This window comes from Aquarana catesbeiana, linkage group LG01 (genome assembly GCF_042186555.1).
Source record: "Aquarana catesbeiana isolate 2022-GZ linkage group LG01, ASM4218655v1, whole genome shotgun sequence".
In the NCBI taxonomy this organism is placed as follows: Eukaryota; Metazoa; Chordata; class Amphibia; order Anura; family Ranidae; genus Aquarana; species Aquarana catesbeiana.
In genome coordinates this window covers 885595825-885667913 of record NC_133324.1, presented here as the reverse complement: position 1 = coordinate 885667913, position 72089 = coordinate 885595825, and positions in this window count along the sequence as shown.

Here is a 72089-nt window from a genome sequence, read left to right as displayed (position 1 = left end):
AGAAAAAACTGTGTGCTGACACAGTGAACAAAAAGTGCTTAGTGCAAGAAAATATTATTCATTAGTAAAGTGCATGGATCAAAAATTCATATGTAAATAAATATTTGAAGTCCATTTTGCAATCCCAGGAACAATCCAAGAAAGTGATACAAATAATCTTGGATTTTTCCTGGGATTGCAAAATGGACTGCAAATATTTTGAACACATATGAATTTTTGATGCATGCAGTTTACTAATGAATAATATTTTCTTGCACAAAGCACTTTTTGTTCACTATGGCAGCACACTATTTTTTCTTTTGCACCTTTTTTTAACAGCATTTGCACTTAAATTGTTTTCATAGAAACAAATAATTTTTGTATGATAGATGAATTATTTTATGCAATGGATTGAATGTATTTCACATGTGTACAGTAAAGGATTAGGTTAATAGCAGTGGGTTCACTATCATCAGATTGTGTGATTATAGATTTGCTCTGTTTGCTTCTTTAGACTTGCGGGGCTCTTGCTATAGACTTGCGGGGCTCTTGCTGTAGACTCACCACTGCAAATTTGCTCTTGCTAGAGATTTGCCACACAAATTTGCTACAAATTGGAAAAGTGTCAAATAGAACTTGTGCTTCAAGTGCTCTGCAAGTGTACAACTTGCCAGGAAAGACATGCAGCAAGTTCACAAGACTTACAATTCAATACTTCCACAAATGTGTGGCAAGTTATCCCTGCTATCTGGGTATATACTGGAATTTGTATTTAATTTATATACTACAGTGTGATCATGGCGATGATCACACTGCCCCGGCTTCAAAGTCACGACTTCCGCACGACTTTGAAGCCGGACCACGGCAGAATGGGGTTCGACTTCTGATGCAACAAGTGCTCCAAAGTCGGAGCGATTGTCGCATAGTGGGACTGTGGTATGGGCTTCACCGGACCTTCAACGGACTTTTCCATTCACAAATCTGACGGACTTTAGATTTGGAACATGCTTCAAATCTTTACGTCGTAACTCCGCTGGACCCAGATATCCGCTCGTCTGTATGCTAGTCCGACGGACAAAAACCGACGCTAGGGCAGCTATCAACTTCCTTATTTATTTAATTTTCCTTATTTTAGTCCGGTGTACATCATCACGTACGAATCCGTCGGACTTTGGTGTGATCGTGTGTAGGCAAGTCCGGTCGTTAGAAAGTCCATTGAAAGTCAGCCAAAAGTCTGTTGAAAGTCTGTTGAAAGTCTGTCGGATGGGCCATCGAACTTTTGTAGCCACGAAGTCCGACCGTGTGTACGCGGCATAAGTCTTGTTATCTTGCTGCACATTTTCACTGGCAAATTGTACACTTGCAGAGCACTGGAAGCACAAGTTCTAGTTGACACTTTTCCAATTTGTAGCAAATTTGCATGGCAAGTCTTTAGCAAGTGCAAAGTTTCAGTGGTGAGTCTACAGCAAGAGCTCTACTAGTCTACAGCATGAAAATTCAGCCACAGTAACCCCTGTGGTGGGATGACTATTGTACAACATGACTGAACCAGAACTTGCAGCAGCCTTGCAGAATGTTTGCAATAAAGTTCATCTAGAATCATGCAATGTGAACTTGCTGCAATTGTGTAACAAATTTATGAAGCCTGGCAAGTGTAGCATTAGCTTAGCAAGTCATTTTCAAACGTGCAGCACAATTGCTTGCTATCTGGGTAGAGAGCCCTCTGTTTGTCCACACAGGGTTCTGGGCTGCGATTGATTGGGCACAGCCGATCAGCAGGTCTCAACCATGAATCATTGGCTGAAACCTTCTGACAAAATTCTGTTGTGTTCAATCACAGTGGGAGTCGGTGGGCACACGCATGCGCCCTGAACCTTGCAGAAGGGAGCAACCTGCAGGTATGTCACAGTGCTTGTAAGAGCCACCCATTGCAGTAAAATGTGGGTGGTCTGTAAGTCCTTAAATTACAACTAAAGGCAAAACTTGTTTTTCACTTTGGTTAGAGTATGGGAGGGTTATACCTCCTGCCCCATGTTTTTTGCCATTTGCGTCCCATTTCCTATAGATAAAACATGAAGTTAAAGAAAATCCCACCAAAGTTAGGGAATCTGTGGCTGTCACCAGAATTAGTGTCCCCTTTGGAACATTTCCTTTCTACCCCTGTTCTGGTGATTTTCTCTCACTTTGGCCACTTTCACATTGGGGCAGGGGGGGCTTCATTGACAGTAAGGCGCTGCTAGTTTTAGCGGCGCTTTACCGTTGTTTTAGCGGGGCACTTTTAACCCCATGCTAGCAGCCAAAAAAGGGTTAAAAGCGCCCACAAAGAGCTGCTGTTGAAGCGCTTTGCTGGCGCTTTGGCAGTGCTGGCCATTGATTTCAATGGCAGGGGTGGTTTAGAAGTGGTGTGTACACTCCCGCACCGCCCCAAAGATGCTGCTTGCAGGACTTTTTTTTCTGTCCTGCAAGTGCACTGCCCCAATGTGAGAGCACTCAAGCTTTCACACTGGGGCTGCAGAAGAGGCACAAAAACGCCTGTAAAATGCCTCAGTGCGAAAGTGGCCTTTCAGTGATAATGATAAACATAACAAATGGAGAGGATGAATCTCACTAACGCAGACAGCAATAAAAACTTGACAGGTCTTCTAATCCCTCTCCTCTCTAAGACTAAAAAAAGTGTTTTGCCTTTAGTTATACTTTGAGACCTGAATACTGAGTAAGGTCCTTCATCTTTGGTGAGTTTATCTGGGAATCACAGGTGTGGGGCACATCACTGGCTTTGAAGTGTTCATGAATGGAGGTGTTGGAAAAACATCTAATACAAAGAAAATACAATGTTTCTCGAGACTTTATTTGGCAAGATTTGTTTGATTGATGTACAACTATATTTTGTATATTTTTTATCTATTAATGTATTTACAATATTTTTAGTAGTTAACACTGTGATCACGTTTGAAGTTTTTTAATTATCTGACATACAACGTGCTAAGGAGAAATCCCAACTGTCTTACTTTTCTTATTATTTTTTGTAAAAAAAACTTCAAGCCTTTCCCTTCTGTGGTTGCAGCACTTGCACAGTTGGACACCAGCAGCCTGAGGTTGCCTTCCAGCATAAACGTAGGGAAATCAATAAGGCTAGGCTCACACTTTTTAATGTCAGGAACGTTTGAAAAATTGCACTCTTAACTGACATGCACAGAAACGCACTGACCTTTAGCAGATTTACACCATTGGCATTATTTGTTGATACCACTGCCACACATTGGCTAACGTTCGTGATTTTGCGTTTGCCAAACCGCAAAGTGTCACAGCACCATAGTTACATAGTTGGTGAGGATGAAAAAGACACAAGTCCATCAAGTCCAATCTGTGTGTGTACTTTTTCTTTTAAAATGTTTTATTGAGTTTTACAAGGTGCAAGAAAATTTGTACATTTGTAACATATGTAGTAATATAATACATATAATTAAGCATCACCAAGAAAAAGTGAGTTGACAAGCTAAATCAATGAATATACTGTAGTATTGTGATACAATATAATACCAGTTGGGAAACTCATGAGCTGTGATTCCAAAAGGCATTCACTATGAGCATGGAAAAATAATCATTGTAAGTATATTCAAAACAAATATATGAAGAGGGCAGAGATGCCAGTGGGTGAATAGGTGAAGTTAGTAAGGCACATAAAGGAAGGTTGTTAGATCTCATCAGGACCAGATTCTGGCACAATTGCCTGGCATATCCCAGTGAGAGGATCAGTAACATGATCTATCCCTAATGTTCCCTACTGAAATCGAAGAGTACGGTAGACAAAAAGGAAGTGGAGAGTTAAGTGTAGGGTGGGAGAAGGGAGGAAGGAGTCTCCAGTGTGGTGTAAAAGTCGAGATATCCTACATGTGACAAGTGTAACAAGGAGGAGAATGTTATATGCATTCAAGGAAAGAGCAGCGAGTTGTTGAAGCCTGGGGGTAGGTAATATTCGACCCAAGGTTTCCATAATGATTCAATTTGGGTATGTGATCAAGTAGAATAGCTTCTTTTTTTGCATGAATCATGGCTTGTGTTACTCTGTGTTTAACAGATAGTAAGCAGAGTGAAGTAGATTTCCATGCTTTCGCTATGATTTGTTTCGCTGCCGTGGTTACAAAGAGCAGAAGTTTAAATTGATGGTGAGTGATGTGGTTTGCTGTTCAGGAGTGCTACAACTGGGTCAGGAGGTAAGGGAACAGAAAACATAGTGGAAGGATTTGAAAAACCTCTAACTACATAGAACAGGCAATGGAGCATTCCCACCAGATGTGGACATGTGTGCCCGGGGTAGTACAAACACGGAAGCAGTGAAAGGGATTTTGAGGGCAAGATTTGGATTTCCTGGCAGATACTAAATAACATCTGGTAAGAACTTTATAATTGATGTCAAGAGCCGCTATGTTTGGTGTGGCTGATTTGGTTGCTGCGGCTGTTTGAATGTACTGTTCACCGTTTTCTTTTTGGATGTCAATGCCTAAAAGATTTTTTCAATACATTTTTAACTGGAATACTGCACCATGAAGCCTCTCTTTTCTGCCATATGATCTATCCCACTGTTGGAGATTTTCTGGATAAGGATATCGTTGCAGCTATAGGACAACTATACCGCTAGCGAGTTTGTTGTATTATAAGGATCCCCGCATTGGATGAACCTGTGGAGAAATGTCCCTGATCTGAGTGATCCTGTGATGAGCTTGTTTGATCCCAATAATCTGAGATCCATCGAATCTGGTAAGTGGTGTTGTCTGTTTTACTTTCTGGAAAGAAGCATCTAATGATTTCTTCAGTGTCCCGAAATATCGTTCACCATTGGAGCACCTTGTTTTTCAGACTTTTTTGTGTTGTTTAAAGTGTATTGTTATCACATATTAGCATGACTTTTTACCTTTATATTTAGGGAGCTTATACATTGTTTGGTTGCACACTTTTTTCTTTTTATACATGTTGAGCAGGGGTTAGCTATAAGATATTTGTAGTAGAGAGGGGGTCACAGTCAACTGACTCTAATGCTACCCATAGTGGAGTTTCCTTAGTAGCATGGTATTTGGGCAGTTGTGCCAATTGAGCTGCATGGTAATATTTTGTGAAGTCTGGTACCCCAAGTCCTCCACGGATTCGGGGGGTATATAAGGTTGTTTTTGGTAAACGTGATCTGAGTTTGTCCTAAATGAATGGTATGGTTTTGCGTTGTAAAATGCATAAAAAATGTGAAGGGATCGTTATTGGGAGTAGTCTAAATAGGTAAAGAATTTTAGGAAGGATAGACATTTTGATCACTGTTATTCTACCCATCCATGCCAATGGAAAGGATGACCAGGTTGTAAGGAGTTTAATAATTTGTGTCAATAAAGGAGGATAATTCATTGCATAGAGATCCTTTGGGTTTGCTGTAAAGTTGATACCTAGGTATGAGATATGTGTCGTGGACCAGGCGAACCAGGGACCAGGGATTTGAAGAGCAGATGGGATTGAAATGTTTAAGGCTTTGGATTTTTGTGGATTAATGGTTAGGCCCGATATTTGTCCAAATTTGGAAATGATATCCATCAGAGTCGGTGATGATAATAAAGGTGATGTGAGAAATATCAAAATCATCCGCAAACATACATATTTTCTGGTGATAAGCCCCCAAGCTGTAGACTTTTAATATTTTGGTTAGACCAGATAAGTTGGGCCAGGGGTTCAATTGCTAGCGCAAAGAGGATAGGGGATAGGGGGCAACCCTGTTGGGTTCCTCTCAATGGTAGAGGCATCAGAGCAGTAACCCGAATAGGATAAATAAGCTTTAGGATGGTGATAAAGGGAGGCAGTTCATCCTAGGAAATGAGTACCAAACCCCCAATGTCGAAATATAGAGTTTAGATAGGACAAGGATAATGAATCAAACGCCTTTCGTACATCCAGAGAGAGGAAACAGGCAGGGATGCGACGAGTTTGTACTGCATGAGCTAAGAGTATAGCTCGGCGGATATTGTCAACCGCTTGTCTAGAGGCATAAACCCAATTTAATCTTTGCCTATTAGGGTACCAATAATGGGATTGAGATGGGTAGTGAGGATTTTAGCTAATATTTTATTATGTATGTTGAGAATTGATATCGGTCTGTAGTTGAACCAGGATGTAGTATCTGTATTCGGTTTTGGGATCATACAGATAGAGGCTGTGAGTGACTCTGTACAGAATGAATGACCCTTGAGGAGGGAATTAAAGGCAGCAACCATGAGAGGGGACAACAGTGTTGCAAAGTGTTTATAATAGGTGGCGGATAAGCTATCTGTATCAGGACGTTTGCAAGGCTTCAATTACCTTAATGTCAGTGATAGGACCGTCTAGGGATTCCCAGTGGGATGAGAGGGCAGGGAGATGAATTGTGGACAGACGTGTTTCTAGGCTGGATTGGTCAAACCTATTAGTTTTCTTATATAGTTCGGAGAGTTTTCTGCGGAATTCATGTAGGATTTTTAGTGGGTTGCTGATGTAATTATCTTTGGTTCGTTTTAAGTAGATAGGTTTCGGATTGTAGGCAGCCCTACGTAAAGCCAGGGCTAAACAGGTGAACATCTGGTTTGTTCGCTTTCATATAGAAAACATGTTTAGACTTACGGAGAATCTTTTCCGCCGATTCCATCAAGAAAAGATCAAGTTCCAAACGTGTTTTATCATACAATATTTTATTAGACGGAGAGGGCGTGGTTTGAAAATTCTCTGAGGCCATATAGAATGCATCCTCTAATCGTTTTTAGAGCTGTCACCTTAACTTATGATGTGAGATGCTTGACTGATACAGACACCTCTAATATACAGTTTGAGGGCTTCCAAGTGAGTCAGGGGGTCTGTATCAGTGGCTTTGTTATTAACCAGATAGTTTTTAATAGCCTTTTCAATATCCTGACGATAGGTAGGATTAGCCAACAAACTATCATTGATGTACCAGGTTCAGAAATAGGGCCTTGGGATCAATAAAGAAAGGGTTTTCAAGACCATATTATGGTCAGACCAAGAGCAAAGTCTGACCATAATGTGGAGGTAAGCTGCCATCTAGATAAACATAAACGTTTACTGTACAAACTAAGGTCCATGCCATGGCATGGACCATAGGTTGAGTACATGTATTGAAAACTGGCTACAAGGGCGAGTTCAGAGGGTGGCCTTAAATTGGGAGTACTCGGAATGGTCAGGGGTAGGGATGAGCTTCGAGTTCGAGTTCTCCGAACAGCGAACAAATTCGAAAGCCGCGGAACACCCTTTAAAAGTCTATGGGAGAAATCAAAAGTGCTAATTTTAAAGGCTTATATGCAAGGTATTGTCATAAAAAGTGTTTGGGGACCTGGGTCCTGCCCCAGGGGACATGGATCAATGCAAAAAAAAGTTGTAAAAATGGCCGTTTTTTCGGGAGCAGTGATTTTAATAATGCTTAAAGTGAAACAATAAAAGTGTAATATTCCTTTAAATTTCGTACCTGGGGGTTGTCTATAGTATGCCTGTAAAGGGGCGCATGTTTCCCGTGTTTAGAACAGTCTGACAGCAAAATGACATTTCAAAGGAAAAAAAGTCATTTAACCTGTTCAATATAGGGCATTTTCACCCCCTTCCTTCCCAGGCCAATTTTTAGTTTTCAGCGCTGTCGTACTTTAAACGACAATTGCGCGGTCATGCGACATTGTACCCAAAAAAAATTGATGTCCTTTTTTCCCCACAAATAGAGCTTTCTTTTGGTGGTATTTGATCACCTCTGCGGTTTTTATTTTTTGCGCTATAAACAAAAGAAGAGCGACAATTAAAAAAAAAACACAATATTTTTTACTTTTTGCTATAATAAATATCCCAATTTAAAAAAAAAAAAAAACTAATTTTTTCCTCAGTTTCGGCCGATACGTATTCTTCTACATATTTCTGATAAGCGTATATTGATTGGTTTGCGCAAAAGTTATAGCATCTACAAAATACGGGATAGATTTATGGCATTTTTTAAAAAAAATATTTATTTATTTTTTTTACTAGTAATAGCGGCGATCGCGATTTTTTTTCGTGACTGTGACATTATGGCGGACACATCGGACACTTTTGACACATTTTTGGGACCATTCACATTTATACAGCGATCAATGCTATAAAATTGCATTGATTACTGTGTAAATGTGACAGGCAGTGAAGGGGTTAACCACTAGGGGGACACAAGGGGTTAAATATGTTTCCTAGGGAATGATTCTAACTGTAGGGGGCGGGGACGTACAAGGGGAGGAGACCGATCAGTGTTCCGCTGTACGGGGAACACAGATCGGTCTCCTCTCAACTGACAGGACGTGGATCTGTGTGTTTACACACACAGATCCACGGTCCGGCCCGGTTAACGGGCAATCGCGGGTGCCCGGAGGACATCGCGGCTGCCAGGCACACGCACCGGGTCCCGAGCAACGCAGAGGCGCGCGCGCCCCCTAGGCGGCCGGGAAGCCCAGGCCGTCATATGACGTCCACCCAGGATGGGAGATCCCATCTGTGGATGTCATTTGACAATAGCTGGGTAGGGAAGTGGTTAAAACTATTTGCGGCTATTAATGAATTGCCGGTCCGACAACATAAAAGTTCATTGATAAAAACGGCATGGGAATTCCCCACAGGGGAACCCCGAACCAAAATTTAAAAAAAAATGACATGGGGGTCCCCCTAAATTCCATACCAGGCCCTTCAGGTCTAGTATGGATATTAAGGGGAACCCCGCGCCAAAATTTTTTAAAAAATGGCGTGGAGTCCCCCCAAAAATCTATACCAGACCCTTATCCGAGCACGCAACCTGGCAGGCCGCAGGAAAAGAGGGGGGGATGAGAGAGCGCCCCCCCCTCCTGAACCGTACCAGGCCACATGCCCTCAACATTGGGAGGGTGCTTTGGGGTAGCCCCCCAAAACACCTTGTCCCCATGTTGATGAGGACAAGGGCCTCATCCCCACAACCCTTACCCGGTGGTTGTGGGGGTTTGCGGGCGGGGGGCTTATCGGAATCTGGAAGCCCCCTTTAACAAGGGGACCCCCTGATCCCGGCCCTCCCCCCTGTGTGCAATGTTTCACAAAAAAAGTGTCAAAAATGTTAAAAATGACAAGAGACAGTTTTTGGCAATTCCTTTATTTTATTGCTTCTTCTTTCTTCTATCTTCTATCTTCCTTCGGTTTCTTCTTCCATCTTCTTCTTCTTCTGGTTCTTCTGGTTCTTCCTCCGGTGTTCTTGTCCGGCATCTTCCTCCGCAGCGTCTTCTTCCCTTCGTCTTCTCGGGCCGCTCCACATCTACCATGATGGAAGGCTCCCGCTGTGTGACGCTTCTCCTCTTCTGACGGTTCTTAAATAACGGAGGGCGGGGCCACCCGGTGACCCCGCCCACTCTGATGCACGTGGACTTCACGGGGACTTCCCTGTGGCATTCCCCATGACGTCAGAGGGGGCGGGGTCACCCGTTACGTAAGAGGGGGCGTAACGGGTGACCCCGTCCCCCTCTGACATCACGGGGAATGCCACAGGGAAGTCCCCGTCAAGTCCACATCAAAAATATGAATGCAATCTACTCACTGGGCAGAGGGGGGGTCGAGAACCTCTGGGGGAATCAAGGATGGAAAAGGTCCTGGGGGTCCTAGTAGATGATAGGCTCAGCAATGGCATGCAATGCCAAGCTGCTGCTAACAAAAAAAAAACATAACATTGGCATGCATTAAAAAGGGGATTAACTCCAGAGATAAAGCGATAATTCTCCCGCTCTACAAGACTCTGGTCCGGCCTCACCTGAAGTATGCTGTCCAGTTCTGGGCACAAGTTCTCAGGAAGGATGTACTGGAAATGGAGCAAGTACAAAGAAGGGCAACAAAGCTAATAAAAGGACTGGAGGATATTAGTTATGAGGAAAGGTTGCGAGCACTGAACTTATTCTCTCTGGAGAAGAAGTATATGGAAACGCTACTTGTTAGGACAAAGGTACATCAATTACTTTATATTACTAATTAGACATTTGGACAGTTGTGGAGGTAACATGGACTCTCGTGGTACGGTATAAACTTAGAACAGTCAATTTACAAAAATATATGAATTTATTATACACAAATACACACATCATAAAAAGCCTTCAATAGAAGATAAATTACATTAGATGCTGCTAATCATGGAGCATCCACTTGTCTGACACAATTTGGAAGAAATTAGATATATATGATAACGATCCCATGCTGTTACACACGGAGATTTGTTCTTCCAGTTGCACATTCTACATGTTTCGGGTTACCCCCTTCTTCAGGAGTATATTAGGTCAGAAAAGATCTACAAGAAAGCATATAAATCAAAAATACAGTATTAGAATCAAAAATACATAACTAATAACCAACCTTCGTGGTATACTGTTATATTAAATATACAAAGCAAGGTCCATAAAGACATTGTTGAGCAAGTTTTGGTTGGAGGAACTTGACTGGCCTGCACAGAGTCCTGACCTCAACTCGATAGAACACCTTTGGGATGAATTTGAGCGCAGACTGTGGACCAAGCCTTTGCGTGCAACATCAGAGCCTGACTTTACAAATGCGCTTCTGGAAGAATGGTCAAACATTCCCACTCTTAACCTTGTGAACAGCCTTCCTAGAAGAGTTGAAGCTGTTATAGCTGCAAAGGGTGGGCCAACTCAATATTGAACCTTACAGACTAAGACTGGGATGCCATTAAAGTTCATGTGCGTGTAAAGGCAGATGTCACAATACTTTTGGTTATATAGTGTATGTTGTACTTGTTTATCTGCAGCTGTTTCTTTTCTACAACCCTTCAAATCCCATCACACAGCATTTCTGAGCTTCAGAAGGCAGTGGTGGGGATCTGATGTCAGCATAGATCAGAGAGCTGAGTGCAATCTGAGACCTGAATGGAGAGAATGGACACACCCCCCTCTACACAGTCTAATAGGGAAACATGCACAGGTAAGTCTGTCAATCACCTGCTGTGTGCTAAAGTGGGCTGGGCTGTCTCCCTGGATTGTCTGGTGTCAGCATAGACGGTCAGAAGTAACTCATGCAGATAGCAGAGGATCGAGAGGATAGACAGAAAAAGCATTGGGTGCTTTGGATTGAGCCAAGTACACACTATAGAAAGATGTTCTTTGTTTGTTTTCCCTTTCAGAGGTTTACAGCCACTTTAACTCCAAATATGTACTCACTGAAAATAAACTGCAGTTTCCTTTTAAAGTATTGCTAGTAAAGTACTGCAGTTGTTTCCATTTCCCATTAAAAGCAATGTGTCTGGACTCATGCTCCTACTTAAAAGCGCTCATTAAAGTATATTAGGACTAATCAATCTATAGCAGTCCAGGAGCATTCCCCAGGATGGAACCGATGCACTTTTGCTTTGTGACCAAACTAAGTCAGTGATATAATCAGCAATTTTCAACATCCCTAAAGACCACATGCAGGCTTTGAACGTCAGAAAAATAAACAGTTTCCATGTAGCAGAATGTTTCTGGATTAAGTGAGAAGATTTTGTTATTAAGTAACAAAAAGCTCCTGTTTGGCACACAGTATCTTTAGAAAAATCTGCTTTAGTCGACTCATAAAATCAGGTCAAGCGCAACTGAATAGTGCGATTCTGCTAATTCAGGAATTATTTCTTTCAATGACCATCGGGGTGTATTAGTAGCTAAACAAATAATAGCCATTTATCAGGATTGCACTATTAAGTGATCCTATGATTTATTTAAACAATATGGTATTTTTCTTTCTACTCTTAATTAATCTTGATATAGCAAAAAAAAAAAAAAAGTACATCACCAGACTTATGTAATACATGTAGGTCATCAGACAGCTTATCCTTTCTATTTTTGTACAAACAAGCTTTGCCACTGAATGGACAGAAAATGCGAGGCATTCATTCATTATGAGGACAGTCACTGCTTTAATGGAGTTTATGTCCTGCTTCTCATCATGGCATCAACCCCTTTTATTCACTAAAAGAACATTAACACCCGGCAAGTGACAAGAAGCAGGTACCAATCTGGTCTGCGTCTTTTGCAGGTAGTCAGTTTGGCTATGGCATAGCTATTAGAGCTTAAAGTGGAGTTCCAGTCATACATACATTTTTTTTTTACATTATTCAGCTGCATTAAGTACAAATAACAACCTTTGGAAAGAAAAATTTTTTTTTTACTCACTTTTTCAGGTCTGTTGCTAGGGGGTCCCTCGTAATCTGCCTCTTCCTCTCCAAGGCGCCCGACGTCATTTCCCTCAGCGCCCGTGCTCGCTAGTGCTCCTGGGAGATGTCTGTCATCATTTCCCAGGAGTCACTGGGCAGCGCCGAGGGCTTCCTTGCCATCACAACGGGGGCGGGCACTTCCGAAGATGACGCCCATTGTGATGGCAATGTCAGAAGTGTACGGCGCTGCGCCCTACATATGGTGCATGCGCAAGAACAGGCGGTGCATGCTGGTCGCTCAGCTGCACCAGAGCCCGGAAGATAGTGTGTGTGGGCGTCACATGCCCACAAGCACTATGGAAACTGCCAGGAAAGAGGAATAAAAGATATGTTCCTCTATGAAATCGTCAATCGAGCGCCGATTAAGCACACAAACATGAGTGCTCTAAATAAACTTTAGAAACAAAAGATATGCATCCTAAAAAAAAAAAAAAAAAAATTAACAGTGGGAACTTCGGCTTTAAGGGTAACACCACTTTCACTAAAGAAAAATAGGAAATAAAAAATAATAATATAGCATATAGGACTGCTACACAAGTCAAATTGTAATTGAATGTTATTAAAAATGATCTTTCCTTTTCAGTCCGCAGCGCTGTCGTTTTCTGAAAACTTCAATGCGGTAAGGCAACCTAGAGTGTACAGAACCTTCACTGTTTTTCCCAGAAGTCTATACTAAGATACAAATCTGATTTCAGGCATCCTCTGCCTACATTTCCATTTTGGTGAGATACTCCCAAAGGGTTAATTGCTTCTATTGGGATGCAGACCCTGCAACTTTCCTCGTTAGAACATTGAAAGTGCATCAGCTGATTAACCACTTGCCCTCCAGAAGATTTACCCCCCCTTCATGACCAAGCCATTTTTTGCGATACAGCACTGTTACTTTAACTGACAATTGCGCGGTCGCGCAACGCTGTACCCAAATAAAATTTATGTCCTTTTATTCCCACAGAATAGAACTTTCTTTTCTTGGTATTTGGTCACCTCAGTTTTTATTTTTTGCACTATAAACAAAAAAAGACCAACAATTTAAAAAAAAAAAAAAAAAAATATATATATATATATATATATATATATATATATATATATATATATATATATATTCCTTACTTTCTGCTATTAAACATACCCCCCCAAAAAATGGAGAAAAATGGAATTTCTTCATCAGTTTAGGGCAATATGTATTCTGCTACATATTTTTGGTAAAAAAATCCCAATAAGCGTATATCGATTGGTTTGCACAAAAGTTATAGTGTCTATAAACTATGGGATAGATTTATGGAATTTTTTTTTACCAGTAATTTTTTATTAGTGACATAGCCGGACTGCTACATTGCTGCGGACAAATCGGACACTAAGTGACACTTTTTGGGGACCAGTGACACCAATAGTGCTAAGAATATGCACAGTCACTGTACTAATGACACTGGCTGGGAAGGAGTTAACATCAGGGGCGATCAAAGGGTTAAATGTGTACCTAAGGAGTGTTTGCTAACTGTATAGGGGGTGCTTTTACTATGGGAAGGCAAAGATCCGTGTTACTGCTTTGAAGGAACACAGGATCACAACCTTCCTGTCTTTGTTTACATAGGCAGACCAGCAGTCTACCTGTGTCCCGAACGATCGGCGGGTCTCGGAGGACATCACGTCCGCAGGACCCGCTGATTGACTCCCACTGAGTCCAATCACAGCAGGAGTAGGTTGCCGGCAGCGTGCGTGCACACCCCAGACACAGAAGTTCAGGATTACGTATGTGATCCTGTCCAAGGTAGCCACTTTGCCACTGTATATTTACAGTACACGGTCGGCAAACAGTTAATAATGAAAAAGTTTTTTCCATTCAGATTCACTTTGCATTTTGACAGCCAAACAAACAACAATTTCTTCGGAGCAGAAACATATAGGAACCTGCAACAATGTTTGTTAAAACCCTTGCAATGTACATTGATCACCCAAAGGAGGTTGTTTTTTTTCTCAGTAAAAGTGGAGGGTTAACTTCAATGAAAACCAATTGTTGATCAGAGGATCTAGTAATATAGCCATCCAAAGCCATATGCAAACGTAACCTCTTACCCCACCCCAACTCATCCCAAACTCGCTCATCCATGTCTTTATGGACCTTGCTTTGTGCACTGGTCCAAATCATTTGGTGGAGGGGGGATTATGGTGTGGGGTTGTTTTTCAGGGGTTGGGCTTGTCCCCTTAGTTCCAGTGAAGTGAACTCCTAAGGCATCAGCATACCAAGACATTTTGGACCTAACCCTATTGAGCATCTGTGGGGCATCCTCAAACGGAAGGTGGAAGAGCGCAAGGTCTCTAACATCCACCAGCTCCATGATGTCATCATGGAGGAGTGGAAGAGGACTCCAGTGGCAACCTGTGAAGCTCTGGTGAACTCCATGCCCAAGAGGGTTAAGGCAGTGCTGGAGAATAATGGTGGCCACAAACAATATTGACACTTTGGGCCCAATGTGGACATTTTAATTTAGGGGTGTACTCACTTTTGTTGCCAGAGGTTTAGACATTAATGGCTGTGTGTTGAGTTATTTTGAGGGGACAGCAATATTATGCAACTTGCTAACACACACCTTTGCTAGTCTATATTTACTAACTATACATACAAGCATTTTTTAAACCCTATTAGCCATGGATGAGATTCTGCATAGTTTCAGAGTGCCAAGGTTTCACTTCACTGATCCATATGATCTATACAGATATTGACTATTCTATTTTCTGTGCAATAGGCCAGGTCATCTGGCTGTCACAGATACAAACCTGTGAATTTCCTCAGTCGATGCTTTCTAAGTCAATTCTGCAAAAAGATCACTGCACAGTGCACTTACAGAACATTGTTGTAACAAAAGTCAAGCAGCTAATAATAAAATATAGATTTGTGTTCATTTTTTTTACACAATGACATAGACAGCAGATTTTTAAAATGAAATCCGGGGACATATTATTATTTATTTTTTTTTTATTGGCAAATAGTAAACTATTTTATAAGCATATTTTCCTCAAATGATATATGTAGTGTATGTGGTATGTGTTTATGGAATGATTGTATGACATATACGTTATTTCTCACATTTTGTCCATGAGATAAGAAAAAAAATACTTGGGATATGACTACCAAATGTTAAGAAGATAAGATAGAGAAAAACCTTGGAGGGAGGGATGAGGCAGCAAAATTCAAATCCAATCCCGGCAGGGGCGGCTCCAGACAATTTTTTTGGGGGTGCTTGAGGTAAAAGTGAGGATGCTAATGCGGCGCGTTACCACACACCTGTGGGCATGGCCAGAAAGTGGGTGAGGCCAGCAAGTGGGCGTGGCCAGCAAGTGGAGGTTTCTTCAATGGAGATCAGTATGTCCTGGCCTCTGTATACCAATAAAAAGTCAAAAAATGCAGCACAACCCTACACTTCATCTATAAAATTGTACAAATGGACTGCAATGGTAAAACATACTTTATAAATGAATATCCAGTGCAAATCAACCAATGTATTGCAATATAGTAGTGATGGTGTCACCCCTCTGCAAAAATATTTTGAGAAATTGCAGAGCTTTAATGTGCAAATAATGGTGAAATCCCCTACATACAACAATAACAGAAATGCAAATAGCAACCAGTGTATTAGAACATAGTAGTGATGATGTCACCCTCTATGCACAAGGTAAGAAATATTGCAGAGCTGCAATGGCAAATAGTGGTGAAACCCCCTATATATAATCATAATAATTGATGTACATATTTTATATTTTATTATTATTATCCCTTTCATGTCTAAGCCTATTTCCGACATTTGGTGTTTACAAGTTAAAATCCGTATTTTTTGCTAGAAAATTACTTAGAGCCCCCAAACATTATATATATTTTCTAGCAGGGAATCTAGAGAATAAAATGGCAATTGTTGCAATATTTTATGTCACACGATATTTCTGCAGCGGTGTTTTAAACACAACTTTTTGGGAAAAGGGACACTTTCATGAATTAAAAAAAAGAGTAACAGAGGAGGTCTAGTGCTAGAATTATTGCTCTCACTCTGATGATCGTGGCGATACCTCACATGTGTGATTTGAACACCGTTTACATATGCGGGCGCGACTTCCGTATGTGTTTTCTTTGCTGCGTGAGCTCGCGGGGACAGGGGTGCTTTAAAAAAAAATTTTTTTTCTTATTTATTTTATTAATTTAAGAAATGTATTTATTTATATTATCAAATTGTGTATAAAAAAATCTATCACTTTTATTGCTGTCACAAGAAATGTAAACATCCCTTGTGACAGTAATAGGTGGTGACAGGTACTCTTTATGGAGGGATCGGGGTCTAAAAGACCTCCGATCCCTCCTTTGCACTGCAAAGTATTCAGATCGCCGTTTTTGGCGATTCTGAATACTGTAAATTTTTTTAAGACCAGCGGCATTGGCAGCCGAGTTTACAATCAAGACACTGGCACGAAGCCGTTTCTGGCTTCGTGCCAGTCTGTCCCTAGCCACCGGAAGTGGCAGATTGTGGATCGGGTCTCCCGGTGGGACAGGAAGCCCGGTTAGAGCGGCAGGAGGCGGTGGGAGGGGGGGATGTCCCCTCCCACTCCTCCAGGATGACAATCGAACGGCTTTTAGCCGCATTGGTTGTTATCCCTGGAAAACTGATCGCCTGCTCTAAAAAACGGTACCACAGTCCACTAATTGCTTGTGCAAGGACTCTGCTCACAATAATAGGAGGAAGATTAGTGTCCTCAAATTGCTATTAGAGCTACTGGAGTATCCAACACTTACCCTAATCGTATCCAAGTACAAGTTCTGCAATAAAGCATCAGAAAAGCATACCCCTAGACTGTTCATTGAGCCAAAGGAGTGATTGTGACTGTGTGCCTGGCTGCGGGTACAATTACAGGAAAAGACCCTAGGGACCTTAAACTGCGGGAGTGAGCACTACAGGTTTTTGGCATCCTGCACTCACTGGAAATGGATTGAATAACACTGAGCCTCATTCCGCCTAAAAGAGGACCAGCACTGCATCACTTATGCCGCGTACACGCTAGCGGAATGTCCGACAGAGAAAGTCCGACGGAAGCTTTTCATCGTATATTCCGATCGTGTGCATCATCGGACTTTTTTTTAGAAAATTCTGATGGACCTATGTTCTAAATATTTCCAATGGAACCTATTCCTATCGGGAAAACCGATTGTCTGTATGCTGTTCCGACAGACCAAAAACGACGCTCTGAAGCAAGTACGAGATGGAAGCTATTGGCTACTGGCTATTGAACGTCCTTTTTCTAGTCCCGTCGTAAGTGTTGTAAGTCACCTCGTTCTGGATGGTCGGACTTTGGTCGGACTTTGGTTTGACCGTGTGTAGGCAAGACCGCTTGAATGGAATTCCATTGGAGAAACCTTCGGAGTTTATTCTGACGGCAAAACCGTCCGCGTGTACAGGGCATAAGAAAACATCACACTCCCAAATCCCCTCTTTATCTGTTAAAATAAAAAAATAAAAAAACTAAGGGCAAAACTTTTTTTTTCATTTTGAATAGCATAATGAAGGGTTATAACCCTGTCAGTTTTTTTGCCATCTGCCCCCCATTGGGGAAACTTCCCTTCACTAAATGTGAGAGCATCCCTGGTTGTCGTCAGAGCTAGTGTTCTCATTGGAAGATTTCCTGCTATTCCTGTTTGGTTACAACCCAAAATTTGGGATTTTCTCTTATGCCACGTACACACGGTCGGACTTTCCGGCATACTTGGTCCGGCGGACCAGAGTCCGCCGAACAATCCGACCGTGTGTAGGCTCCGGCGGACTTTTCCGGCGGACTTTTTCCCAAAAGCCCGCCGGACCTAGATTTGAAACAAGTTTTAAATCTTTCCGTCAGACTCAGTTTCTGGCGGACAGTCCGCTCGTCTGGGTGCTGGTCCGACGGAAAGTCCGCTCGTGTGTATGCTGGTCCAACGGACCAGATGCGACGCGAGGGCAGGGTATTGCATTTCGCGCTCGCTGCAATAGGAAAAACAAATTTTCCTATTGCGGAGAGCGCGGGGCATACCAGGCCCTTAGGTCTGGTATGGATTATAAAGGGAAGCCCCTACGCCAAAAAAACGGCATGGGGTCCCCCCTAAAATCCATACCAGACCCCGATCTGAGCACGCAGCCTGGCCGGTCAGGAAAGGGGGTGGGGAGGAGCGAGCGCCCCCCTCCTGAACCGTACCAGGCCGCATGCCCTCAACATTGGGGGTGGGTGCTTTGGGGGAGGGGGCGCCCTGCGGGGCCCCCCCCAAAGCACCTTGTCCCCATGTTGATGAGGACAAGGGCCTCTTCCCGACAACCCTGGCCATTGGTTGTTGGGGTCTGCGGGTGGGGGGCTTATCGGAATCCGGGAGCCCCCTATAATAAGAGGGCCCCCAGATCCCGGCCCCCCACCCTATGTGAATGAGTATGGGGTACATGGTACCCCTACCCATTCACCTAGGGAAAAAGTGTCAATAATAAAACACACTACACAGGTTTTAAAATAATTTATTAAACAGTTCCAGGGGGGTCTTCCTCCGGCTTCGGGGGTCTTCTTCCGGCTTCGGGGGTCCCTCCGGTTCCTCTTCTCTCGGTGTTCCAGTTCTTCGGCCGGCTCCTCCGCTGTCTTCAGGCCGCTCTCTTGCCAGCGGAGGTCCGGACTTCTGGGCTTCTGGGCTTCTTGGCTTCTTGTCTTCTTCCCTCTTCTCTTCTCCAGATGTTGACATGACGCTCTCTCCGGCTGGACTGCTCTCTGAGGGCTCTGTTGTGACTTATATAGGTGGAGACCCCGCCCCCTTATGATGTCACAGTCCCTGGGCATGCTGGGACTGTGATGTTTTAGGGGGCGTGGTCACCGGGTGATGTTGCGCCTCCTCCCCCAGAGCACCCACCCCCCCATGTTGAGGGCATGCGGCCTGGTACGGTTCAGGAGGGGGGCCTGGTATGACCCGCGGCGGGGCTCGCAAGGTGTCAATCTCGCCGATAAAAGCAGCAAGACTGACTTCCCCTTCTAGTCCCGTCGCACCTGAGTCACGTTCAAAATGAACGGACTTGTCCATGTGTGGGCAAGTCCGTTCATTCTGAAAGTCCGCCGTAACTCCGGCGAAAGTCCATCGGAAAGACGGGCGGACTTAGCCCACCGGAAAGTCCGGTCGTGTGTGGGCAAGTCCGTCCGTTTTAAAGTCCGGCGCACCTGGCGGACAAAGTCCGTCAGAAAGTGTGCCGGACCAAGTATGCCAGAAAGTCCGATCGTGTGTACGCGGCATTACTTTCACTTTCTGTGATAATGGTAAACAACACAAAGAGAGAGAGTAAATCTCCCTAATGGGGGCACAGACAGCAATAAAAACTGACAGGTGTTCTGATTCCTTTTCACTCTATCCCCCCAAAAAAGCTTTTCCTTTAGTTATACTTTACAATGATTGCAAATGTGCATTAAAAAAAAAAACAAACAGATTTAAACTTACTTGCTCTGTGCAACCTCCTCTTCTGGGGACCCCTGCTGGCACTGTTAGCTCCTCCTTTTCTCCATGTGCCCTCATAGTAAGCTGCTTGCCATGGTGGTACACCTTCAGGCTTGATCCCAACCTGGCTGTATCTATTGACACATACACAGTAGGGCCTGGCCCCGTCTCCTGTGCACCTGCCTCCTGTGCTCACATGATTTGACTGGCAGCAGCAGAAGCCAATAGCTCCTGCTGTTCTCAGCCAAGCTTGTGAGAGCAGTGAGAGGTAACAGTAGAACTGAAGCCAGGCACACTGCTGGATCGATACAGGACTCAGGTAAGCATTATGGAGAGGGGCACTGTTGTTGTAAAGCTGTTGTTTTTTATCTTAATGCAGAGAATGGTGAGAAAAAAAAAAAACTTTAGCCTTTACAACCATTTTGAGGTGGCCTACTAGTTCTAAAAAACAAACATAAAGCATGCTAGAGCAATTATATATATACATATATATATATATATATATATATATATATATATATATATATATATATATATAAAAGAAGCCCCTCCCCATGACATCTTCTAGCCCTAGCATTCTCCACTACTTCTGTATCCCCTCCCCCCCAAAAAAAAAAATCACAAATGCTTTATTAAAATAAAACCTGCAGGTTATATGTAATTATTTCTCACTGCTGCTGTATATTCTAAAATTGACTAATTAATAAAAGAAAAGTATATTTGAAATTCTGCCAGCTCTCAAGTACAAATAAATTCCAGATTGTCAGAACCGAAATAGTAGTTGTTTCTGTTACCACCCACACGACCTGAAAATATGGCACAGGCACTAAGATATATAAAATATTATCTTAAAAAGTTTGCGGGAACAACTAATTCTATAAACTTCCAAACAGGCTATGAGTTTAAAGTCATTCTAAAGCTAAAACATTTTTTTTACCTTAATGCATTTTCTGCAATAAGGTGAAAAAAAAATGAAAGCTTGCTAAGCTCTTTCAGTCCTCAATCGGTCCAGGGCTGTTCATGGCTGCATTTGTTCTCTCCCCTCTCCCTCTGCCTACAGGGACTGAGGCAGCAGTGGGAGCCATTGGCACCTGCTGCTGTCAATCAACTGCTTTAAGGACAGAGCAGGAGGTGGTGCCGAGCCGCACAGTGTGTCAATGGATTGAGACTGCACGTTTACCCCCATAGCAAGCAAATTGTTATGGGGCAGACAGAGAAGAGGAGGAGAACACAGCGCTGGCTTGGGACCCCAGAAGAAGAGGAGGATCAAGCCGCTCTGTGTAATACCATTGCACAGAGCAGGTAATTATAACATGTTTATTATTGTAATAGAAAAAATTTACTTTAGAAACCCTTTCATTTCTAGAACTTTTCAAAGTATGTAGAAAGCTAACATTTAGATGGATACAGAGGGTTCAAAATATCAAAGGAGCCAGGTGGAAAATTGTCATCCAACCAGTGACTGCATCCAATCAGATATTAGTACAATAGCTAAAACTGAAGTTTGCACGTCTGTGCTGTATAGTGTGCATGGAGAAATCATTGGCATTAGTATCAGTAATAAAATCTTTTACAGCCTGGAGTTATGTGGTGGAGACAGGACCTCAGTGCTAGTATCTTTAAGACCTGCAGCGCTTACATCCAAGTGGCCCGCTGTAATTCATGAATGTAAATGAGCCGATGTTGAAGAAAGCATGTATGACAGGTTGCTTTTGAGCCAAAGGTAAATGTATTATGCCCATTGTTGGGCTTTAACATGTAAAAAGATATGAGATTTTATTGATTGACTAGATGTGAGAACCATATATTCTACAGTGGCACGCCAGTCAGTTTCGCTTTGTCCGAATATCGAACATTTTTGAAATATTTCTGCTTCCACTTGAAGAGAGGGAAATTGGCTGAATTGTCAGCAAACTATGAAGTCAAGCTTTCAGGAGAAAAAAAAAAGCAGATGAACTTTCGGCATCTCGAATTAACCTAGAAACAGAATTGATGAGACCTTTGCGCACGTGCAAGAAAACCCTGTTTCTTGATGACGTCATTTTCCGCCAAGACAGGGAACGCGCGTTACATGAAGAAAGTCCGTCCTAAATCGGTAAGTGATGAACTTTATTGATGAATTATCTAGAGAGAGAGTAAATCAGAATTCAAAAATATGTCAAAATTCGTTAAAGATGATGAACTATGGTGTTACATGTTCAATGAATGCTTACAGGCTAATAGTAAGATACAAAAATCTAATTTTTCTCTTAAGAGATTCAGCAAACAGGTTAGAAATGTAATGAAGTTATTTAAAGTTTTTAACACAATGATATTAGAAGTTCCTACTAGGAATGTTGTTTGTACAGCAGAGAAGACAGAGACACAGTAAGATAATAGTGTATGTACTAATTGTCGGATTTTGAATGAGCAAATAGATGACTTGCAAAATGCAATTCGAATAAAAGATATTCAGTTGTCTGAATTACAGAATAATGTAAAAAGGATTTGTGTAAATTCTAAAGCAGAGTCAAGCAAGAGTTCAGACTCTAAACAGAAGTCTTTTGTACCAGACATGCGGTCTACAGAAATTGACTTACAGGATCAGGACCATGAAGTATTGCTTAAAACAAAATTAATGGATAAAGCTGCAGAACTTAATCTTAAAATATTTGATCAGCTCATAAAAATAGCCAAAGAGATTCCACCTTATGATGAGAATAAGAATGTTTTGGATAATGCAGAGAATTTTGAATTACATTCAGAAAGATTTTAATCTAAATGAAGAAAATAAAAATATTAATATGGTTGCCATGTAATTATAGCCAACAGTTCAAAGCACTAATAGTAACGGATGATGGACAAACAATGCATTGCAATGAGTCAGGCAGAATAAAACGATTAATCAGATTTTATACAGGAGAAAAAGATCCTACTACAGAGATACTTGATTGTTTAAAAGTTTCAGTTGACGATGATCCATTTCTTTTTTTGAGGAAGTTTGAAAAGGCATATAGAATTGTTTTGGGAATTGCACAAGATCATACTTGATTTCAGCCTTCATAAAGAAATGTACTTTTTTTTTTAGACATGTGCACAGCCAAAAAATTTGTTCATTTTCCTTTTCGTTTCATTTGTTTATTTTTTTTTTTTCGTTTTTCAGGTCATTCGTTATGATCGCAATTCGTAAATTCGTAAATTCGTACATTAGTAAATTCGTACATTCGTACATTCGTAAATCCGTACATTCTTTCATTCGTTCATTCATACATTTGTGAATTCGTACATTCTTACATTCGTAAATTCGTAAAATCATACATTTGTAAATTAGAAAATTCGGAAATTTGTAAATTCAAAATTTGAAAATCCAAAAACCCGAAAATTCGAAAATCTGAAATAGTAACTAACTATTATATTATAGGTATTGTAATTTCCTTTCAAATTTGACTGTCAGTGAACATAACAAATATGAATTTATCCGAAGTTTTGGATTATCCAAAACGAATGCTGCATCTAAACAAATGGAACGGAACAAAGTAATAAAAAATAATAATAATAAAACATTTTTATTATTATTATTGCTATGTATTATTATTAATTCATTACGTTCCATTCGTTTGGATACGGCATTCATTATTTCGAGTCATTCATAACTTCGGATAAATTTGTATGTGTTACGTTCACTAACAGCCAAATTTTAAAGGAAATTACAATACCTATCATTTAATAGTTACTAGTAATAGTTAAGTTATTATTAGTTAATTATTATTTCAGATTTCCAAATTTCCGAATTTCCAAATTTCCGAATTCACTAATTTACTAATGTACAAATGTACGAATTTACGAATGTGCATTCGTAAATTACGAATGTACGAATGTATGAATTTACGAATGTACAAATTTTCCGAATTTATGAATATTCGGAAAAATTCGTTAAACGGGTTTTCGTTAATTCGGATATTTCCGAATTAATGAATTTGTCAAAATTCCTTAAAAAACTAATTCGGAACGAAACTAATTGCACATGCCTACTTTTTTTAGGCCTAGCTTCTGCTGTGTTGGCTACTCAGAAACAAGGTTTACCAGAAACTTTCAAGATCATTGATACAGTTAGAAGGCCGATTAAACTGACCAAACAAAAGCAAGATGGCGATCAGAGAGTTGCCACGTGTATGGCCACATCCAGTCATGGTGAGATACACGTCACAGGCAGAACCAAAGTTTCAGAGCAGACAGGAAATGTCATTTGCTTTTATTGTAAGACTTTTGGCCATTTAAAGAGACAAAGTTTAAAATAAAAATTAGATTCACAAAGAAAAATTTGGGAATTAGAAAATGAGAAAACTTCTGAGAAATCTATTCATCCTTTTTCAAACAACAGGTTGATTGAAATGCCTTATGCTTCAGAAGTCAAACAGATTAGTGCACTGACTGTTAATGACAGTTCAATCAATATGACAAACAATGCTGTCACTGACAGAGATGGTGTACTTCCACTGCCAAAATCAGGATTAAATGAAGTTTTGACTCCTCCAACATTAAATTATGTTGCTCCAATTTTATTGGATGAAAGTGGAATACCATATGTACAAGGCCTTTTGAATGGTAAGAAAACTAAATGGTTAATAGATTTAGGAGCTGAACTCAGTTTAACTAAACGCAAGTTACCTGTAAGTGCTAATTCTCCAAAACGCAATTTAACTGGTTTTAGTGGAAAAGAAAATGCAGTTCCAACTAAAGTTTATAATGTGAATTTTGAAATTACAGGACTTCTGAAAACTAACATTGACATCTGGTGTTGTCAAGGTGCAAAAAATATTCTTGGCATGGATGTCATTAGTAAACTAAATTGGATTAATGATTTAACTAATTCTACTACATGGAAAGATTCATCTAGGCCCAAATCTATGTTAATCCATTCTTCCATGTACAGTAATGTTGGATGCATTAGTACAGCAATCGCTGACATGTCAGATTATAATTGGCCACATACAGGAACCATTTCGTATTGGAACAATTGGTTCGATCACATAAAAATATTTGGAGTCAGACCAAAAATGAACCAGGCTGGCTTAAAGATATTAAAGTAGATATTGAAGGTAGAGACCCTAAACCCCAAATTCAATATTAGTTGCCACAAGAATCAATAGGTCCAGTTTATGCCATTATACAAGAGTTTTTACAACAAGGAATATTAAAGAAAGCACAATCAGTGGTAAATAATTGTATTTGGTATATCAGGAATGCTGATAATTTGTATTCTTTATCAGTTGATTTAAGGTCAATGAATAAATGCATTACAAATAACAAACCTGTTGTTCCTGATTCAAATTTAATGTCACACCTGGATGCCAAGGCCAAAACTATTTTCTGTACTGGAAATCTTTAACAGCCATTTTTCAGTACCAACTTGTCAATATAAACTTGCCTTCAGCTTTAATAAAGAAACCTATGCATTCTCTAGCATAATCCCAGGATTGGACATTAATGATGGTATAATGCACGAGTGTTTAGAGAAAATATTATCAAAATTCTCTAGACCAGAATGTATTTTCCAGCATGTGGACACGTTTTTGTGGACTACACAAAGTATAGAGGAACATATCACTCTTCTGTCTGAGTTATTTACTTTGTAACAAATGGCAGGACTGAAACTGAACAGAGAGACAGTTCAGTTGATGAAAAGTCAGGTAGGATTCCTTCATATGCAAATTAGTCATGGACAGAGACAATTGTTGCATGAAAAAGTTAGAACCGTTTCTGCAATTTCAATTCCAACAACTCACAAGGCATTACATACATTTTTAAGTGAAGTAAATCATTGCAGAGAACTTGTACAGAAATGTAATGATAAAGTTAAATCAATATTTAATTTTTTGAGACAAAAAGATGTTGCGTTTGATCAATAGGGTCAAACCCAGACAGATGCCTTTGAAATGTTGAAAAGGGATCTGCAGAATGCCCCTTCATTAAATAATGTTGAACTGTGTTCTTCTATTCCCTTTGTATTGCAAACTGATGTATCTGAGAATTCGATCTCAGTGGCTTTGTCTCAATTAAAAGAAGATGATCAGAACATAATAGGCTTCTTCTCAAGAGGTTTGACAAATATGGAAAAGACCGTTGACACACATATTAAGCAATTGTTATAGCAGAGTTCCACCCAAAAATGGAACTTGCACTTTAAGTACTCGTGACCCCTTGACATGCCACATTTGGCATGGCATTTTTTTTTGGGGGGGGGGCGGGTACCTAGTTTTCACAGGTACCCAGCTCCCACTTCCTCTCACGGTGTTGCAGCGCCAGAAGGAAGTTCATGCTGACGCTGCAGAGGAGGGGGAGAGAAGCGAGGCTTCGGGCGGCCGCATCGCTGGACCATGGGACAGGTGAGTGTCTGTTTATTAAAACTCAGCAGCTACACTTTTTGTAGCTGCTGACTTTTAAATGGGTAGAACTCCGCTTTAAGTGTTTCTTTTGCAGTCAAAGTAACAGGAAACATTGTGAGATCTAGTAAGATCATATTACAGACACACTTCTTCAAGAGAAAATTTGTTCAGGAAAATTTTGTGAGAGATTTTCACTATGGTTAAAACCTTTGCAATTTAAATCTATACAGGTAGATCTAAAAAAAACAGAACATTCTCAGCAATCTGCACTGATGCTTGTACAAATGCATCCAGAAAACCTGTAAATGTTTTTTTAATAACAGCTGCTAAGAGAGGCTTTGAGCCAGTATTTGTTGATGCTATAAAAATTTGTTCAGCAGGTGTTCCTATGTGTTATCCAAAGAATGGTTATGCTATTAACTTTAAAGAAGAAAAGTGAATGGAAACAGTCCACTTCAAACTTCTGGGTTGATTTGAAACTTTTCTTTGTTTGTGAAAGCAAGGTTTTGAGTCCTGTTATATTTAAAATACACAGAATACTAGTATAAGAGTATGGGCTATTCTAAGTAAAACAGAGCAATACAGGTTAATTAGAAATGTTATCAAAATATGTCTTTCATGTCATGATAAAAATGCTAGGATTGTGATATGTAAAATAAATAAGTAAATTAAGGTATATCCTAACCAATGCAATAGTATCAATGTCAAAATAATGATATAGCATTTTTGTTACAGGAAATGACTTACGAGTCACCAATAGAAGAGAAATCTAATATTTCTAGACCTTTCAGATGAAAACAAATCCATGAAGCTTAAAGCGGAGTTCCTCTTAAAAAAAAAAATAAAAGTCAGCAGCTACAAATACTGCAGCTGCTAACTTTTAATAATCGAACACTTAACTGTCCCAGGGTCCAGCGAAGCGGGGGATTGAAGCACCGCTCATCTCCCCCTCCTCTTGGCGGCACCGGCATTTTAACTGTGGGCGCCCGGCTGTGGCTTCACCCACTGTGCATGCGCAAGCTGCGCCGCTTGCCGTGACTGGCAATCACCTGGGACCGTCACAGGTCCCAGATGATTGCCTAGAGGGAGGGGGGAGAGGTGATCTCCCTTCCTGCGCCAAGGGAAGTGACGTCAGGAGCCCAGGCACTGAAGGAAGCAGATTTCGAGGGACCACATAGCAACATGCATTATAAGGTAAGTTAAAAAAAAAAATTTTTTTCCAATTTTTTTTTTTTTTTTTTTCATGTACGTTAATGATTTTTTTTTTTTGGGTGGAACTCCACTTGAGGAATATCTATTCTGGGAGAAGATCTGACACAAGAGTTTCATTTGTCATAATTATTGTTGTCTTTTCATGTTCAACAACGTTTTTCAAACTTTACAGAGTACAGGAAGAAGAAAAAGAAGTAGACAAAAAAATCTCAAGACCTCTCATTAGAGAGGAGCCTATAAAAAACAATTGACTTTTGACTACTGATGAAATAATTTATCAATCAGATATATTGCAGTTTTTATATATACATTTTAATGTGATGTGATATGTTTATCATATCAAGATGAGATATTTTTTACACATTAACTTTTACAATCACATGTTGTGTACTTTCAGAGTTGAAAGGTTTACACCTCTTTACAATAGAGTTACTCTAGTTAGCAGGAACATCTGGAGTTAATTAAGATAAGAGGACATTTTTTCCTAAAGTTCAAACAGACAAGTTAGGACAGGTTTTACATTGTAATATGTATTTTTTAACCGCTAGCTGACCAGCCGCCACAGTTATACCGTGGCAGGTTGGCACGGCTGTGCTAATCGCATAGCTTTATGTCGCTCCTTTAAGACGTCATAGCAGACGCGCAGTTATACTGTGGCAGGTTGTCACGGCTGCACAAGTCGCCGTAGCTATAAGCTGCTCCTTTAAGACATACGTAGGAACACCGATCGGTCTCCTTCCCCAGGCAGTCTCACCCCCCCTACAGTTAGAACACACCTAGGGAACACAGTTAACCCCTTGATTGCCCCCTAGTGTTAACCCCTTCCCTGCCAGTGACAATTATACAGTAATCAGTGGGTATTTTTAGCTCTAATCGCTGTATAAACGTCAATGGTCCCAAAATAGTGTCAAAAGTTTCGGATCTGTCCGCCGCAATGTCGAAGTCCTGATAAAAATCACAGATCACTGCATTAGTAGTTTACTAGTAAAAAAAAAAAAACAATAAAAATTACATAAATATATCCCCTATTTTGTAGACGCTATAACTTTTGCGCAAACCAATCAATATACACTTATTGTGACTTTTTTTTACCAAAGACATATGGAAGAATATATATCAGCCTAAACTGATGAAGCAATTTTTTTTTTATGTTTAGATTTTGACAAGGTTATTTGAAAGGTTGTATGGATTATAGAGCTTTATGCTAAACACATTTTGGAGGGAAAGTATGGAACATCTATTTCTAAAGTGACATCTACACTTCAAAGCTTTGTACTACAGTGTATTATTTATGAATTATTTATCAAGGGGATTGATTATTTGGTAAAAGAAAATAGAAAAGGGTGAAAATATTTTTATGGCATACAAAACAAAAGGTTTAGCAAGTTCACTTTTCCTTATATAGGATTAAAATTGAAAATATATTCAAGTCAATTATCTTAAGACCTAAAAAGCATGTATGGATACGAATGCAATGCAATTGAGGTATACATGGATTAAGATAAGAAAATTATAAGGATTGCTTAATCAATCATTTTGAGAGAGAAATGTTAGAAGCCTTCCTTAATCTAATATCTAATATATATTAACATTACTAACAGTTAGAGTGTGTTGGATCTTATTAGCATGATTGATTTGTATATATTTATTTCTTCTAGATTGGGAAAAGTAAAATATACAGACTCTTACACTTATGTGAAAATATACATATTATAGCTTTCTAAGCATATCGTATCTTACATATGGTAGTAATTAGCCTTTCCTTCCCCCATCACAAAATGAATAAGGTTTCACATTTCTTAAGATGCAGGGGTTTGAGTTAAGAATATTAGTTCTTTATACTGTAATATTTCTTGATTAGGATATTAATAAGAATAAGGGCTTTTCAATGAATATATATATATAAAAGGAGATGAACAAAGACTTTGAGAGTCAGACTGCTAGACACAAGGGAAGCTGCTTTTAGCTTCTGACACACATCAGATTATATACAAAATTTTAATCTCAAGAATATAACTACATTATTGATATTATTTTTACATTCTGCATTTTAGTATTGTTCTTGTAATATTTTTGCTATTGTATTATTAAATCCATTTTGAGTTTTTACACAAAAACTGAATGAATTTTCTGTTTTAAGACTTTTCTCATCAATAAAAGTTATAGAATATCGAGAGATTAATCATATATTCTACAGTTGACATCTACTTTTCTTGCTTACCCAGCACTATACCCCCTTCCTGCCCAGGCCAAATTTCAGCTTTCAGTGCTGTCACACTTTGAATGACAATTGCGCGTTCATGCAACACTGTATCTATGTGAAATCTTTATAATTTTTTCACACAAATAAAGCTTTCTTTTGGTGGTATTTAATCACTGCTGGGTGTTTTATTTTTTGTGAAACAAACGAAAAAAGATGAAAAAATTTGAAAAAAATTATTTTTTTCTTTGTTTCTGTTATAATATTTTGCAAATAAGTATTTTTTCTTCTTCACTGATGTGCGCTGATGAGGCTGCACTGATGAGCACTAAAGAGCACTAATAGGCGGCACTGATGGGCACTGATAGGTGGCACTGATGAAGAGGCACTGATGGCACAGATAGGCAGCATTGATGGCACTAATGGGTCTGCACTGACCAACAGAGCACTGGCAATTTTGTTTACACTGTGATCAGCTGTGATTGGACACAGCTGATCATGTGGTAAAGGCCCGCTGTGATTGGCCTATAACCACGATCTCAGAGTGCGCCAGTTGTGCGCCCCAGGGGGTGCACGAGGGACTTGATTCCAGGAGAACGTCCATGGATGCCCTCCCGGTATGAAAGAGCCGTGATGTAGCTGTCTTTCAGCTATGGCACGGTTAGGAAGTGGTTAAGTAGTTAAATAGATTAAATTATCTACATGGCAAACAGTGACTATTATACAGTAGGAGTGTTTTTTCAATTTTTTTTTTATTCTTTTCCACAGTCACAAAATTATAATCTACAGTAAATATGGTGAGAAGCAGGATAAGACATGTCATAGGTCACAATGATACACAAAAAGGATTGCATATATTGTAACAAGGACATAGCGCATCAAGAGAACACAATGTACATTGTAAACCTAGGACAAAAAAGTACAGTACAGTGTTTTCATGCAAATACAATTTAATTTCTAGGACATAAAGCCTGCTATAGAGTGAATAATATTGTGTATATTCTCCTATATGTGATTCTATACCTTTCAAGGAAAGGTCGTGATGCGGCTTCCACACAGTGGGCTCTCAAACTAAAGAAGACACACAGGGCTACATTCACAAAGAGTTATTTTCCTCTTAAAAATCTGAGATAAAATAACTCGCAATTCACAAAAAAAAAATAAAATAAAGCATGAGTTATTTTATCAAAATGTGAAGTATTTATCCCAATAAACCATTCAGTATTTTATCTCATGATGTGACATCCAGTGGAATGGATACAGTGGAGAAAGATGACCCCTGTCAGTTTTTATTGCTAATAAGGAGGTAAAATGGTTTAAACCGTAGAAATATGCCAACTCACTAAGTCAGTGTGGTCCCTGTAGCATATTAATTAATACAAAAGAAAAACAATGATTAGAATACCAGTCAAAGGGAAGCTACTTTAACAGGACACATGTGGAATATCAAAAACAACTGAGCTCAATGAAGCAAATACAAAATATCTCTATAAATGTTAAATATTCAATGAAAATAGTATCAAAAATCACAAACATATATAAATACCCTTCTTTCACCAAAAAAATAAATAAAACTTTGCCATTGGCAGACTTCCCTTCACTTCCTGTCCCATAGCCAAAACAGGAAGTGAGAGGAAATCCCTACAAATTAAAAGAATCCCTTGGGGACCCCTAGGTCACCAGAACCAATGTTGCCATTGGGAGAATCCAGGCTGTGCAAATCCACTGCAACAGAGCAGGTAAGTATAACATGTTTGTTATTTACCTCATGTTTTTGGTTTGTGAGGTAAATACCTCATAATATGACAGTGAATTTACATTTTGAGCATCTCATGAGATAATTGGAAAAAACATGTCACATGATTCAATTATTTCATGAGTTTGCACATGGTTTGCTTACAGGAAACATACTTCACATCACAGTTCTCTCCCAAGTTCTTTAGTCGTGCTTACCCTCAGGTATACACAGCTTCGGCTGACACTAAACAAAGGGGTGTACTAATTGCTTTCCATCGTACAACACCATTTACCCTCAGTAAGGAACTCAAAGAGCCTGAGGGTCGATACCTAATACTATCTGGTCTTCTGTTGACAATGAAGTTACAATTGTCTCCTTCTACGCTCCTAATAGAAACTCAATGTCATTTTTATCCAATTTATTATTTGTAGTGGAATCTCATAAACTAGGCACCCTCGTACTCGTGGGGGAGATTCCAACCTAATATTATACCCATCTCTGGACAAATCCCCAACTCCAACGATCGCCCACCGCCTTTCTTACCAACAACTCCTTAACGAACATTCCCTCATTGACTCATGGCATGAACACCACCCGGCTAGACGTCAATATACTCATTATTCCCATCCCCACAAGCAATTTTCCAGAATAGACCATTTATTTGTGAATATCAGCACCTTGGCACTCATCCTAGATTCGCTTATTATACCTTGCATAGTTACATGGTAATCCAAGTCCATCAAGTCCAACCTATGTGTGTGATTATATGTCAGTATTACATTGTATATCCCTGTATGTTGTGGTCGTTCAGGTGCTTATCTAAAAGTTTTTTTGAAACTATCGATGCCCCCGCTGAAACCACTGCCTGTGGAAGGGAATTCCACATCTTTGCCGCTCTTACAGTAAAGAACCCTCTATGCAGTTTAAGGTGTCTTATTAAACTCCCTTCCGCGTAAACGTTTTATCTCAATTGTGGGGTCACCAGTGTGGTATTTGTAAATTGAAATCATATCCCCTCTCAAGCGTCTCTTCTCCAGAGAGAAATTTGGACAATTGTAGAGGCAACATGGACTCTCGTGGTACGGTATAAACTTACAACAGTCAATTTACAAAAATATATAAATTTATTCTACATAAATACACACATCATAAAAAGCCGTCAATAGTAGATAAATTACATTAGATGCTGCTAATCATGGAGCATCCACTTGTCTGACACACAGAGATTTGTTCTTCCAGTTACACACTCTACATGTTTCGGGGTTACCCCCTTCTTCAGGAGTATATTAGGTCAGAAAGTGATCTACAAGAAAGCATATAAATATGAGTCTAATATGCCAATATTATATATAATATATAAAACCCAAGCTATTTGCTGAGAGGTATGGTGAGTATTTTGCAGATCTCGCTTTTTTGTCACAAAGTTTTGATAATTGAAAAAAGAAATACATTTTTCTTGTCTTTCTTCATTTTCAAAAACAAATGAGAGCTGCAAAATACTCACCATGCCTCTCAGCAAATAGCTTGAGGTGTCAGAAGGCGGTGATTGGTTTTTGGGGCCCCGTACTAGGCTAGGCTCCCAAAAAGTCCAAAACATGTGGTATCCCTGTACTCAGGAGAAGCAGCAGAATGTATTTTGGGATGTAATTCCAAATATGCCCATGGCATGTTTGAGCACTATATCATTAATGACAACTTTGTGCAAAAAAAAAAAAAGTTTGTCAATTTCCTGCAACTTGTTGCAAAATATAAAATATTCCATGGACTCAACCTGCTTCTCAGCAAATAGCTTGGAGTGTCTACTTTCCAAAATGGGGTCATTTGGTGGGTTTTGTGCCATCTTGGCATTTTATGGCCTTCAAAACTGTGATAGGTAGTGAGGGGAGAAATCAAAAATTGACGTCCTTAGAAATCCTGAAGGCGGTGCTTGGTTTTTGGGGCCTCGTATGCGGCTAGGCTCCCAAAAAGTCCCACACACGTGATATCCCCATACTCAGGAGAAGCAGCTAAATGTATTTTGGGGTGCAATTCCACATATAACCATGGCTTGTGTGAGCAATTTATCATTTAGTGACAACTTTTTGTAAAAAATATTTTTTTTTTGTCATTATTTAATCACTTGGGACAGAAAAATTAAATATTCATTGGGCTCAACATGCCTCTAAGCAATTTTCTTGGGGTGTCTACTTTCCAAAATGGGGTCATTTGGGGGCGGTTTGTACTCCCCTCCATTTTAGCACCTCAAGAAATGAGAAAGGCAGTAATAAACTAAAAGCCGTGTAAATTCCAGAAAATGTACCCTAGTTTGTAGACGCTATAACTTTTGCGCAAACCAAAAAATATACACTTATTGACATTATCAAAACCATGTGGCTGAATACATTTGGCCTAAATGTATGACTAAAATTGAGTTAAATAGATTTTTCTTATAACAAAAAGTAGAAAATATAATTTTTTTTCAAAATTTTGGGTATTTTTCCGTTTATATCGCAAAAAATGAAAATAGCAGAGGCAATCAAATACCATCAAAAGAAAGCTCTATTTGTGGGGGAAAAAAAGGACACAAATTTCGTTTGGGTACAACATTGCATGACTGCGCAATTACCAGTTAAAGCAGCACAGTGCCAAATTGTAAAAAGTCCTCTGGTCTTTAGGCAGCCAAATGGTCCAGGGCTTAAGTAGTTAAAGTTCATTTGCATGTAAAGGCAATACTTTTGACAATATAGCGTATGTAGGAGAATTTTTATTTTTATCTCTGTGTATCACTTGAAACTAGTCACTTCACTGTGTATATGTAAGGGTTTACAACCACTTTAATACCGTAGCCAGGGAATTTATACTAGTTTGAAGCAATAGGGTTAATTTAAAATATGCAGTTCATCTTGCAAGGGGAAGTTTCCCTAGATCTTAGTAAATGACGTGAATCTCTGCTGACTTCTTTCATCCAATCATGTGCATGTAAAATATACCATTCTTTAATTTTTCTTTCACATTATTTTGGTTATGCTATGCAAAGTGAAACTTCACCACATCAGCTTAGCTCTGTGCAACTCCTCCTGCAATGTAAACAGCGTCAAGGTGTGTAATAGAGAGGTATGAGCTACCGAGGTTGATTTGATAAAATGAATGAATCTTCACCAAATAAATAGTAGCTGTTCACTGTAAATACCGGATTATGCGTGAAAGAAATAAATAAGCAGGAATTTGCTTTTCACATTATTGAATAGTTGAATTGAATCTTTAATTTGTTTAATGAAGATTCTCAACTCCTTTAGTAAATAAGCCTTATTATGTAAAATATAGAGGTATAAGGAACTGCATGTGATAAAGAAGAATGAGGCACTGTGTGTAATTGATATACAGTGGGGACAGAAAGTATTCAGACCCCCTTAAATTTTTCACTCTTTGTTATATTGCAGCCATTTGTTAAAATCATTTAAGTTCATTTTTTTCCTCATTAACCACTTGCCGACCACCGCACGCAAGTGTACGTCCAAACTTTGCCGGCGGATATCGTTGTTATGGCAGCAGCTAGCTGCCATAACCCCGGTATCCCCGTTTTCGTGCGGCGGTCGGCTTTCTGATAAAAGTGGTCCCTGCGGCGGATTCGCAGCGAGATCACTTTTAGCGGTGGCGGGAGAGGGCCCCCCCTCCCGGCGCGATCCGGTGCCCTCCGCCGCTTGCCGAAGCCGTCGGTAGTGGTGGAAGCGATCGCGTCCTGCTCAGTGCTGTGCCTGGAGACGAGTGAGGCTAAGATGGCGCCCACTCGTCTCCATGACACTGCTGGGCGGAGGCGACGTCAAAACGTCACTTCTGCCCACGCCTCTTAAAGGCATATTTTTTTCAATGTCATTTTTTTATTTTATTGCATTTTAGTGTAACTATAAGATCTGAGGTCTTTTTGACCCCAGATCTCATATTTAAGAGGTCCTGTCATGCTTTTTTCTATTTCAAGGGATGTTTACATTCCTTGTAATAGGAATAAAAGTGACACAATTTTTTTTTTTTAAACAGTGTAAAAATGAGTAAAATAATGTAAAATATATAATAAAAATAATTTAAAAAACCCCCCCGTCCCGACAAGCTCGCGCAACGCATACGTGAGTAGCGCCTGCATATGAAAATGGTGGTCAAACCACACATGTGAGGTATTTCTGCGACCGGTAGAGTGAGAGCAATAATTCTAGCCCTAGACCTCCTCTGTAACACAAAACATGCAACCTGTAGAATTTTTTAAACGTCGCCTATGGAGATTTTTGAGGGTAAAAGTTTGACGCTATTCCACGAGCGGGCACAATTTAGAAGCCTGACGTGTTGGGTATCAATTTACTTGGCGTAACATTATATTTCACAATATAAAAAAAATTGGGCTCACTTTACTGTTATCTTATTTTTTTATTCAAAAAAGTGAATTTTTTCCAAAAAAAGTGCGCTTTTAAGACCGTTGTGCAAATACGGTGCAAAAAAAAGTATTGCAACGACCGCCATTTTATTCTCTAGGGTGTTAGAAAAAAACATATATAATGTTTGGGGGTTCTAAGTAATTTTCTAGCAAAAAAACCTGCTTTAAACATGTAAACACCTAAAATCCAAAACGAGGCTGGTCCTTAAGTGGTTAACGTACACACAGCACCCCATATTGACAGAAAAACACAGAATTGCTGACATTTTTGCAGAATTATTAAAAATGAAAAACTGAAATATCACATGGTCCTAAGTTTTCAGACTCTTTGCTGTGACACTCATATATTTAACTCAGGTGCTGTTCATTTCTTCTGATCATCCTTGAGATGGTTCTACACCTTCATTTGAGTCCAGCTGTGTTTGATTATATTGATTGGACTTGATTAGGAAAGCCACACACCTGTCTATATAAGACCTTACAGCTTACAGTGCATGTCAGAGCAAATGAGAATCATGAGGTCAAAGCAACTGCCGAAGAGCTCAGAGACAGAACTGTGGCAAGGCACAGATCTGGCCAAGGTTACAAAAAAATTTCTGCTGCACTTAAGGTTCCTAAGAGCACAGTGGCCTCCATAATCCTTAAATAGAAGATGTTTGGGATGACCAGAACCCTTCCTAGAGCTGGCCGTCTGGCCAAACTGAGCTATTGGGGGAGAAGAGCCAAGAAGAACCCAAAGATCACTGTGGCTGAGCTCCAGAGATGCCGTCGGGAGATGGGAGAATGTTGTAGAAAGTCAACCATCACTGCAGCCCTCCACCAGTCAGGGCTTTATGGCAGAGTGGTCCGACGGAAGCCTCTCCTCAGTGCCAAACACATGAAAGCCTGCATGGAGTTTGCTAAAAAACACCTGAAGGACTCCAAGATGGTGAGAAATAAGATTCTCTGGTCTGATGAGACCAAGATAGAACTTTTTGGCCTTAATTCTAAGCGGTATGTGTGGAGAAAAACAGGCACTGCTCATCACCTGTCCAATACAGTCCCAACAGTGAAGCATGGTGGTGGCAGCATCATGCTCTGGGGGTGTTTTTCAGCTGCAGGGACAGGACGACTGGTTGCAATCGAGGGAAAGATGAATGCGGCCAAGTACAGGGATATCCTGGATGAAAACCTTCTCCAGAGTGCTTAGGACCTCAGACTGGGCCGAAGGTTTACCTTCCAACAAGACAATGACCCTAAGCACACAACTAAAATAACGAAGGAGTGGCTTCACAACAACTCCATGACTGTTCTTGAATAGCCCAGCCAGAGCCCTGACTTAAACCCAATTGAGCATCTCTGGAGAGACCTAAAATGGCTGTCCACCAACGTTTACCATCCAACCTGACAGAACTGGAGAGGATCTGCAAGGAGGAATGGCAAAGGTTCCCCAAATCCAGGTGTCATGAAGATCCTGCCAGTAACAGGCAGAATAGACCCATCGGTGCACGATTGCGGGCATCTATGCGCACACGCACTCGTTAGTGTCTAGCGGGTTATTTAAACCTGTCTGGCACTTGCATTATTGCTGTTTGCTCTGCAGCTCTGTGTATGTGTTCCCTGAAAACCTGATATCTGCTCCTGTTTTGACCCGGCTTGCTTTGAGACTGTTCCTGTTATCTGCCTGTACCTGATCCTTGGCTTGTTTGACGATCCCTCTGCCTGCTCCTTTTGTACCTCTGCTGCCAGCCTGCTTTCCGACCCGGCCTGTCTGACGTTCCTGGACTTCGATCCAGTCTGCTGAGCCTGTCTGCTAAACCACCCCGGCTGCTCACCTGTTTGCTGATTCATCCAGTCTGCTGGGCCTGTCTGCTCAGCCATCCAGGCTGTTCACCTGTCTGCTGATCCATCCAGTCTGCTGGGCCTGTCTGCTGAGCTATCCCAGCTGCTCACCTGTTTGCTGATTCATCCAGTCTGCTGGGCCTGTCTGCTGAGCCATCCAGGCTGTTCACCTGTTTGCTGATTCATCCAGTCTGCTGGGCCTGTCTGCTGAGCCATCCAGGCTGTTCACCTGTCTGCTGATCCATCCAGTCTGCTGGGCCTGTCTGCTGAGCCATCCAGGCTGCTCACCTATCTGCTGATCCATCCAGTCTGCTGTGCCTGCCATCTGATCCTTCTGCTGTTGATCCTGCCAGGCACTCATACCACTCTGCACTCCTGCACCCCTGTCACCACTACCAGGGGCCCTCGAGTCGGAGGCTTAGGAGAGGCCATCCTCTGCAATTCGGGCTCACGCTTTAGGTACGTAACAGTAGCAAACAGCCATGTCTGAGCCCGAGCAGGTAACCCCTCCTATGCAGGAACTTTGCACTTAGCAGGCCTGACCTAGGCTGTCAAAAGCCTTCAGGAAGGATACACCCGGTTGGAGGAACGGGTCCAAGTACTGTCTTCTCCCACTGGAATCCAAGGAACCCCTCAAGCCTCTACCTCTTCTACAGGCACCGCATCGTCTCCTATGGTGGTGATGCTTCCGCCTGAACCACGTGTCCCCACACCCAAAAAATTTGCTGGGGAACGTAGAAAATTCAGGGCGTTTCGCAATTCCTGTAAACTGTACTTCGCCCTCCAGCCACGTACCTTCTGTTTGGAAGCCACCAAGGTGGGCTTTGTCGTCTCTTTACTTTCGTGTGAACCCCAAACCTGGGCCCATCGCCTCCTGGAACAGAAAGCCGATGTGTTGACCAACCTTACCACCTTCTTCAATGCCATGGCTCAACTGTATGAAGACCCTCAGCTTTCTGCAATTGCTGAAGCCGCACTACACTCAGCAAGGGCGCCGGGCGGCGCAAGATTATGTGGCTGAATTTCAGCGGTGGAGCGCAGACACTGACTGGAATAACGCTGTGCTCCGTTACCAGTTTCGCATGGGACTGTCTGACCCTTTGAAGGACGAGCTAGCCCAAGTTGGTGTGCCCCAGACCCTAGAAGCATTAATCAATCTTGCCATACAGATTGATCGGCGGCTGAGGGAACGTAGGTCGGAAAAAGCAACTGGATTTTCCCGACCAACCTGGATGTTACCTAGAGTGCCCAGTCACCTGCATCCGGCCCCTACCTCTCAGTCCACTTCTACGAAGGACACTTCGGAACCCATGCAGTTGGGGGTGCTTCGCCCTTCTCTTACTATGGAAGAGCGCAAACGCCGCCGGGCAAATTATTTATGTCTATACTGCGGGGAACCCAGTCACTATGTCAAGAATTGCCCTACTAAACTTCGTAAGTGTTTCCGAAAATCTCCTGAACATGTGCTCACTGGAATCCAGACCTCTTCTCATCTTGCCTTCTCTATCTCTTTGCAGCTTCCAGGAAAGACTCTGTCAGTGCCTGCCATTATTGATTCAGGAGCCTGCAGCTGCTTTATGGACTCATCTTTTGCAACAAGACATCAGATTCCTCTGCTTCCTAGGACCCAAAGACTGTCCATTCACCTGGCTGATGGGTCCACTATTAAATCTGGGCTGGTTATCCAAGAGACTTCCTTTGCCAGTCACCATTGCCGGTGCCCACCACGAACTGCTTCGTATGGACATTATCTCCTCACCTCTGTTTCCTGTAATTCTTGGAATGCCTTAGCTACAAGCCCACAATCCTGGAGTCAACTGGGCCACAGGGGAGGTCACCTTTTCCTCTCCTTATTGCCAGCAATTCTGTGCCTCAAAGGACCCCCATGGGCCCTTTCCTTTGCTATGTCTGGACACTGAAGCTGAGCTATGCCAATCTGTCCCGAAAGCCTACCATGACTTCATTGACATGTTCAGCAAGAAAGGAGCAGAAACTCTACCTCCCCATCGGGCTTATGATTGCCCTATCGAGCTCCTTCCGGGGGCCGAAATTCCCTTCGGAAGAATCTTCCCGTTAACCGAGTTAGAACAGGTGGCCCTTAAGGACTATATCGATGAAAACTTAAAGAAGAGTTTCATTCGTCCATCCACTTCCCCGGCAGGTGCGGGTATCTTTTTTGTAGAGAAGAAGGATCACACACTTCGGCCTTGCATAGACTACCGTGAGCTAAATAAAATTACCGTCAAGAACCGGTACCCCCTTCCCCTGGTCCCCGAGTTATTCCAGAGACTGGGAACAGCTACTATCTTTACTAAACTTGATCTTCGTGGAGCCTATAACTTGGTCCGCATCAGGGAAGGAGATGAGTGGAAAACGGCATTTCTGCACCCGTTTTGGGCACTTTGAGTACCTAGTAATGCCCTTCGGGTTATGTAACGCTCCTGCCACGTTCCAGTATTATATTAACAATGTTTTCCGTGATTATTTAGATCTGTTTGTCATCGTCTATTTAGACGATATTGTAATCTTTTCTTCCTCCCTAGATGCTCATCGCAGACACGTCAGGTGTGTTTTGACAGGACTTCGACAGCATGGCCTGTATGCGAAGTCAGAAAAATGTGAATTCGAACAAGAGAGTATACCATTCCTGGGATAATTCATCTCTGTAGAAGGTATCAAGATGGATCCGCAGAAGATCGCTGCAATACATAACTGGCCAGTTCCTGTTGACAAAAAAGGAATCCAAAGTTTCCTTTCATTGGATTCGCTAATTTCTACCGGAAATTCATTAAGGGTTTTCTGCCATCATTGCCCCTATTACCCAATTAACCAAACTGGGAGTTCGCTTCCATTGGACCCCAGAAGCTCAAGTTGCCTTTGAATCTCTCAAAGAATTGTTTACATCTGCCTCCGTTCTAAAACACCCTGATTCCGCCCTGCCATTTGTACTTGAGATAGATGCTTCTGAGATCGCTGTTGGAACAGTACTCTCCCAACGCCAAGGAACCAAGGCACTGCTCCACCCGGTAGTCTTCTTCTCCCTCAAACTTTCGGCTGCCGAAGGGAATTATGAAGTGGGGGATCGGGAACTGCTGGCAATGAAATCTGCACTTGAAGAATGGCGGTACTTACTTGAAGGAGCAACTCACCCAATCTTGATCTTCACTGATCATAAGAACTTAGAGTACTTGAGGTCGGCAAAGAGGTTGAAGCCACGGCAAGCCAGATGGGCGTTGTTTTTCTCCAGGTTCTCGTTTCATGTTACTTACCGGCCAGGCTCTAAGAATACAAAACCTGACGCCCTATCCAGAATGTTTCACAAATCCAAAGAAATGACTTCCCCCGTACCATTCTTTCCCCAGGGAATTTTCTTCTGCTGCAGGAAGATTTGCTCTCCGGGATCAAGCAGGCTACTCTGGGGTGGACGCCCACCACTAAATCGAAACTACGAGCAAAAGACGGGTTGTTCTGGTACAGGGACAAGATTTTTGCACCTGAAAGCGTACGAGTCCCTTTATTAGAACTCTGTCACGATCACGCACTAGCTGGACATTTTGGCATAACTTAAACCACCGATTTGGTACAACGTACCTTCTGGTGGCCTCAGGTAGGCAGAGACTGCAAGAAGTTTGTGGAATCCTGTGTCACTTGCATTAGGAACAAGAGCAGTAGAGCCAAGGCCTGGGGATTATTGAGACCACTGCCTGTTCCGGATAGACCCTGGAAGATGTTATCCATAGACTTCATTGTAGAGTTACCCCCAGCAGAGGACCATACCACCATCTTTGTGGTGGTAGACCGGTTGTCAAAAATGGCACACTTTATCCCTATGAAAGGCACTCCCTCTGCTTCTGAGACTGCACAGGTATTCATCAGAGAAATCATCAGACTCCATGGAGTACCGGCCAACATTGTCTCAGATCGGGGGGTACAATTTACTTCCCGATTCTGGAGGTCCTTATGCAAAGCCTTGAAGATCGAGCTATCTTTCTCTTCCGCTTATCACCCCCAGACAAATGGGCAAACAGAGAGGACCAACCAAACCCTCGAACAATGCCTCCGCTGCTTTTCTTCATTTACTCAAGATGACTGGATCTCTTTGCTTACGCTGGCTAAATTCGCCTACAACAATTCTACACACTCTGCTACAAAACAAACCCCATTTTTTGAAAATTATGGCTTCCATCCATCATTCCTGCCCAGCTCCATCCCAGAATGTCCTGTACCAGCAGTTCATGAAACAATTAATTTTTTTTCTCCCAACAATCAGCTCTTGCAAGAAACTATGGCCAGGACACAGGAACACAATAAAGAAGTTTTTGAAAAAAAGAAACGTGGAGAACTGTTACTGGCACCCGGTAATCTAGTTTGGTTGTCTACACTGAACCTGAAGATGGCATGCCCTTCGAAAAAGCTGGGTCCTAAATTCATAGGCCCATTTCCTGTGAAGAGGAAAATCAATGAAGGGGCTTACTAGTTGGAACTTCCTGAGTCACTTAAAATTCATCCTGTTTTCCATGTAACACGATTAAAACCCTCTGTTGCTAATCCCTTTCCTGGCCGAAGCTCTGACCCTCCTGATCCTGTATTAGTAGATGGAGAAGAGGAGTTTGAAGTAGAAACAATAGTGGATTGCAGGAGGAGAAACAATCAAACTCAATTCCTGATCAAATGGAAGGGCTATGGGCCCGAAGAGAATTCATGGGAACCTGAAGAAAACATCCATGCTGAGAGTCTGGTTCAATCCTTCAAAAGGTCCCATCCTGAAAAATTAGCTCGGATGGGCATCCAGAGGCTGCCCCTTGGGGGAGCAGGGGCAATGTCATGAAGATCCTGCCAGTAACAGGCAGATTAGACCCATCGGTGCACGATTGCGGGCGTCTATGCGCACGCGCACATACACTTGTTAGTGTCTGGCGGGTTATTTAAACCTGTCTGGCACTTGCATCATTGCTGTTTGCTCTGCAGCTTTGTGTATGTGTTCCCTGAAAACCTGATATCTGCTCCTGTTTTGATCTGGCTTGCTTTGAGACTGTTCCTGTTATCAGCCTGTACCTGATCCTTGGCTTGTTTGACGATCCCTCTGCCTGCTCCTTTTGTACCTCTGCTGCCAGCCTGTTTTCCGACCGGGCCTGTCTGACGTTCCTGGACTTCCATCCAGTCTGCTGAGCCTGTCTGCTGAGCCACCCTGGCTGCTCACCTGTTTGCTGATCCATCCAGTCTGCTGGGCCTGTCTGCTGAGCCATCCAGGCTGTTCACCTGTCTGCTGATCCATCCAGTCTGCTGAGCCATCCAGGCTGCTCACCTGTCTGCTGATCCATCCAGTCTGCTGTCCTGTCTGCTGAGTTGTCCAGTCTGCAGTTCCTGTCTACTGATCCATCCTGTCAGCTGTGCTGGCCATCTGATCCTTCTGCTGTTGATCCTGCCAGGTGTGACACCAGGTGTGAAAAACTTGTTGCATCTTTCCCAAAAAGACTCATGGCTGTATTAGATCAAAAGGGCGCTTCTTCTAAATACTGGGCAAAGGGTCTGAATACTTAGGACCATGTGATATTTCAGTTTTTCTTTTTTAATAAATCTGCAAAAATGTCAATTCTGTGTTTTTCTGTCAATATGGGGTGCTGTGTGTACATTAATGAGGAAAAAATGAACTTAAATGATTTTAGCAAATGGCTGCAATATAACAAAGAGTGAAAAATTTAAGGGGGTCTGAATACTTTCCATCCCCACTGTATATACTCACCGGCCACTTTATTAGGTACACCTTACTAGTACCGAGTTGGACCCCCTTTTGCCTTCAGAACTGCTTTCATTCTTCATGGCATAGATTCAACAAGGTTTTGAAAATATTTCTCAGAGGTTTGGGTTCATATTGCCATGATAGCATCGCGCAGTTGCTGCAGATTTGTCGGCTGCACATCCATGATGCAAATCTCATGTTCCATCACATCCCAAAGGTGCTCTATTGGATGAGATCTGGTGACTGTGGAGGTCATTGGAGTACAGTGGTGAGATGATCTGAGCATTGTGACATGGTGCATTATCCTGCTGGTAGGAGCCATCAGAAGATGAGTACACTGTAGTCATAAAGGGATGGACATGGTCAGCAACAATACTCAGGTAGGCCTTGGCATTTAAATGACCCTCAATAGGGATGAGCCGAACACCCCCCTGTTCGGTTCGCACCAGAACTTGCGAACAGGCAAAAAATTTGTTCGAACACGCGAACACCGTTAAAGTCTATGGGACACGAACATGAATAATCAAAAGTGCTAATTTTAAAGGCTTATATGCAAGTTATTGTCATAAAAAGTGTTTGGGGACCTGGGTCCTGCCCCAGGGGACAAGGATCAATGCAAAAAAAAGTTTTAAAAATGGCTGTTTTTTTGGGAGCAGTGATTTTAATAATGCTTAAAGTGAAACAATAAAAGTGTAATATCCCTTTAAATTTCGTACCTGGGGGGTGTCTATAGTATGCCTGTAAAGGGGCGCATGTTTTCCGCGTTTAGAACAGTCTGACAGCAAAATGACATTTCAAAGGAAAAAAAGTTAAAAAAAAAGGGGTAAGGGGAACCCCGGACAAAATTAAAAAAAAAAAAATGGCGTGGGGTCCCCCTCAAAATCTATACCAGACCCCTTAGGTCTGGAATGGATTTTAAGGGGAACCCCACGCCAAAATTTAAAAAAAAATGGCGTGGAGTCCCCCTAAAAATCCATACCAGACCCTTATCCGAGCACGCAACCTGGCAGGCTGCAGGAAAATAGGGGGGGACGAGAGAGCGAAAAAACTGCCGTTTTTAAAACTTTTTTTTGCATTGATCCATGTCCCCTGGGGCAGGACCCAGGTCCCCAAACACTTTTTATGACAATACCATGAATATAAGCCTTTAAAATTAGCACTTTTGATTTCTCCCATAGACTTTTAAAGGGTGTTCCACGGCATTCGAATTTGCCGTGAACACCCCAAATTATTCGGCGAACTTGCAAACAGCCGATGTTTGAGTCGAACATGAGTTCGACTCGAACTCGAAGCTCATCCCTAACGCTCAATTGGTAGTAAGGTGCCCAAAGTGTGTCCAAAAAATATCCCCCACACCATTACACCAACAGGCTGAACCATTGATGCAAGGTAAGATGGATCCATGCTTTCATATTGTTTACATAAAATTTTGACCATACCATCTGAATGTCGCAGACTCATCAGACTAGGCAACATTTTTCCAATCTTCTATTGTCCAATTTTGGTGAGCCTGTGCGAATTGTAGCCTCAGTTTACTGTTCTTAACTGTTGTAGTCCATCTGCTTCAAGGTTCGATGTTTTGTGCATTCAGAGATGGTATTCTGCATACATTGGTTGTAAGGAGTGGTTATTTGAGTTACTGTTGCCTGTCTATCATCTCAAACCAGTCTGCCCATTCTCCTCTGACCTCTGACATCTGCAGGGCATTTTCCTCCACACAGCTGCTACTCACTGGATATTTTCTTTTTTCAGATCATTCTCTGTAAACCCTAGAGATGGTTGTGTGTGAAAATCCCAGTAGATCAGCAGTTTTTGAAATATTCAGACCAGCCCATCTGGCACAAGCAACCATGCCACATTCAAAGTCCCCTAAATCCCCTTTCTTCCCTATTCTGATGCTCAGTGTGAACTTCAGCAAGTCATCTTCACCACGTCTAGATGATTAAATGCATTCAGTTGCTGCCATGTGATTGGCTGATTAGTAATTTGTGTTAACAAGCAAATGAACAGGTGTACCGGTGAGTGTATGTGGCACACTGTGTGTTATAGAGGTATGTGGCATAGCATGTAATGGAGAGGAATGAGGCACTGTGTGTTTATTTAAGCAGAATGAGACAGTGGGGTTTATTTACTAAAACTGAAAAGTGCAAAATTTGGTGCAGCTGTGCATGGTAGCCAATCAGCTTCTAACTTCAGCTTGTTCACTTAAGCTTTGACAAACAAACCTGGAAATTGATTGGTTTTTATGCAGAGCTGCACCAGATTTTGCACTCTCCAGTTTTAGTAAATCAACCCCGTTGCCTGTAGTATAGAGAGGCATTAAGCAAGCAATAGATAAAGATGAGGTGTTGCTTGCAATACACTGAGGACTTTGCAAGTGCAGTTGTACTCATTTTCCAAAGGGCTTAGTAAATATGGTTAAAGTGATTGTAAAGTCTCGTTTTTTTTTTCCTATAAAAATAATAAACATGTTGTACTTACCTGCTCTGTTGCAGTGGATTTGCACAGAGCATCCCGGATCCTCCTCTTCCCGGGTCCCTCTTCAGTGCTCCTGGCCCCTCCCTCCTGATTGGCTAGCTGACTTTGATTGCAGCGACAGCCAATGGAGCCACTGCTATCTCTCAGCCATTAAGGAGTGAGAATTTCAGATGGCTGAGACATTCATGGACATCGCTGGACAGAGAGGGACATCAGGTAAGAGTTAGGGGGTCTGAGGGGGGCTGCTGCACACAGAATGCTTTTTATTTTCATTCATAGAATGCATTAAGATAAAAAAAAAAAAACCTTCTGGCTTTACAATTCCTTTAAGGCCCGTTTCAGACGGGCTTAAAGTGGTTGTAAAGGCAGAAGGTTTTTTTATCTTAATGCATTCTATGCATTAAGAAAAAAGCCTTCTGTGTGCAGCAGCCCCCCTCAACCCTCCTAATACTTATCTGAGCCCCACCTTTCTCCAGCGATGTGCACGAGTGCCTCGGTCGTCTGCCTCCATGTCTGAATGGACACAGGGAGCTGTGACTTGGCTCAGGTGCCCCCACAGCAAGCTGCTTGCTGTGGGGGCACTTGAAACTTCTTAAAAGCCTGCTGAAGCATGCTAGCAGCTTGTTTAAAGTGAGAATCAGCGTTTCCATTAGAATCTGTTTATAATCCGAAGGGTGTTTTAAAGGCTTAGAGAAAGCTGTTCAAAGCTTGCCAAAAGCTTTACAAAAGCTTGCTGAAAGTTTCATAAGAGCTTGCTGTTCGTACTGCTCTTATACTACCTGAAGCCCATGTGAAACAGGTCTAAAGGTCTGCTGATTTCCATAATCCATCAAAATTTTGCTTTGATTTTTTTTTTTTATATATATATTTTCCTTGCACCTGATTGAGTATTCTTTAGAAAGTTAAGGTTTACCATATTTGGGGAAAATGAGGGCAACTACACCTGAAAAGTGCACAGTCTATTTGCACAGTCTATTTATGCCTGTTTGACCCATCGCTGCTGGGTAAGAGTACCCATCTCTTTCCCTGGTGTTGGAAGAACATCCCTGGGTGTCATGTGTGATCATCACTTCGTATGAATTGGTTCCACCACTACATCCTATGAATTCTAATATTCAGTGACTACATCTGAACAATCAAACTTGATATGTTTGAATTCAATTGCATTTCAAATTACTTTTATGTTATCACTTACATCTTTTGCACATATATGGCTTCTTTTACAGGGATCATTTTTTTGGTGATATATTTTGGATGTGAATATTTTTCAGTCATTTCCAGGCAGTGTCACTGTGTTGGCACAGTGGCATCATTGTGCACATTTTATCCCATGTCTAGATTTATGTTGCACTTAGTACTTTGACACATCACTTTGACTATCATTGTTGTGCATTCCTGGGATCATTCTATGTATCCATAGATATTCAGCTTTATACACTTTTTGCATTATCGTCCTCACATCACTGGATATTTATCTGGTGATTCACTCATTATTTTCTCAGCGCTGCATTTTCCTTGTTTCATTTTGTATTCTTTGCAATTAGTCTTATTGCTAATGCTGGCGGCTTTTGCACACTAGTAGCGCAACTTTTTTCCTTTACTCATTTTATTATTTGCCTTTAGTAAATCAACCCTTATGCGTACAAGAGAGCACATGTAGTATTGGGAGTAAAGCTATGAGTACTTCTGCAAAAAGTCAATAGGTACTGTATCGATGTCCCCTTACCATGATTATTTTACAATATAATATAAATATGGGACTTTATAGATACCTTTAGGTAGTGTAAATTCACACACAGTATACACATTTAATCCAGATTATTCAAATTATATTCAAAATTCATAAATCATAAAAACCATATTGTAACACTTCATACTAGACATATGTAGAACCCTGATGTTTGGGCAGGATTGCTCTTAAATTTACCTGCCAGGTATAGTTTCCTTGGCCAATTGTTAGGGGATCAATTGATTCCACCCTAATTCTGGAGTTGCTGCACTCCTCTCTTCTGCCACTAGATGGCTGGGTATCTGGTGGCATTAAATAAGACAAGGGTAATGCAAGGATGGATTAGGAATAGATGGGGTATCTCAGCCAATGGGCAATGATCTTCTTGGGTCCCTTGGCCTATTTATTTGGGTGAGGTCAGGTGATTGGGGTTCTGTGCCACCTGGATAGCTGTCTGGGTGGACATGTGTTGTGCTGTCCTGGGCTGCTAGGCCAGAGCCTGAGGGCTATCCCAGGGACATCTGGCTGCTAGGCTGTCTGAGGGCCTATCCAGAAGCAAGAGAGCAGCGTAGGATTGGGATTGCAGCGTGCAGTCCAATCAGAAGTGACGGTTCTGCGGGCCGGAATACCTAGTGATGCTAGCAGTGCAGCCTTGTGTGCCAAGCCAGGGACCGAGCAGGCCAGTGGGGTGACGCTTGAGGAGTATCTTGGATGCAAGCTAGGGACCCAGCGGGGAAGCGGGGTTGATGCTTGAGGAAGATACTGAGAGAGAGAAGATTGGAAGAGCTCAGGAGATCCAGTGGCACTGGATCAGCAAGTCTAGTGAGAGAGACTGGGATCTCAGTTGAGTGAAGATCTACAATAGGAGATTGTGGAGGAAGTAAAGAGTTCATTATAACCTTTGTTAGAAACTGTTAAAGATCCTTGCCATGGGAGACAGCGTGTCTACACATGCAGATGTGGAGCCAGCTGGGTGCCTTCCCCTGCATGGCTGTCCAGCTATAGAAGTCTTGGAGTCTGCTAATTAACATTGCAACTAAAGGGTGTCCTGGCCCTTAACCCTCTCTCCCACAATTCTGTTTAAGAGACAATAAATCTCTTTGCATTCAAGAAGTGTCTGGTACCCATGAATCTACCTTGCACTACACCCACCATGCCTCGTAACCCACTCTATACAGAAGGATGTCAGCTATCCCTAACTCTGGAGCAGGGGCGGACTGACCATTCAGGCACTCAGGCATTGCCCGAGGGCCCCATGCCACCAAGGGACCCCATCAGGGTTGCCAGCCTCAATAAAACCAGGGTGAGTATGGAAAAATGTGTGTTTTTTTTTAAATCCCAAAATTAGAGCTGCCCCACCTCTCCAGTACCTTTTCAGTGTGTGTATGTGTATTCTGTGTGTGTGTATACTGTGTGTGTATATTGTGTGTCTGTGTGTATACTGTGTGGCCCCATAATCTATTGCCTGGGGGCCCCATAATCTTCTCCTATTGCCTGGGGCCCTAATAATCTCCTATTGCCCAGGGGCCCCATGAATTGTCAGTCCGCCCCTGCTCTGGAGGTTCCTAATAGACCAAAGGGAGCCCGGGATTTGGCTACACATACATATAACTTCATGGTTGTTTCAACACCAATATTTAAATTGTCATTGATATTAGGGATGTTCTGAATGAGCCTGGGTTTGATTTGTGGGACAGAACTGATCAAAAGTTTAAGAATTGCAAATGGTAACACAAACCTTTTTGAATTCAACAGGAACTGAATCTTGAAATTCAAAATTCTGTCTATTTTTAAGGCTAATAGGCTAGGGATTATCAAACAAAGAGCATAACGAGCTGTGCACTATTTGAAAGCAGCTCTTTTAATAATGCCTAAAGTGAAACATTAAAAATGCAAAATTCCTGTAAACAACATGCCTGGAGGTGCATTATTCCTTCCACTGACACCCACAATGAGGCACCATTCCTTCCAAAGACACCAATAATGGGGCACTATTCCTCCTACTGACACCAATGACGGGGCACTATTCCTCCTACTGACATCAATGACGGGGCACTATTCCTCCTACTGACATCAATGATTGGACATTATACCTCCTACTGACACCAATGATGAGGCACTATTCCTCCTACTGACACCAATGACGGGGCACTATTCTTCCTACTGACACCAATGATGGGACACTATCTCTCCCATTAATACCAATGATGTCACACAGGCCAGAAAGGGGATAGGTGGGTTAATTTGTGTGCAGGACCTGCAACTTAGAATTCTGCTTTAAATCAGTTAATTAAATACCGTAAGTGGCCTGAAACAAAGTAGGGCTTCTAGTTTTATGTACTAGGTCATTTTCTCATGAAGTATTGAACACAGAGCACAAAAGCCTAAAGCGGAGTTGCACCCAAAAGTGGAACTTCTGCTGATCTGCTTCCTTCCCCCCTCCGGTGCCATATTTGGCACCTTTCAGGGGGAGGGGGGAACGAGTACCTGTTTTTGACAGGTACCCTTCGCCACTTCCGGGAGACAGCGTCGCAGGACTGTCCCTCGGATGTTCGGCCAGCCTCCTTCTAACCCCACTTGCTAGGCCAATTAGAAAGTGCAGCGCACTTCGTGCATGCACATCAGGGAGCCGGCTGTGAAGCTGAAAGGCTTCACTGCTGGTTTCACTTACGACGAATGGCATCTCTGGCTCCCTGGACAGGTAAGTATCTACATATTAGAAGTCATCAGCTACAGTATTTGTAGCTGCTGACTTTAATTTTTTTCTTACCAAGTGGAACACCGATTTAAGCCGGCCACCAATGGATCGAATATTGGCCCGTTAAGCAGGGGCCGGACGAGTTTCAATCCATAGTACTGTATGGGCAAGTCGATTCATAAATCAACTTGTGTACAACTAGTCTGTTGGATTTTTTTACATGTGATTGCTGCCAGTGGCTATAGCCTCTAGCAGTAATCAACACTGACCATGTTGATGGGGGAATCAAGCAATTTTCTTTCCTTCTATTCATGGTGGAAGGCAGGGGTGTTGCTAGGTGGGAAAAAGACCAGGGCCTTTAGCCCGAAGGTAAATTTGATAACCCCTCCTACATTTTAAAGTAAGTTCAGCTCAAGCCTGGCATCATGGGAGGGGGGGGAGGCTCACTTGCTGGTTGCTGCCTGGTTGGGCTGGGCTGTGGCCTGTTGCAGTGGTGTCCAGTGGGCCTCGGTGACAACACACTGAGTCTGGGTCGAGGGCTCACTTGAGCTGGCTGATCAGTGCAGCCTGATCAGTGCCCATCAGTGCAGCCTGGTCAGTGCCCATCAATGCAGCCTCACCAGTGCCCATCAGTGCAGCCTCACTAATGCCCGTCAATGCAGCTTCACCAGTTCCCATCAATGCGGCCTGACCAGTGCCCATCAATGCAGTCTCATCAGTGCCCATCAGCTCAGCCTCACCAACGCCTATCAATGTAGCCTCACCAGTGCCCATCAGTGCAGCCTTACCTGTGCCCATCAATGCAGCCTGATCAGTGCCCATAAGCTCAGCCTTACCAGTGCCCATCAATGAAGCCTCACCAGTGCTCATCAATGCAGCCTGATCAGTGCCCACAATGCAGCCTCACCAGTGCCCGTCAATGCAGCCTAATCAGTGGCCATCAATGTAGCCTGATCAGTGCCCATCAGCTCAGCCTTACCTGTGCCTATCAATGCAGCCTGATCAGTGCCAATCAGCTCAGCCTCATCAGTGCCCATCGGTGCAGCCTTGCCAGTGTCCATCAGCGCAGCCTTGCCAGTGCCCATCAGAGCAGCCTTGCCAATGCATGAGGAGAGGAGAACCGCCAGTTTACACAGAGCGGGGATCTCGTGCTTACCCGGTGCGGCCGCCGTGTCATACTAAGTCCCGCCTCCTGGAGCGGCTCTTATGATGGATGTCACACGTCCCGGTATTGGACCAGTGTGATGTCCATCATAGGAGCTGGTCCAGGAGACGGGACTTCATATGACACTGCAGCCACGCTGGGTAGTCCGTATAGCCCCAAGTTCCCGGCCAACCCCAGGCCTTGGGACTCGGGGCTGATAATTATAAATAACCAATATGAGACCCGAGGCTTTTTTAAAGGCCCACTCGAGTCTATAGCCTGGGTCATAATGCCCGCCCCCCCTCCCCCCGATGCCACTGGTGGAAGGAAAGATAATAGAAACATCTATGGGTTGCTTAAGGAACCAACATTTTAGAAAGAAAAGCAGCTGCAGCTATGGCAGTCCTTATGTATCTTTCAGGGCAAAGCAATACGTTTTCCTTAGAGCTTAACTCCAAGCAGATATGAAAAACATACAATAATACAGCCCTGTATTTACTTATATGTTATAAAATCTGAAATTTAATGTATGGAAATATTTACATATCCTCATTGGTCCAATTTGGACCAATGTAAATAAGTTTGTGCCATACCTGTGGGATCACTATAAGCAGTTCAAGTACCTAACTTTGACTTAGTATAAGCCTATTGCAATGTACAGCAGAACCCAGATTGGTACAAGGAAAAGCAGCACAAGGCACCAGTCACTTGTGCTGTAGTGCTTATATGCTTACAAGTAGCATGCTGATAAGAGGAGACAGCAGAGTGAGGACTGAGCTGCTTCTTGTTCATTGCCCAAGGGAAAGGACAAGACCTCTATGTATTATTTTACAGCAGCAGAGAAACATTAGGTCTCCTCTCCTACCAGACAGGGCTATGCTATGTGGCAGAGCTGTGTAAATCTCAGGACTGGATAGACAGAAATACAAATCCTTTGGCAGGTAAAACAGCTCCCATATATGAATTTAAAGTCATATTACCGGCAGATTTTTTTTTTTAAATAGCATACTTACCTGCTCTGTGCAGTGGTTTTGCACAGAGCAGCCCCAATCCTCCTCTTCTCGGGTCTCCTCCCCCCAGCGCTCCTGGCCCCTCACTCCTGCCCCTATAGCAAGCAGCTTGCTATGGGAGCACCTAAGCAGGCTCGCTCCTAAGCCGCTGTCCATTCACACACGGAGAGCGGCTCAGCCCCACCCCTGCTCTCTCCTCATTGGCTGTGATTGACAGCCCATGCTCTCTCAGCCCATGAGGAGGAAGAAACCCAGGAGATCCACTGCTCTCATTCACATCGCTGGATCGAGATGGGGCTCAGGAAAGTATGACAGTACAAAGAAAAAACAAATGCTCCTGTACTCGAGAGGTTGCTGTGGGTGGACTCGAGAAGTGGGAGGATAGATCTTCACACACCACATCACTGCATCGGATGTGCTGCCACTCTCTACAGGTCAGGGAAAACCCAGAAGAAAATCTAGAAAAACAAGGGCAGAGGGCACACCAACCTTGCAAATCACCTTTGCAACAAAAGATGATATTTATTGAATAAAATATTGTACTCACAAACAAGTGATGCACTAGAGCGAGAAATGAAAAAAGTCCATCAGTAACTTCGTCCAACATGATCTGCTGGCCGGTGAAGTTGAGTGGGATGAGACTAGTCCAAGGTTAGCTGACGCGTTTTGAGGGTGACCCCTCTTCCTCAGAGCTTTCACACTATATGCGAAGTGGCTCGCAGCAGGGGGTCCGCTGTGTCCCTATTCACCATTTCAGGGGCGAATCAGGTCTGAATTTTTGCCTGAATTCGGATCTGAAACGGAGCCAAAGGCACACACGACCCTTCTGCTGTGCGGATCGCAGCCGCCCCGGTGATATGTGAACCGGCTCCATTGAGAATCAGTCACAGTCTCCTGTTATGCGAATTAGATGCAGCGAAATCCACATCCAATTCGCATAAGTGTGAACCCAGCCTCAGGGGAGCTGCTGCATACAGAAAATTGTTTAAATTCAAGCATAGAATGCATGAAGGTAAAAAGCCTTGAGCCTTTACAACCACTTTAATCTGTGTATTTATCCGTTTGCTTGGAGTTCAGCTTTAACCACTTGCTGCCCGCCATATAGCAATATGACATCGGCAAAGTGGTTGCGATATCCTGATCGGACGTCATATGATGTCGCCAGGATATCAAGCCGCTGCGCGTCACTGGGGGCGTGCATCACAGTGATCGTTGTTGCAGTGTGTCAGTCTGACACACCACAATTCCGATCTAGGTAAAGAGTCTCTGAGACTCTTTACCACATGATCAGCCATGTCCAATCACAGCTAATCACAATGTAAACAGGATGAGCTATTGATCGGCTTTTTCACACACCTGTCTGTCAGACGCAAGTAGAGGAGAGCCAATCGGCTGCTCTCCTGACAGGGGATCTGTGCTGATTGCTTATCAGCGCAGCCCCCCCTCGGATGCCCACCCAGGACCAGCAGGATGCCACCAGGGATGGCCACCACACTGGACCACCAGGGAAATGCCAATCAATGCCATTAACAAATGTCTGCCAGTGCCAGTGATGCCTATCAGTGAAATCCAGTGCCAGTACCAGCCATCAGTGCCCATCAATGCCTATCAGTGCCACCTTTCAGTGTCCATCAGTGCTGCCTATCAGTGCCCAGCAGTGCTGTTTATCAGTGCCACCCATAAGTACCCATCAGTGCAGCCTTTCAGTGCCCATCAGTGTCCCCTCTCAGTGCCCATCATTGCCCACCAGTGCCACCTATGAGTACCCATCAGTGCCGTCTATCAATGCCCATCAGTGTCGCCTATCAGTGCCCATCGTCAGTGCTTGTCGTCAGTGCTCATCAGTGCCACCTCATCGGTGCCGCCTTATCAGTGCCCATAAGTGAAGGAGAAAATTTACTTATTTACAAAATTTTAAATAACAAAAACAAAGAAAAACTTTTTTTTCAAAAAAAAAAAGGTGATCAAATACCACCGAAAGAAAGCTCTATTTGTGGGAGCAAAATGATAAAAATAATAATTGTCATTTAAAGTGTGACAGCGCTGAAGGCTGAAAATTGGCCTGGGCAGGAAGGTGCGAAAGTGCCCTGTATTGAAGTGGTTAAAGTGTAGCTAAAACCTTTTTCAATAGAATTGACGAATTTGACATTGATATGCACAGCAGTTAGATAATCATGGAAGAGGAAGACTACCGCGCTATATTGAATCAAAAAGTACCTAAACAAAATTATGAAACTAAATTGCAAAAAAATGAAGTGAGAAAAATAACATAAATATTAAAGCAGCCACTAAAAGTGAGATACACACACTATACAACAATCAATATAAAGAGCAGCGCTGTGAGTAATATATGCTTATAAAAACAAGCCAATGTAAATGGGATAAATAAATAAACCCAATTAAAAATAAAGATAAATCATGGTTCATAAATTGAAAACATAAAGTGCATAATGACAGTCCTAATAAATAATAAAGTCCAAATGGATAAAGTGAAGAGACTTAGGCACAAGCCCAAGTCTGAAGGCAGGAATGCAAGTAAAAAATGGATCCTTCACCGCACCACTGTGGTAACCAAATAAAATGCGCGCTTACCAAACGGCAAGCATAGGAGGGCTTGCGACCTTAACCCGGTCGGGGCCTTTCATAGGATGGAGACACCAGCATACCACTTCATACACCTGGAGATAAGCCCGCTGTCCACCAGGTAACAAACAATCCGTCTAGTATGGGGATGGTATACTCCTAGCTTTGTTGCTTCAGGCTTTGCTCCACGCTGCTTCCTCCGCCCCCTTCTTTTGTGCGCACAAAAGAAGGGGGCGGAGGAAGCAGCGTGGAGCAAAGCCTGAAGCAACAAAGCTAGGAGTATACCATCCCCATACTAGAGGGATTGTTTGTTACCTGGTGGACAGCGGGCTTATCTCCAGGTGTATGAAGTGGTATGCTGGTGTCTCCATCCTATGAAAGGCCCCGACCGGGTTAAGGTCGCAAGCCCTCCTATGCTTGCCGCTTGGTAAGCGCGCATTTTATTTGGTTACCACAGTGGTGCGGTGAAGGATCCATTTTTTACTTGCATTCCTGCCTTCAGACTTGGGCTTGTGCCTAAGTCTCTTCACTTTATCCATTTGGACTTTATTATTTATTAGGACTGTCATTATGCACTTTATGTTTTCAATTTATGAACCATGATTTATCTTTATTTTTAATTGGGTTTATTTATTTATCCCATTTACATTGGCTTGTTTTTATAAGCATATATTACTCACAGCGCTGCTCTTTATATTGATATTTAGATAATCATCTTTGTACCAAACATCCAGGAAAACCCTGCTGCTCTGCTAAAGTCAGGAAGTCACTTTAGCTTGCCATATTCAGAGCACTTCAACAATACCCATTATTCTGCAAGATCCTCACATGCTCCTGGGAGGGGATGGGCGTCTTGTCAAATTATTCTGTGCCATTCAAATTCCTCTTTCTTTGTGAGAGACGGCAAGGTGCTTTCAGTTGTCAGGAGTCAGAAAACCTGCGTGAATCTGAACATGGGCGAGCAATTGAATTCTCGGAACACTAGATTGCTGACAAGGGAAGTCAAGCAGTGGGGTGGTCTGGTACGCTACAGATACACCTCGATATAAAGAGAGGCTCTGGGAAACTATAATGCATTCTTTAAAGGCTTCATTGAAGTGTACCTTTATTCTGACCGCCATTGGTGACGTCGGGAAGGAACTATATTTTTTTCTGCTCTTCGAGAATGAATTGGCGGCAGCCTCACTGAGATTTTTTGGATAAATAGTTTTAGAAAAGCAATAACATTAGCATATGTGTCAGTGGTTGAACTTCGGTCATTTTTCTTACTTACAATGTTCCTACATTACTATGTAAATTAAGATTAGTAAAGAACGACTTCTCATTGGATCCCAGGGGTTTGATGTGTACACATTATTCCTGTTCATTTGAATAAACCTAATGAGCGAATCATTTTACAAAGTAGAAAATTAGAACCGGCAAATTGTTGTTTTTTTTTTTTTTTTTTTTTGCTTGAATATACTTTCCTGGCCTGCAGAGAAATGCTCTGCCCTATAGAAGATGTCCGGCAGTGCTATTTTGGTTAATGGCACCCCCACCCATCTGCAATGTAAGTGTTTTCATGTATATGTATGCAGGTGCAGTCTACTTTCTCCATGGCAGATAGTTCTCTCCTGCAGCACCCCTGTTGCTGGAGAGGAAGTCAGGAGGAACAAGGTTCCTCCATGGTTTCCTGGGTCACTGCCTGGGGACACAATCCTATTGGGTGCTGCTGCCCCACATGACCCGAGCAGCCATCTTGGGTCAGGCATAGCCTTTTTAAGAAATAATACTTAAATAAAGCATTTTTTGAGGATAATGCACTAGGCCGGTGTGCCCCTCTGTTTATTTCTCATCTTCTCATTTCATGTGTATCCAGACATTCCCAGTCTTATGAGGGCAGCAAGTTGACGTTTATCCGTATCCACCAGGACGAGAGCTTAGAGAAACCCCACTGTGGGCTCATCTTCGAGTGCAGGAGATATGTGTTGTGCATGTTATAGCCTTTTTAAGGCCCTGGCCCCCGGGTTTTGGCACACTTTAGCGAGTTACCAGAGTAGGGACAGGTAACCTGTCTCTGAGGGACAGTAACAGTGTTAGGGAAAGGTTCCCGATGAGGAGGGTAAGAGCAGGGCTTCATCTCTTCTGGACATTCTCCTGACTGGGGATCAGACGGCCGAGTCTTATTCAGTCCCCTCACAACAGACGCTGTCATTCTGGCTGGAATCTACTCCTGTCATGCTACTGAACTGTGAGTGTGCCCGGCTGGATGGCTCTCCCACCGCAGTTGTTGCGAACTGTTGCTGCAATTCTTCAGTACAAGTTTATTGTATCTGCCTGTGTGAATTATTGACTCTACACCATGCTGCACCCTATCTACACCTGCAGTTTGTTGCAGCACATTTTGTAAAAGAGTCAAGGACTTCTCCTCCTCATTTCTCATGTGCAGGGCAGCCCTTTGAAATAAATAATCTGCCCTACATGCGACGTGCACAAAAAACACAAGGAAAAGTGCCTGTGCTTGGTTGCACCTGTAGGTGTGAACCAAGCTTAAGGGTTTGTTCACATGTGCAGCCATGGGGTGGTAACACCACGTGGTTGAGCTGCAGTGTTACAACCTCCCCAATCTCTCCCCCCTGGACTGCCCACCTGAACTATTATATGTAGGCACCCAGCGCTGAACACATGTTGGTGATGAAATGCTTTGTTTTGCGGACATGGCAAAAATGAAACAGCATGACACATTTAATGGACATTACTACAGCTAGACATGACCCATGCAAGTCTTTGGGGTGGTGTACCAACCATGTGCAATGCGCGCAATTGTGGTGCAGTGGTACAGTATTTAAATGGTTAAATCAGGCTCTAAAGTGATGTAGCAAAGTCCCAGGCCTCCTTTAGTCTAATGAGAACCTCCAGAGCCAAGGACAGCTGACATCCTTCTGTATAGAGTGGGTTGCTAGGCATAGTGGGTGTAGTGCAAGGTATATTCATGGGCGCCAGATACTTCATGAATGCAAATTTATTTTCTCTTGAACAGAACTGTGGGAGAGAGGGTTTAGGGCCAGGACATCCTTAGATAGTTGCAATCTCAATTAGCAGACTCCGAGACTTCTACAGGTAGACAGCCATGCAGGGAAAGGCATCCAGCAAGACACCACATCTGCATGTGTAGGAGCACGGACTCCTATGGCAACAGTCTTAGAACAGTTCCTAACACAGATTGTAACAAACTCCTTTACTTCTATACAATCACTTCTTGTAGAGTCTCATCCCACTGAGCTCCCAGTTTCTCTCACTAGATTTGCTGATTCACTGCCACTGAATCCCGTGAGCTCTTCTAATCTTCTCACTTTAGTATCTTCGACAAGCGTCACCCTCGCTTCCCTGCCGGGTCCCTGGCTTGGCACTCCAGATACTCCTTAAGCGTCACCACACTGGCTGGGTCCCTGGCTTGGCACCTGCTGAGGTTTCCCGATTCTATTTCGTCCCGGTGGATGGGAATACTGCTCTGGTACTTGCTTCAGCTACTCACTGTGGTCCGTCGTACAAGGTGGTTGGGCCCTTAGTGACGACAGCTTCCCCTCTACCTCCAACTATGGCAAGTTCTCCAGCTAGCAGAACCTTCACTTCTGGTTAGACTGCAAGCCGTAATCCCAACCCTACACTGCTCTCTTGCTTCTGGATATGCCCTCAGACAGCCTAGCAGCCAGATGTGCCTATGATAGGCCCAAACTCTGTCCTAGCAGCCCGGGGCAGCACAACACACGTCCACCCAGACAGCCGTCCAGGTGGCACAGACCCCCGATCACCTGATCTCACCCAAATAAATAGGTTCTCCCGGCAGGCCAAGGGACCCAAGAAAATCCCTGCCCATTGGATGAGATACCCCATCTATTCCTAACCTGTCCTTGCAATGCCCTTGTCTTATCTAATGTCATCAGATACCCGGCCATCTAGTGACAGAAGAGAGAAGTGCAGCAATACCAGACTTAAGATGAAATCAATTGATCCCTAGTAATTAGCCAAGGCAACTATACCTGGCAGGTAAATTTAAGAGCAACCCTGCATAAACATCAGGGTGCTACAGTGAGAACCACCTCAGATCTCTTTTAAGAGGAGCGCCAAGGACTGTCGCACATCTGAACCAGCCCTAAAAAAAAAAAACAATAATTATTATGTGTTAAGGCACTCCTGAAATTTGGACAAAGCCTTATGAAAGTACTTATATAAACTTTTTTACACTGTTGTTAATTAATTCTACTAAATTTAGGTAATGGAGGTTAGATTAGGCATTACACACAGCTTTGCTTTGAGCCAACTACAATTACCGCAGGAAGCTCAACTGTATTTCCTGCAAACAGTTGAGAATAGGAAGCCCCATTAAAAAGGAAAGGTTGACAGTGCCCACAGCCTTTCATGACTGTTTGCATGTAATCCAACATGCAGTAATTACCTGTGGATAATCCATCCTGGATACAGACAATTATCCTGGTGCTTGGTTAGTCTTTGGTTGTGGTCACAAATATTTGACACAGAGGAGATGCTTCCTCCTGCTGGTAGCAAATCAATGACACCTCCGCTTCCACACACACACAAACATCCTTTAATAACCTAAAACCTTTGGTCATTTGATGTGTTGGGTCCCGAGGCTTCTATTTTTTTCACTGCAGGGGAAGGTCCCTCGTTGAGTGTCCATGTTGCTGTGACATGGATTCTTCTTTTTGGCTGTCCACTGGCTGAATCCTCTCAGGGTCCTAAAAGCTGCTTTGGAGTGATAACATCATGAAGAGGTGACTGATTGGCCTGGGCACAGACCACAATGCTAGATTAGTGGATGGCACACCCAGAGATGACATTGGTGAGGGACATGGATGGAACACATAGGTATTCTTTAAAAAAGCATTATTAAAACCATGAACATGAGCACATGGAACACAACAGTACCAGTCAAAGACTGATTTTCACTGACGTGTTTCACCCCTGCCAAAAAGCCCCATAGGAGGACTTCCTCATATACAAGTAATCCAGACACAGTGGAGTCTTTTTTGGGCTGAACCCAAGTTTATGAGGTGGCACTATCACAAGCTGTGGAGCAGGGGCACCCATTGGTATACAGTATACACTCACCGGTCACTTTATTAGGTACACCTGTTCATTTGCTTAGTACACAAATTGCTAATCAGCCAATCACATGGCAGCAACACAATGCATTTAGGCATGTAGACATGATAAAGACGACTTGCTGAAGTTCAAACCAAGCATCAGAATGCGGAAGAAAGGGGTTTTAAGTGACTTTGAACGTGGCATGTTTGTTAATGCCACACAGGCTTGTATGAGTATTTCATAAACTGCTGATCTACTGGGATTTTCATGTACAACCATCTCTGGGGTTTACAGAGAATGGTCTGAAAAAGGGAAAATATCCAGTGAGCGGCACAGGTCAGAGGAGAATGGGCAGACTGGTGATGATAGAAAGGCAACAGTAACTCATAAGAACACTTGTTACAACCAATGTATGCAGAATACCATCTCTGATAGCACAACACATCAAACCTTGAAGCAGATGGGCTACAGCAGCAGAAAACCACACCGGGTGCCACTCTTGTCAGCTAAGGACAGAAAACAACTGAGGCTACAATTCACATAGGCTCCCCAAAGTTGGACAATAGAAGTTTGGAAAACGTTACCTGGTCTGATCAGTCTCGATGTCCATCCCTTAATGACTGCCGTGTACCCATCTTCTGCCATGAAGAATTAGGTTCTGAGGGCAGAAGGGGGTCCAACCCGGTACTAGCAAGGTGCACCTAATAAGAGTGTATTTCTAAATTAAATGTTTTGAATGGTGAGGGGAGTTATGGAAGGGGCATTGTCATGCTTGGAGATGGGCTTTAAAGTAAGACAAAAAACAATCCGCTCTGGGAGATCTGTATACATTGGAGAGGTTTTAATAGACTTTATTCCAGATTCCTACCATTTTATATGGTGAAGAAAGAGCTGTTTGTTTCCTGAATGGGAGGGTCTGTTTTTTTAATCATCTGTAGTATGCACAGCGTGTTATGATGAGGAAAGTTGTAGCAGCTGCATCACTTTAAGGCTCCATGCACACTGGAGCTGATAAACTGCAGTTTATTGGCGTTTTGGCTTTTTCTTAAAAGCCCATAAACTCCAATCTATGTTATCCTATGTGTCCATACACACATGGACGTTTTTTAGATTTAATGAGCAGTGGAGTTTATGGGCTTTTTTCTGAACGCCAGAAATTTGCGTTCAAAGTGCCGGTTTTCACCGCTAAAAAAGCCAATCGCCGATAAACGCTCATAAACGCGCGTTAATTAGCGTTCGGCATTCTATTTTTTCAATGCTTTGTGTGAGTTTGGAATGCATTGTGGGATTTTTGGAGTGTCCTCTGTGTATTTTTATTAAAAACGCCCATAAACGCTAAAGCTAAAAAATGCTCATAAACGCTCGTAAACGCTAGTACAAAATGCTGGTAAAACCACGTTTTTCAACCTGTGTTTTCTGCCAGCAATCTGGCGTCCAGAAAAAGCTTTTTTGAGCTTCAGTGTACATGGAGCCTAAAAGCAGTTGATCCTAATTACACCATAAAACAAAATCCTATTGCAGAGGATGCCTAAAAATTAAACTTGATGTCCATGTAGTTTTAGGCCTCATTCGCACAGGCATACTTATGCATACACCCATGGGAAGGGCCATCTTTGCCCACATGGGATGCACAGGTGTTCTGGGCATCTGCTTGCAAGGCATTCCCATTCATGTCTATTGGGACTTAGCAAGTGCAAGAACACAGCTGCTGGTCCCAGTTTGAGAGCCACATGGGTGCAGGTGTGTGTCCTTGAACGCAGACAGACGTGTGCATTTGGGGACATACACCCACATAAATGTCAAATTAGTAGTAGCAGCTGTGTCCATGCAGCCGCTGCTTCCCAATAGACTTGAATGGGACTGCCTGCACGCAGATGCACGGAACACATGTGCATCCTTTGCAAGCAAAGATGGTACTTCATTTGGATGTATGCTTAAGTACGCCTTTGTGAATGAGGCCTTAAAAGGACTTGAATTACCTGACAAATTTAAGCCAAAAATGTAAAAAAGGAATTCATATACTGGTTATTATGATGTATTAATCACATACAGTTACCAGAATGAAAAATTATTAACTACAGTGGTCCTTTAATATTTTTAGGGCAAATAAAACATTTCTTATTTTAGACACTTTGATGAATAATTTCCTGGTTTTTAATTTACCGTTATTTGACATCTGTATTTGGAAAAAAAGTAATAATATACAACATTCACCTTCTCAGTAGACAAAGAATTAATTTCAATATTACATTGTTGAAGGCTGAGAGGGTCAATTTCTCAACAGGCAGTGTTTTATTATAACCAGAGGAAGATAGCTGAAAAGATTGATTTCAATTTGTTTAAAGAGATGATGTACTAATCATTTACTAAGGTGTGATACATCAATGCCCAAGCACAGAGGTGCAAGTCTGAAACGCTAAGAAGAACGTTATAGATGTATCAATATTTATATCCAGGAACTCATTATCATGTCATAAAGATGATAAGAGTTTAAGATGAAAAGTGGAAAAGGGACTCCTGGCCATACCATGAAATGAAAGTAGCTGGAGAATATTGGAAACCGATACCAAGGCCAATTCCACAGAAAGTTTTTTATTAGGAAAATGATGCGATCAGTAATGAGGTGTATTCTTTCACTGCTATAGTTAAAAAAAGAAAGAAATAGGAGCCTTAACCACCAGTGGCGTCACTAGGTTTGGTATCACCCGGTGCGGTAAAACATGGTGTCATCCCCCCCCAGCATGACAGCCAGTATTGCACTGAGCAGGCTACTGCATTACGTGCCTCTCACGCCACCCCCAAACCCTGCCCCCCCCCCCCCCCCCCAGCCTGCCGCAGTGCTAATTGATAGTGTCACCCAGGGCATTCTCAGAGAAAAGGTGCAGGAACTCAACAATGCTCCACACCTTTCCCCAAGTAGGGGGGTGGGTGGTTGAGCGTGCCACAGCAGCTGGGTGTGGGAGGGTCCTTAAGGGTCATCAAATACTATGAGGGTGCAACATACAGAGTCAAAGTTCAGGTGGGTGCAGGGTGCAGAGTTCAGGTGGGTGGAGAGTGCAGAGTTCAGGTGGGTGCAGGGTGCATAATTCAGGTGGGTGCAGGGTGCAGATTTCAGGTGGGTGCAGGGTGCATAATTTAGGTGGGTGCAGGGTGCAGAGTTCAGGTGGGTGCAGGGTGCATAATTCAGGTGGGTGCAGGGTGCATACTTCAGGTGGGTGCAGGGTGCAGAGTTCAGGTGGGTGCAGAATTCAGGTGGGTGCAGGGTGCAGAGTTCAGGTGGGTGCAGAATTCAGGTGGGTGCAGAGTTCAGGTGGGTGCAGGGTGCAGAGTTCAGGTGGGTGCAGAGTTCAGGTGGGTGCAGGGTGCAGAGTTCAGGTGGGTGCAGAATTCAGGTGGGTGCAGAGTTCAGGTGGGTGCAGGGTGCAGAGTTCAGGTGGGTGCAGAGTTCAGGTGGGTGCAGGGTTCAGGTGGGTGCAGTGTGCAGAGTTCAGGAGGGTGCAGAGTTCAAGTGGGTGCAGAGTGCAGGTGGGTGCAGAGTTCAGGAGGGTGCAGGGTGCAGAGTTCAGGTGGTTGCAAAGTGCAGGTGGGTGCAGGGTGCAGAGTTCAGGTGGGTGCAGAGTGCAGGTGGGTGCAGGGTGCAGAGTTTAAGAAAAGAAAGAAATAGGAGCCTTAACCAATAACCACTTGCTTACTGGGCACTTATAACTCCTTTCTGCCTAGGCCAATTTTCAGCTTTCAGCGCTCTCATATTTTAAATGACAATTACGCGGTCATGCAACACTGTACCCATATGAAAATTTGTAATTATTTTTTACACAAATAGAGCTTTCTTTTGGTGGTATTTATTCACCACAGTTTTTTTAATCTTTTGCTAAAAAAAATTAAAAAGGCCGAAAAATTTTGAAAAAACAAAAATTCATAGTTTGTTACAAAATTTAGCAAATAGGTAATTTTTCTCCTTCTTTGATGTGCGTTGATGAGGCTGCACTGATGTGCACTGATAGGCTGCACTGATGGTCACTGATAGCCACTAATAAGGCGGCACTGATGGGCACTGATAGGTGGCACTGATGGGCACTGATAGGCGACAATGGTGGGCATTTATTATGAGGCACTGATGAGGCTGCACTGATAGGTGGCACTGAAGGGCACTGATAGACAGCACTGAAGGGCACTGAGAGGCAGCACTGATGGGCACTGGTAGGTGGCACTGATGGGAGGCACTGATAGGTGACACTGATGATGAGGCACTGATGGGCACTGATAGGTGGCACTGATGGGCACTAAGAGGTGGCACTGGTAGGTGGCACTGATAGGCAGCACTGATAGGTGACACCGATGATGAGGCACTGATGGGCACTGATTGGCAGCACTGATGGGCACTAATAGGTGGCACTGGTGGGCACTGGTTAGCATTACTGATGGGCACTGTTAGTTGGCACTGGTGGGCGCTGCTTAGCAACACTGGTGGGCACTGGTTAACAGCACCGGTGGGCAAATATTGGGACCGATGTCCCTTTTACAGAAGCCGGTTATCAATTTTATTCTTTTCTCCTCAAGCTGACAGCATGAGAGAAAGAAAAGCCGATAAACAGCTTCTGTTTACATCATGTGATCAGCTGTCATTGGCTGACAGCTGATCAGGTGGTAAAGGGCCATGATTGGCCCCTTACCTGATCTGTCAGCCAAGTCCCATGGACACCCTCCCAGCATTTTAAGCCTGCGCTGTAGCTGTCTTGCGGCTATAGTGCGGGCGCGAAGTGGTTAAAGGGTAACCCCAAAAAAATGAATGTAGCATATACAATTGCTACACAAGACATGTTGTCGTTTAATTTTATTAATGACCTTTCCTTTTTAATCTGTAGCACTATAATTTTCTGAAAAATTCAATGCAATTGGAAATCTGGAGGCATTCTGTACACAGATGATGTACAAAATGCCCCCAAAAATATAATTTCCAGCTTGTGTGATTGGCTCACTGATTTTACCAGAGGTCTGCAGTAAGATACACATCAGATTTTAGGCACCCCTTTGTATCAGATTTGTACGTTTTTTGTGAGATACTCCCCAAGGTTAGTCACTTCTAAAGAGATGCAGACTCTCAGAAACTGCAGCTTTTCTCATTAGAACACAGAAATTGCATCAGCTGATTAATAATAAACAAGTCCCTCCCATTTAGCACCAAGTGAAAAAATCCACCACCAGAAGCAATACACGCTTACCAGAGGCAAGCTACACATCAGCTTGTAATGAGAAGAGATGTCCGTTCGATGAAGGCGTCCTGATCCGTCTAGGGGGCGCGCGCGCGCGACGTGTTGCTCGGGATCCAGTGCGTGTGCCCGGCGGTCGCGATGTCCGCCGGGCACCCGCGATTGCCCGTTAACCGGGCCGAACCGCCCCCTACAGTTAGAATCATTCCCTAGGAAACACATTTAACCCCTTGTATCCCCCTAGTGGTTAACCCCTTCACTGCCTGTCACATTTATACAGTAATCAATGCAATTTTATAGCACGGATCGCTGTATAAATGTGAATGGTCCCAAAAATGTGACAAAAGTATCCAATGTGTCCGCCATAATGTCGCAGTCACTAAAAAAAATCGCGATCGCCGCAATGACTAGTAAAAAAAATAAATAAATGATTTTTTTTTAAAAATGCCATAAATCTATCCCGTATTTTGTAGACGCTATAACTTTTGCACAAACCAATCAATATACACTTATTACCATTTTTTTACCAAAAATATGTAGAAGAATACGTATCAGCCGAAACTGAGGAAATTTTTTTTTTTTTTTTAAATTGGGATATTTATTATAGCAAAAAGTAAAAAATATTGTGTTTTTTTCAAAATTGTCCCTCTTCTTTTGTTTATAGCGCAAAAAATAAAAACCACAGAGGTGATCAAATACCACCAAAAGAAAGCTCTATTTGTGGGGAAAAAAGGACGTCAATTTTGTTTGGGTACAGCGTCGCACGACCACGCAATTGTCGTTTAAATTGCGACAGCACTGAAAACTAAAAATTGGTCTGGGAAGGAAGGGGGTGAAAACACCCAGTATTGAACCGGTTTAAAACAAGGTTTACACTTACACAAATGCCGTAGATAAAGGCATAAAACAAGGATAAAAACAGCCGGCCGGCCTGCAGACTCCCGTTCAAGACGAGATGACACCGATGACGTCAGCGCATCGAACATCCAATTTTTTTTTTGTAAACCTTGTTTTAATAAAGCTCATGTTAAACTGATTTACACTATGGAGATCCTATTTTTCATCGCTCTGGGTCCCCCTTGCTTATTATCCCCATCCACTGGACGGAGCCTTCCTGCCTTTCTCCCTCCCATGGTGAGGTTGGATCAGGACGCCTCCATCGAACGGAAATCTCTTCTCATTACAAGTTGATGTGTAGCTTGCCTCTGGTAAGCGTGTATTGCTTCTGGTGGTGGATTTTTTCACTTGCTGTCATCTGATGATCTTCATTGCACTTATCATTGGATATCATTTTGGTTCTTTGGGATTTTTTTTTTCTGACTTTTTAGGACATCGTTTTGTTTATATTATTGTCAGATATTTGCTTTAAGATATTGGTTGTCATATATACATATCTCAGTGCACAGTATTTCACTCATGGCTTAGCGCAGTTAATTTTTTTTGTTTTATAATTTGTTTATTTGTGTATGCCTCACAAATTGGGACTGCAGCTCTTGATTTTTTGGTTTGTGAAGCGCGGTAATTTATATTTTTTTTTTATTTTTTTTTTTGTCCCTCCCATTTAGAATAAGTATGTGAGCAGTTCTGAGAAGCAATCAGCTATTTGTTCACAGCAAAAAAGGCAGGAATCTGCTACAAAGTTTGGTAAAATCTCTGCAGTGGACATTGATCACCCAGGGGATTGTGGTTCTTTTTTCAACAAAAGTGGCGTAAGTTTTTAAAGTGGATGTAAATCCGATTCATGAAATTCGAGCGGGGCACATATATCTGCAGTGTTTTCTTATCTCTCTCCAAAGCACTGAGTCCCGTTGCTGTCTCTTGCTCCATAGCTCTGTTATCAGCATGATAACTTCTCATACGTTCTCCGAGACAGGAGATAGAAGTGTGTGTCGTGGAGGTTGCACATTTCTTTCATCCTTTGCCTATATGGAGTGGGGTGTGTGCCTTTCCTCCAATCAGCTGTCTTGGCTATATGCCCAGGCTTCACTGCAGTATTGAACAGAAAGAGAAAATCTCCTAACACGATCTGAACTTTCTAAACAATATATAAAGCTGAAGACAGCAGATATACAGTGCCTTGAAAAAGTATTCATATCCCTTGAAATTTTCCACATTTTGTCATGTTACAAACAAAAACGTAAGTCTATTTTATTAGGATTTTATGTGATAGACCAACATAAAGCAGCACATAATTGTGAAGAGGAAGGAAAATGATAAATGGTTTTCAAAATTTTTTACAAATAAATATGTGAAAAGTGTGGCGTGCATTTGTAGAACCACCTTTCGCTGCAATTACAGCTGCAAGTCTTTTTGGGGATGTCTCTACCAGCTTTGCACATCTAGAGAGTGAGATTTTTGCCCATTCTTCGTTGCAAAAAAGATCACGCTCTTTCAGATTTGATGGAGAGCATCTGTGGACAGCAATTTTCAAGTCTTGCTACAGATTCTCAATTGGATTTAGGTCTGGACTTTGACTGGGTCATTCTAACACAAAAATATGCTTTGATCCAAACCATTCCATTGTAACTCTGACTGTATGTTTAAGGTCGTTTTCCTGCTGGAAGGCGAACCTCCGCCCCAGTCTCAGGTCTTTTGCAGACTACCACAGGTTTTCTTCTAAGACTGCCCTGTATTTGGCTCCATCCATCTTCCCATCAACTCTGACCAGCTTCCCTGTCCCTGCTGAAGAAAAGCATCCCCAAAACAATGATGCTGCCACCACCATGTTTCACAGTGGGGATGGTGTGTTCAGGGTGATGTGCAGTGTTAGTTTTCAGCCACATACCCACAGCCCACAGCCACACAAAACAGCATTTTGCTTTTAGGCAAAAAAGTTAAATTTTCGTGTCATCTGACCAGAGAAACTTCTTCCATATGTTTGCTTTTGAGCCCTACATGGCTTCTCGCAAACTGCAAATGGGACTTCTTATGGCTTTCTTTCAACAATGGCTTTCTTCTTCCATAAAGGCCAGATTTGTGGAGTGCACGACTAATAGTTGTCCTGAAAACAGATTCTCCCACCTGAGCTGTGGATCTCTGCAGCTCCTCCAGAGTTACCATGGGCCTCTTGGCTGCTTCTCCGATTGCCCGGCCTGTCAGTTTAGGTGGATGGCCATGTCTTGGTAGGTTTGCAGTTGTGCCATACTCTTTCCATTTTCGGATGATGGATTGAACAGTGCTCCGTGAGATGTTCAAAGCTTGAGATATATTTTTTTTTAACCTAACCCTGCTTTAAACTTTTCCGGAACTTTATCCCTGACCTGTCTGGTTCCTTGCCCTTCATGATGTTGTGTGTTCACTAAGGTTCTCTAACAAACCTCTGAGGGCTTCACAGAACAGCTGTATTTATACTGAGATTACATTACACACAGGTGTACTCTATTTACTAATTATGTGACTTCTGAAGGCAATTGTTTCCACTAGATTTTAGTTAGGCGTATCAGAGTAAAGGGGGTTGAATACAAATGCACACCACATTTTTCAGATATTTATTTGTAAAACATTTTGAAAACCATTTATCATTTTCATTCAGTTCACAATTATGTGCCACTTTTTATTGGACTATCACTCAAAATGCCAATAAAATCCATTTACATTTTTGGTTGTGACATGACAAAATGTGGAAAATGTCAAAGGGTATAAATACTTTTTCAAGGCACTGTACATGTAAAACTTATATAGGGAAATTTGTTTCATCCCTGTGTATCATCTGAGGCTGTTCACTTCACTGGGTGTGAATATACAGGTATGTGTGAACATATGTGAGGGTTTACATCCACTTTAACGCTACCAATTCCTGACATCTGGCTATGGGGACATCTATTGGTCCAAAAGGTATTTACATCAGCTGTGCCTTACCCTGCAAGTGGATCTCTTTACCAGCTCAGCAAGGCAGAAAGTAATCTTTTTCTCACTGCCAAACATAATACGCCTAATTTTTTTGCCCATCAGTTCACTGGATTGAGATTTGCTGGGTGCCTCTATTGCAGCACCTACCAACAGCTGTATAACATACAGGTCAGAGTCAACTAGTGTTGGTGTGGACCACCCTTATGCTATGTACACACGATAGGATTTTCCGACAACAAAACCGTGGATTTATTTCCGACAGATGTTGGCTGAAACTTATCTTGCATACACACGGTTGCACAAATGTTGTCGGAAATTCTGAAAGTCAAGAACACGGTGACGTACAACACGTACAACGAGCCGAGAAAAATGAAGTTCAATAGCCAGTGCGGCTCTTCTGCTTGATTCCGAGCATGCGTGGAATTTTGTGCGTCTGAATTGTGTACACACGATCGGAAATTTCCGACAACGGATTTTGTTGTCGGAAAATTTGAGAACCTGCTCTCAAATTTTTGTTGTCGGAAATTCCGACAACAAATGTCTGATGGAGCCTACACATGGTCGAAATTTCCAACAACAAGCTCACATCGAATATTTGTTGTTGAAAAATCCTATCGTGTGTACAGGGCATTACTCTTGGTTGATGTCTTTTGGGGAAGAAGAATACAGACTGTAGCACGGCCCCCTTGGGGACTGCTTGGATTTACCTGTTCTTCTGCATCGCTAATGACCCTGTGAACATTCCAATCCACCTGACACTCTGGGTTCAGACATCTTCCACAACACCTTTAAATGACACATCACACAAGTCAAATATGTTTATATTAACTAGGCTTTTACTGAAGTAAGTAATGTGGTATTGTTACACAGAGGAGGGTAATTGGTCAACCGAGAACTGGATAACAGCCCAGACTCGGAAGAATAATTTCCCTAAAAGACAGCTTAAGAACAGTTCAACAGCACAAAAGCATAATTTACATATATGTACAATGAATTAACACCTGGAGCATAACCTGTAAGGATAGCAAGCAGTCACACACTAAAGGGGAACCCCAGGCCGGCCTTTTCAACCTTTATATCCTAATGAAAGATCAGACACAATAGGGGAAAGAATAGGGCCCTTTAAATGGTAATAACAGCAGTGTCCAAAATGCAGGCATGATAGTCTTCACTGGCAGTTGGAGCTCATTAGATTGTATCCAATAAGGCACAATGGTGTGGTAATAGCCAAAGGGCTTAAACAGGCTAGTGATACTCCTTGAAGTAGTTTTAAGCAAAGGTATCTATGTACAGTGTTCCAAATTGCAGTAAAGTGTTCCCAAGGTAAAGGTGTCTGTACACAGTGTTCAGATACAGTAGCAGAGAAAGGAGCAAAGGATGGACAATTGCCCGCTCACCAATAGGGATGGGCCAAACAGACCCCTGTTCGGTTCGCACCAGAACTTTCGAACACCGCAAAAGTTCTGACCTGAATAACGAACCCCATTAAAGTCAATGGGACCGGAACGTCAAAAATCAAAAGTGCCCATTTTGAAGGCTTATATGCAACTAATTGGGCATACAATGGTTGTAGGGGTCCCGGTCCTGCCCTGGGGGACATGTATCAATAAAAAAAAAGTTTGTGAAAAACATCATCTTTAAATGAGCAGTGATTTTTAGATTTTTAACCACTTCCACTGTCGTTATACGTCTGTACTTTGAAGAGGAATATGGTTGTTATGGCAGCAGCTAGCCAGAGCCATCGGTAGTGGCGGAGGCAATTGGAACCTTTCCCTGGCCTGACATGGAGACGAGTGAGGGGAAGATGGTCCCCCCATCTCCATATCATTGCAGGGCGGAAGCAACGTCAAAACGTCACTTCTGCCCATAGCTCTTAAAGGGCCATTTTTTTGTATTTTTTTAAATGACAATTTTTTTTATCTATGTATTTTTTATTTGCATTTTAGTGTAAATATGAGATCTGAGGTCTTTTTGACCCCAGATCTCATATTTAAGAGGTCCTGTCCTGTCATGCTTTTTTTCTATTACAAGGGATGTTTACATTTCTTGTAATAGGAATAAAAGCGACACATTTTTTTTTTAAAAAGAACAGTGTAAAAATAAAAAATAAAAGGTAAAATAAATAAGGAAAAAAAATGTTTTAAACGTGCCCCGTCCCGCCAAGCTCGCGTGCAGAATCGAACACATACGTGAGTAGCGCCCGCATATGAAAATGGTGTTCAAATCACACATGTGAGGTATTGCCACGATCAGTAGAGCGAGAGCAATAATTCTAGCCCTAGACCTCCTCTGTAACATCTCTTCTGTAACATGCAACCTGTAGAATTTTTTAAACGTCGCCTATGGAGATTTTTAAGGGTAAAAGTTTGTCGCCATTCCACGAGCGGGTGCAATTTTGAAGCATGACATGTTGGCTATCAATTTACTCGGCGTAACATTATCTTTCACAATATAAAAAAATTCACTTTGACTTTGGATAGAAGTAACGGGTGCGTAAAAATTGGTCTTTGGGTGTCGATGGCGCCTTCCCACCCGAACCCTATAGAGGTACTCTTGATGAAAGCAAGAATTGGCCTTGCTGTAAAAAATTGCAATGATATGCACCTGTCAAACAGGTGCAGAAAAATTGGTCTTTGGGTGTTGGTGGCGCCCTCCCACTGTAACCCTATAGAGGTACTCTTGATGGAAGCAAGAATTGGCCTTGCTGTAAAAAATTGCAATGATATGCACCTGTATCACACTCAAGTAAGCAGTGGCCCCTTACCTAGCGGTGCTAGGTCAACCGCAAAGAAGTAACTACAGATGGCTGTGGTCTTTACTTGGGGTCCTAGACAGCGCGGGTTGAGGCAGAGACAGAACCCGCGCTGTCTAGGACCCCAAGTAAAGTAAAGACCACAGCCATCTGTAGTTACTTCTATGCGGTTGACCTAGCACCGCTAGGTAAGGGGCCACTGCTTACTTGAGTGTGATACATGCACGAAGAGGACACAGATTTCACTTTCTTCCAGGCACCCCACCTCTATTCATTTGAGCACATTGAACTTTTTATTGCACTGCAGAGGACATCATCACTATTGTATTATTTTTTGTCTTTTCACTTATGCACATAGCTGCATGATATTTGGACTTTCTTTTGCAGCAGATTA